At 45.9% G+C, this 72,089-nt stretch overlaps 1 pseudogene; it reads left to right on the forward strand.

The window, feature by feature from the left end:
- Positions 1-42,148: 42,148 nt before the first annotated feature.
- On the forward strand, positions 42,149-42,885 carry LOC141955700 (prokineticin receptor 2 pseudogene; annotated as a pseudogene).
- Positions 42,886-72,089: the final 29,204 nt, after the last annotated feature.

Below are 72,089 nucleotides of genomic sequence, written 5' to 3' on the forward strand. Positions count from 1 at the left end.
TTTAACATTTTGCATGGAATAGATTTGTATCATACGTTTATAGTGCCTTATTTAGCTTTTCGTGCAGTGCAGGTTGGTATCATACATTTATAATGCCTTACTTGGTCTTCTGTTCAGTGTAGGTTGGTATTGTAATTTTATAATGCCTTACTTAGCCTTTTGTGCAGTGCAGGTTGGTATTGTACGTATAAAATGCCTTATTTAGACTTTTGAACAATGTAGGATGGTATCGTATGTATAAAATGCCTTATTTAGCCTTCCGTGCAGTGTAGCTTTTCATCGTGAGTATAAAATGCTTTCTTTAGTCTTTTGTGCTGTGTAGGTTCGTATCGTGTTTATAATATGCATTATTTATTCTTTCGTGCAGTATATGTTGGTATCGTACGTATAAAATGCATTATTTAGCCTTTCATGCGGTGTAGATTGGTATTGTGTGTATAAAATGCCTTATTTATCTTTTTGTGTGGCATACGTTGTTATCGTATGTTTATAATGCCTTATTTAGCCTTTTGTGCGGTGAAGGTTGGTATCTTGCGTATAAAATTACTTATTTGGTCTTTTGTGCGTTGTAGGTTGATATCGTACATATAAAATGCCTTGTTTAGCATTTTCTGTGGTGTAGGTTTTTATCGTGCATATAAAATGCCTTATTTAGCCTTTCGTGATGTGTAGGTTCATATCTTGCATATAAAATGCCTTCTTTAGGCTTTTGTGCGGTGTAGGTGGTTTCTTGCGTATGAAATGCCTTTTTTAGACTTTCGTGTGCTGTAGGTTGGTATCGTACATATAAAATGCCTTATTTACCCTTCCATGCAATGTAGGTTGTTATCGTACGTTTATAATGCATTATTTAGCCTTTCGTGCTGTGTAGGTTGGTATCTTGTGTAAAAAATGCCTTATTTAGCCTTTTCTGCATTGTAGGTTGCTATCATACGTATAAAATGCCGTATTTATACTTTCATGCAGTGTAGGTTGGTATCGTACCTATAAAATGCCTTATTTAGCCTTTCATGCTGTGTAGGTTGTTTTCTTATATTATGCCTTATTTAACTTTTTGTGTGGTGTAGGTAGGTATCGTGCGTATAAAATGCCTTATTTAGACTTTCCTGCATTGTAGGTTGGTATCTTGCTTATATAATGCCTTATTTAAACGTTCAAACTTTGTAGATTGGTATTGTACGTTTATAAAACCTTATTTAGCCTTTCGTGGGGTGTAGATTAGTATTGTAAATTTATAGTGCCTTATTTAGATTTTTGTGCGGTGTATTTGGGTATCGTACATATGAAATGCCTTTTTTAGCCTTTCGTGCGCTGTAGGTTGATATCTTGCATATATAATGCCTTATATAGTGTTTTGTGTGGTTTAGGTTGGTATCGTGCGTATAAAATGCCTTATTTAGTCTTTCGTGTGGCGTAGGTTGTATCGTACGTATAAAATGCCTTAGTCTTTCGTGCTGTGTAGGTTGGTATCGTTTGTATAAAATGCCTTATTTAGCCTTTCGTGCGTCGTAGGTTTATAATTTACGTATGTAATGCCTTTTTTAGCTTTACGTGCGGTGTAGGCTGATATCTTGCATATAAAATGCCTTATTTAATCTTTCGTGCAGTGTAGGTTGTTATCGTGTGTATATAAGCCTTATTTAGCCTTTCGTGTGGTGTAGGCTGATATCTTGCATATAAAATGCCTTATTTATTCTCTCGTGCAGTGTAGGTTGTTATCGTGTGTATATAAGCCTTATTTAGCCTTTCGTGCGGTGTAGGTTGATATCTTGCATATAAAATGCCTTATTTAGCCTTTCATGCTGTGTAGGTTGGTATCTTGTGTATAAAAGTGACTATTTAGCCTTTCATGCTGTGTAAGTTGGTATTGTGGGTATAAAATGCGTTATTTAGCCTTTTGTGTTGCGTAGGTTGTTGTCGTACATTTATAATGCCTTATTTAGCCTCTCATGCTGTGTAGTTTGGTGTCTTGCGTATAACATTACTTATGTGGTCTTTCGTGCAGTGACGGTTGATATCGTACGTATAAAATGCCTTATTTAGCCTTTCGTAAGTTGTAGTTTGGTATCTGTCCTGGTTCAACTAGGATGGGGTTAAGTTTCCCCAGCAGAGAGGGGGAAGGGATCTCCAGCCGGGTTATTCATACCATGCTGACGCCAGGTCCAGGGGGCAGAAACCTTTTTTACTTTGTCTTTGGCTTTTTGGTGGAGGGGAGCTGTTCCGTCACCATTTTGTGGTACTTCTCTGTATATCTTTTGTCTTGTTTACTGTTAATGCTGTTTATTGTTGTTATAATTGCTACTGTTGTTGTTCAGATTGTTTATCACACTGTTGTATTAAATTTCTTCTTATTTTAGCCCGGGGTTTGTGCCTCACTTCCAGCCCGACCGGCTGCGGGTGGGGTAGGGGCAACAGCAACGTGCTCTCCGGTCCCGGCAGGGTTTAAACCACCACAGTATCGTACATCTAAAATGCCTTATTTAGCCTTACGTGTGGTGTAGGCTGGTATCTTGCGTATAAAATGCCTTATTTATCTTTTTGTGTGGCGTAGGTTGTTATCGTATGTTTATAATGCCTTATTTAGCCTTTTGTGCTGTGTAGGTACTGGTATCTTGCGTATAAAATTACTTATTTAGTCTTTTGTGCAGCGTAGGTTGATATCGTACCTATAAAATGCCTTATTTAATGTTTCATGAGGTGTAGGTTGGTATTCTGCATATTAAATGCATTATTTAGCCTTTCGTGCCGTGTAAGTTTATATTGTACGTATAAAATGCCTTATTTAGCCTTTCATGTGGTGTAGATTGGTATTGTGCATATAAAATGCCTTATTTAGCCTTTTGTGTGGTGTAGGTTGCTATATTGGGTATGAAATGCCTTATTTAGGCTTTCCTGCAGAGTAGGTTGCTAACATGCGTATGAAATGCCTTATCTAGCTTTTCGTGCAGTTTAGTTTGATATCTTGCCTTTAAAATGCCTTATTTAGCATTTTGTGAGGTGTAGGTTGGTATCGTATGTATAAAATGTCTTATTTAGCCTTTCACAAAGTGTAGATTGTTATCTTGCATATAAAATGCCTTATTTAGCCTTTTGTGCTGTGTAGGTTGGTATCTTGCATATAAAATTATCTATTTATCCTTTCGTGCAGTGGAGGTTGGTATCGTACGTATAAAATGCCTTGTTTAGCCTTGTTGTGCTGTGTTAAGGATGGTATCTTGGGTATAAAATCCCTTATTCAGGCTTTTGTTGGTGTAGGTTTGTTTCTTGCGTATTTAATGCCTTAGACTTTCGTGTGTTGTAGGTTGGTATCATATGTATAATATGCCTTATTAAGCCTTTCCTGTTGTGTAGGTTGGTATCTTGTGTATAAAATGAATATTTAGCATTTTGTGCGTTGTAGGTTGGTACTGTATGTATAAAATGCCTTACTTAGCCTTTCGTGCAGTGTAGGTTGGTATCCTACGTAAAAATGCCTTATTTAACCTTTCATGCAGTGTAGGTTGGTATCGTGTATAAAATGCCTTATTTACCCTTTCTTGCAACGTAGGTTGGTATCGTACGTATAAAATGCCTTTTTTAGGCTTTCGTGTGGTGTAGGTTGATATCTTGCTTATAAAATGCTTAATTTAGCCTTTTGTGCATTGTAGTTTGATATTGTACATTTATAATGCCTTATTTAGCCTTTTGTGTGGTGTAGGTTGGTTTCTGAAATGCTGGGGTTTCAACCCCAAGCCCCAAATCAAGGTTGACACATGGGTGACTCCCACAGCCCTTCCCAAACGGGGGGTGAGTTTCCCTTTAGGCTTCCCCCCAGGGTGGAGCCGGCCTGGCAGACAGAGCCGTTGGGTAAAGGAGCCCCGGGTGTCTGCATTGAGTGACCAAAGGTCAGGTGTCCCACTGAGGGATAACAGCTGGGACCAGTTACTGGAATGGGGGGTATCTGTCTGTGAGGTGTATGCACTATGCAGAGTTTCCTGTTGGGGAGGCACTTTCTGACTCTCTGGAACTGGACTCCAATTAGGTCTGGTTTTTGTAAACATGGGCTGTATAGAGGTTCAGTTTGTGGCTTCCTTGGTCTTACATGTTTGGTTTGTCGACTCGGTTGTCTCCCGTCCCTTCTATGGGAGACTGCATTTCACCATTTATTCCACCCATTGTTGGTTGTGTGGTGTCATTGTTGGGGTCAGTGGGATTGATGTCGATTGTGTATAATCTGACTTGTTTGTACCCCCAGCGCTCACCCATGTACTGACCCTTTTGTGTCAAATACAATTTGATGATTGGTTCATCTTTATGCTGGCTGTGTCCTTTATGCTAGGCCTGATAATTGACAAAACAATAGTGGGAGGGAATTCTTAGTGAAATTAAATTGGCTTTTTAAATATGTAGATGTGGCAGATTGTGACACTGGCAGACTCTTGTTTTTATGAATATGCCAACTTTTGGAATCTGGCTCCTTGCTGGATGGAGGAAGTGGGAGTGGGGAAGGTAAGGACCTGATCCAGAGAGGAGTGAGGAGGTTAAAAGGGTAGGGCTGACTAGAGGGTGGGCTTTGTTCTGTTAGAAATGGGGAGGATGATGAAGTGCTGCTGAGGGAGGAAGGGTTGAAGGTAAGAAGATGGACTGAGTATGGGTTGGGGTGGAGTTCACTGCAGGTCATGTGAAAAAGGAAGCCATAAAGCGTTGGGAAGGAAAGAAGTTTAAAGGAAATTTGGGGCTAGTGGAGCTCTGAAAGTGAAGAGGGTGGAAAGTAGGTCAGTGGAAGGAGCTGGAAAGATGGGAGAGAGATTTTTCTTTGTAAATCAGGCAGGAGTTAAGGGAGAAGCTGGGAGCTAAACAGGTCAAGAGCTGGCAGAACTGATTGCCAAGAAAAATTTGTAACCTTTCTGTTACCTCAGATATTGAGATCCAGGGCTTAGTCTTATTTTCTATGGATATTGGCTCTAAGGGACAGTGTGCAGAGGACAATAAGGCAGCGTGTAAAATCTGCATTGCTGGCAACAACCTGTCAGGCATTTCAGCTGAAAGAGGGACCTAATGCAGTTTTTCTACTGTAAATGCCACAGTGTGGATGGTAGTGTTGAGTCTGTTTGCATTTTCATTAGTCAGTTTAACAGAGTTTTTCCTTTGGATGAAAACAAGAAGTTGTCATTTTTGTCTTTACTCTTTAAGAACAGAAATGCCATGGAAAGCAATTTGATCTTTTTATCAAAGCTATACCTGTTCTTTTGAAACACTTTACCTTCTCTGAGCCTGTAAAAGGGGAAAGAAAAAAAAAAGGAAAGGAGTATTTCTGCATCTAGATTCATAGAGATTGATGCCTATAACTTCTATTCATGTGAGCTCTGATCAAATGTAAATGACAAAGTATCCTTAGCACTGACATCTTCCCGAATTTGATAATTCAAGTCTTTATACAAAATCCATTTGCTCCCTTCTGATGTGACAATTATGTGCTCTTCTTGCAGTAGACGACAATACTTCTTTTTCTGTATCTTTTTCTCCTTTCACCTGGTATTTACCAGGGGCAACTATTTTCACAGCTGTTGTTCAGACGTCGCTTTTGTGTTCCTTATTTTGCAAGTATATAATATGGGAAATATTTTTTACTTTGTGTTTAAGGCTTGTGTGATAAATTGTTTTCTTAAATGATTTGGCATTTTTCACATTAAAAGGAATTTATGAACAGTTTCAGAACAAGACTACGGCTGTATTAAGTAGATTTAGATGAAGGGGGGGGGGGGGGGGGAGGGGAAGCAGTCAGTAGAAGCCACAGACTCTTCTATGGACAGAATTGTATTCGGGAGAGCATATACCTGCAGATAGAAAGGTAAGCTTCTGAAGTGAATTCTGTGTGTCTACTGTGTTGGTATTTCTGAGGGAATTATTAAAAGACGTGGTGTCACCCGTTTATTCATACTGTACTTTCACTGTTTAACCCTGTGCTTCAGGGGTTCTGCTGGTCAGCAAATTCTGTGGTCAAAAATAACCAAGGCACAGGTGGGTCAGTTAACCCTGGCTTGGGTCCCTGTAGTCATGACACCACGCTGCAGTGTGATGCGGGCGCGGGGGAGTTGTTGGTTGAGGGTGGCAAGCAGAGAAAATGTCTTTTTTGAAGTGGCTGATACCTTAAAGTGCATGTCAAGCTACAGCCTTGTGTTGGGGCTCAGAGACTGGCTGCTGCTGGGATGGGATGTCAGGTTGGGCCTCACAGTGGTGTAAAGATTTCTGAGGTGCTATTTAATATGCCTTGTTCACACCTACACTGATAAACTGATCACCAGAGATACATTTTCAGGACTTTTTTCCCCCCCTATGTCAGACAGAAGGTAACTTTTGGGAGATTTTTGCTTTCCCCATACCTTGGCATGTTGTTCTTTGTATTGCCCATTCCTGTGCCAGAGGAAGGTGCCTGCAATCAGTAAAGGTTGTGCAGAACAAAACATCAATTAAAGAAATGAAGAGTCATGGCTGGGCTTCAGCTGCTGCTAGCTCCCAGGCACACGTTAAGGATACGTGTTGTGTGTAACACAGTGTCTACTGAATGGAAATTAGTTCTCAGCTACAAAGTCACTTGTTTTTACACTGAATCCCTTCTAAATTTGAATCCTTTCTATTGGAAGAAGAGGTTAAAAAAAGGAGGATTATATTCTATGATTTGATCAAGTGGGAAAATGTTTATGTCTTAAACAAGAATCATCATTGATAAGTGAGAAGTGCCTCGATTTCAGAGACAAGCTGCCAGGCTGCTCCTACTGCCTGTCAAGTTTCTAAGAGCAGAAGGGAAGCAGAAGTAAAGTTAATGCCTCAGGACAGTACGGTTTAGTAACAGGATATGATCAGAGCTGATATATTTATGTGAAATGGAGTGTTCCTGAGGTCTTGTGAATGTATATACTCATAAACATGCATATACTTTATTTTGGTATTTCTAAAGCAAGAAAATAATGAAAAAATAAAATGTCCTCCCTACTTTTCTGTGTCCAGATGCAAAATCAGGAGTGAAACAACCCATTGAGAAGTGAGTAGGAACCTACAAAGCTTATTTGTGCAAACGAAATCCTCACAGCAGACAGACTTAGGGTGGGTGTTGGTGGATGTCAGGTTCTTCATTGCCTGAATTAGGCACTGGTAAGACAAGACATGGAATTCTCAGCATGTTGGTGTCTTTGTGATGTTTTTATTTCAAAGAGGTACAGATACATGAATAAAAATCTTGGGCTTAAGGGAAAGGAATAGTCAGCCATTCAGCCATGGTTCATGAGTGGCAGCAGGATTTGTTTTAATAACTTGAGTTGTGGAACTGGATGCCAAACTATTCTGAACTCAGTGCTTCAATGGAGTCACCTGTCTGCAGGAAGGACCTAGAGGTGGAAGAGAACAGAACTGAAGCAGGGATGCTGTGCTTACTAACAGAAGAAAGGAAGGCACCATTAATGCATAGTTTTTCTCCTGGAGAGCATTCACCTTACATACAGTCTGCATAACAAAGGCATTTGGGACATTATTAAATGCTCTGAAGTGATACACTGATTTTCTGAGGCGCATTTATTGATGCACTGTAGGGGGACTGTAAGGTCTATTAACTGGAGAAGTTCAAAGATACTGTTGTTCAATATTTATTTAAAAAAATATTTCCATGCAGCAGGGTGTCTGATAAATGTTTTAGGATCTTCTGTTGTCCCTGTGATGCACACTTCAGTTTGTTTAACGAATCTCTGCTCTCTGGACCTGACACACGAAGCTGCCAAAAACTAAATTGTTCCTCAGCCTGGGTGGTGGTGGTGTGAGGAAAGAAAAGCCAATGTTCCTATGGGGGAGTAAAACTTTGTCATGATCAGCTGCTTCAATCATTATTGCATGTTTTAAGAGATGGTGAACAAACTCAGGACTTGTTATTCTGTCTCTGTGTTTTCATGGCAAACAGTATTTCTTTACCAAAACCAGAACCAACATTGCAGGTTCTGTCAAGGGCTTTGTTCAAGCTTAGAGTTGTTTGGCAAATAACAAAGGAAATTTCTGGGTTTATTCATTCTACATCTTTCAGAGGTCGAAAGATGCACCTTCAGGCAATGTTTTTGTTACAGATGTATTGCAAGTTGTTTTCACCTTCAGGGTGAGCAGAAGGGATTAGCGGATCCCAATGTGAATTAGAATTTCATTTCAGACCTGAGTTCCATTTGATGTGCTGTTGCTACCTGCTGGGTTTGCACGCTGGTGTTACAAAAGCCACGTGCTAATAGGCACATGTAGGGAATGGTTATACTTCAGAGTTCAAACAATAGGTAATGCAGGGAAGACTGACATCATAATAGTTTTGACTCTTATGGGCGGCTTCACAGTAAAGATGAGCTTGAATAGGACTGTGTATGTAACGATATTCCTGAGTAGAAATTAGAAGAACATACATCTATGAATAGAAGAAAAACACCCCAAACTGTTACTGCCTGAGATCCCTTCTATTTTAACATTTTTTTTCTTAGACAGACTGTTGGAAACTATTTTTACTAACAGTATTTCTAGACCAAAACCAGACTATTTTGTTCTTTGCTGTATTTGTGTTTCCTAAGGTAAGAGGTGATGCTGTGTCCAAGCAGAAGGCAAGTGCCAATGCATGTGGTGTGGTTTGTCTTTGAGAGTCTGGCTCACTATTAAAGCATTCGACCCAGTTTTGTTGATCTGTTCTCTGGGATGGCAAATCATGTGTGATGTGGATCCGGCCCAATTTTTGAGTGTACCACATGGTTTCCTCTTTCAGCGGATAACGTTTGTTCCCTTGACTCTGTCCTGTTGGATCGGCTGGATTCTCAAGTATCTGCAGGGTGTGTTGGTACCTGTTAGATAAATGAGACAGGTTTTTAACTTCATCTGATCTGACCCAGTTGATACAGCTTGAGGTTCACCTTGAGATTCTGTACACAGTAGTTCCTGTTTTATTAAATGGGAATTGGTTTCATGTAGCTGTTAATGCTCTGCCCCATTTTACAGAGGTCTTTTTCCTCTACATACTGACTGGTGCTGCCAGGGATAATAGAGGTGAGCCAGTATTATTTTTATGCTGCCCTGCTTGGGATCTGTGTTTTCTCTGGAAATGTTTTTTTTATTTGCTAGGAGATTTTGCATCCTACAGTTGTCTTAGTTTTGTTGCTAAATGTTTTCAAAAAGTTAACAAAACTCCTGGCTAAAAGTATATCAGAGGGCATCACAAACAGTTGCAGCAAGCTGGTGAAAATAATTCATTTCAGGTTTTCACTTGATTTGCTGTCCTTAGAGGTCTTGTGGTAGAAGGATGGATTTGGGTGAGGAGATGGAAGACAACTGTATGAAAGAGCAGCTGTCAACACCAGCACTAGGGTGTTATTCATCATTAGCAGACATAGTAGAAGCAGTGTACCGGTTAACTACCAGCACAAATACTGTAAACTGTGGAACAAAACACCAGCTTCCAGCAGTTTTTTCTGGACAATGTTCCTCCCTTTAGTCTGTGATCCTTGAAGTCAGGAGGCCAGGACCCAAAAGTGCATTTGAATTCAGCAATCTAAAACATGTGATGTTGTTGCACACTGACATCCTGCTCATCCCAGCCTCACCCCTCTCAGCCCAGCACAAGCAGCTGCAGTCTGTTATTTATCAGACACAGAAATATTTCATTGCAGACTTGCAAGAAGAAACTATGACTGACTTCTACAACTGTTACTCTGAAATTCATAGATTAGCATTTTTAATAATACTTCAGACTGCATGTCGAGGAGATTTAGTTGTTGATGTTATCTGAAATAAGGTTCTGTAACCTTGGAAAAAATACACCCTCCTTTTTTTCTTTTCCTTAGGGCATCATAGTATACAGAGCATATAAGTTTTTGTCTTAAGACTGTATTTTTTTATTAGAACAGAAATAATGTATTGAGGAACTTCTAATAAAATTAACTGAAGTTTTGCATGAGGAAAGACAGGGTGTAAAGGACTAGATATAGGCAAGGACCATACCATTACTCTTCAGGATATTCAAATATAAGTTGCATTGTCAAATACTGGAAAACACCTGCAGTTTAGAGTGCTCATTTTATGCTCCACTTAACCCTCTTTCTCAGTATGGCTTTTTATTTTAAGACCAGAAAAGAAATAGTCTAAATTTAGTCAAAGGCTTCGTTGTAATGAGTTTATCTTTTTTTCCAAGTTCTTACATGAATTGAAGTGATAATGGTGCCCTCTTATTGTATGATCCTTGAATTGAAGCCCTGAGAAATGAGTGAAAGAGCACACTCGATTTTTGTGGTCTGTAAATAGACCTTCACTGTCATCAACTTAGAAATGTCAGTCACTAAGCAAGGAGATTCATTTTGCCTGAAAAAGTAAAAAAATGCATTCAAACCAGTACTTCAAGCCACTTTTATCTCAGCATACTCTAGGAGAAAGGAGTCAGGAAAAAGCAAAAATTAGCATTGCTCTCAAAAATGCCTGCAGTAGTACAAGAATTCTCTTCTCTCATTTTTGCAAAAAGACTGACAAGAGCTTGTTACGGTAAATGCTCCTACTGCTGGAAAAAAAGTCTGATGTGAAAAATGCTTGTTGTGCCATTGGCCCCTCACAGAAGGTTGGAAAAGGGTGCAATAGGAATGTGATTCCTGCAACTGAAGCAGGTATTAAAATATTTTTTTAAGAGAGGATTAATTTTATCTCAATTTAGCCAGTAAGCTGGAAGTACGGGTGGAGGTAAAAAGAGAGTATGGCAATAACAGATAAAGAGATAACAGCTTCATATTTAGCGAGCAGGTATTACTCTTCTATTACCTGCTCCCTTTTGTTGATTTGATGAATTGGGTAATTTGGTTTGTGCTGCCTTTGAGATTTATTTCTAAATACATGTGTGTGATACAGCACTCTATCATGTATGTCCTGTTCACTGCTTCCAGGGTGAAATGTCTTTAGGCTTGGTACATGACATTTCACCCATTGCATTCTCAAGGGAGACAAACGATTTTATGTCCTGTCAAGTCAACAACTCATAAACAGGACCTTTAGGAATGAGAGGCTCCTTCCTTCTCTCCTTCCTTGCAAACATATAGGCATTGTGTAAGAAGGGAAGAAGGTGCATTGTAATTACAAATAAAGGTGTTAAAAAAATGAAAAAAAAAAAGAGCACACTGCATAGTTGGCTGCTCCAGTAATACTGATACCATTGCATACAGTTACAGTTCACCGAGCACATAATGCAGACTTTTAGCTCCTTAACACATACATTATAAATAGGAAGCTAACAAGAAAGTTATAGCCTTGTTATTACATTATTCCATTCCTTTTTGGAAAATTCTGAAATCACTGTGCTCTTAAGTTCTTTTTTTTAAAAAAAAAAATCTTAAAATTTGCATTTTTCTCACTTGAAACTCTCCATCGTGGTCATTAATGGAACGCTGTCAGTCATGCTGACATTTATTTTCCATTTCTGATTTCTGTGTCCAGGACTGATGGAGAGCTGCATTTATCTGTTTAGCTTGCAGAGTCCTTATAGTCTCAGCATTGCCTTTGTATCTGTATAGAGCTTGTGGCATGCTTGGAATGCTGCACGGATTTTTGAAATACTTGTGCTAATTTCGTCTAGATCTCTGGGTAGTACAGGTTTGTCTACCGTAATAGAAAGAAAATCGTTCATAATGACGTTAGTTACTCTCTCTGTACATGTGGTGTCACAGAGCATGAATGTTATTTCCGAGTTACTATGGTGAAGGCATAGTAATCAAACCTGGACGGATGTTTTGAGTTCACATTTCTTGGAGGACTTTGATTTGCTGTGCCTGGAGCTGCAGTTGGTGACCAGATGAGGAGCTGTTAGCTCAAGCTCTCCCTTAACCTCTCCATAGGCTTGCTGCATGAGTAGAGCTAAGTGGTTTAAATGCTGCCTTTTTTTCCCTATCTTGAAAAAAACCCCACAGTCATCTTGCTGGCTGTGAAGATGCTGATGTAACGAGGGATTATCTCCCTAGGATCATAAGGTGATAACAAGATATTCTACTGGATGGTTTTTACTCTCTCTTAATCTGTCCTTTTCAGTTTAGTGACTCAATGTCTGCAGGAGCTGAAGCCTGTACAAGCTTTGCTGTATTTGCTGCTGTAGTGAACAGAACCAGCTGAGTGTACATGCAGGACAAAGGAAAGAGAAACAAAGATTTATGCTTGTAATTCTGAGGCAGCTAATTCATATTATATTCTTCAGTTTATTATTGATCCAGTCCTACAGATTTTGGGTGGTTTTGAAATATATCTGGAAATATATTTTTAAATGTTAATTCAACAAGTAAAGTTACTATTACATTGTTCAGAATTCATTTTCCATTCATTAAAAATGTCATAGCTAATTTATAGGTATCTGTTTGTTTTATGAGGCTATTGACATTTCAGCCCAGTGGTATTTGTCAAGAGGAAAGTTGTTTTGTTTTTTTTTTTCCGTTAGCATTACAAGCAACAAACAGAAATCTCTTTTTTTTTATTTTGGTAAAACTTTATTTCAATATTTTATTAATATTCTCATGGGTGAAGGAGATACTTACGTGATTTAAGAAAAATCTTAACTTCCTTAATGTGGGAAGATAAATGTCTTTGTATATCTTTGCTGTTGCGTTTAAAATACAAACAGCTCTCTACCCAGCCAGTCCTGTTCTAGTTTTTACTGCACTGCAAACCTTCATTAACCTGACTGGCTTTAGTGTGTTGATTTTACTAGAGGTTTGTGGTGTATTGACTGGCCAAGCACTTCCAATCTTAGGTTGAAAACGAAAACTCCGACTCCAGTTACCCTGCAGGCCTGGCTGGGCTGTCACAGTGAACGCTGCGCTGCCTATCTGGAACAGACAATCCCATGGATGCAGAATAAGTTTGATAAAGCAGAGCTGTGAGAAATTTAGCAAGGTACCGGGAACATTAACTAATAATCTCATTTCTCTGGCAATTGAAGGCATTCATGCTGGTGTCAGAGGTACAGTTTGTGAGTGCACTAGTTTTTTTGTTTTAGAATTATCTGCGATCAGGTTTTGTGTTTCTTGTTCTCTGTATAAATACAGTATTAAAATTCACCATTAATCCTGCAGGTGCTCTGTTGAAGCACATGACAGTCACCTTAGAGTATACAACAATTTGCATGTAAAAAATCTCAGCATGAGCCTGAATGTTCTGTTTTGGTGAGAAAACCAAGGCCTTTGCTGGACAGTGTCTCCAGAGAAGCTGTGTGAGGGAGGCATCTGAAACCTCTTTCTTTTTATCCCTCGGGTGGGGTTTGACAGCGAGGCTTGCTGGGACATCAGGGACCAGAATGCTCAGTGCAGACATTGGGGACATTCAATCGAAGTTGTTTAAAGTGTTATCATATGAAATTTTTCTTTTTTCGAATCAGTTTTGCTTTTCTGGAAACCTTGGAGTGTTATTTCAGCTCCATATCACACACGAGTAGGGAAGCAGCTGTGCATGGCAGGGGACCAAAATCCTATGGTTTTATTAATATAACTAAAAAAACAAACACCCCCCCCCACTCCCACTTTTGGACTGTTCAGTAGCCTGTGTGAAAAATGCTGGGTTTAGGTTTAATTGATTCTGTCTGATCATAGTGGCAGAGTGATTTTCTCCAGATTACTGGATCAAACTTTTTTTGCATGTGAATTGAGATCAGTAGTGGTGCTGTTGCAAGCAGTACTTCAGTGGCCAGTGCATGTGGTGAGATTGGCTTTTTTCCCTTTGCAATACTCGATTTCATTTGTTTATCTTTAGATAATTTGACCTATGGTCATGAAATAATGGTATCCAAATCGATCTAAAAGGCAGAGAGGCAGAACTGAGCATGGGAATTTCTCACTGCAGTGTATAGATCCACAGTGGTTACTTTTCTTGCTTTTCATGTATTTATAAAAAGAAAGTGAAGAGAATGTTAAAAAAAAAAAAAAAAAAAGGAAAACCCCCTTGAATTTCTCCATCGAGGATGGAGATTAATCTGCTGTTAATTCTGTGTATTCACTGAGAAGTGCAGGACCCGTTATAACTTGCAGTTTTATGTGGTTTTACCTGCTGTTGCGTGCTCTTACACTGTTTTTATCAATCTGGTTGCCCATACTAACAAATTTCAGGTGTGTGAGTGTCTGTGCAAGAGCTGCAACAGGCAGTGATTTAAGATTTTACTTAATGCTTTAATACCACCCTTGATCAAGTTCCTGAAACTCTGTGTCACCAGGAGAGAAATCTTCTGTGGCTGGGCTCTGCTCTCACCTGACAGATCAGCTGCAGAACTGAGATGAGAAACCCAGGTTTGGGGTTGCAGCATTGAGAAGATGTTATACTGTGAGGTAGCTGCTTTTTCACTCACCAGTAGAATAATAAAACAACTTTTATAGATTGAGATACCCATGCAGAGCTCCGCATAGCCTACTGCAGGTAAATAAAGTGCTACAAATATATTGCTGCTTCAGGTGCAAATCCTGAACTAGTGTTTTTAGAACACACTTTTTTATTAAACTTTGTCTAGCAGGAGAAAAAAACCACAGTGCTGGTGGGCAGCATGAGCCTTGGAGGCTGTTTGTTCTGTCTTCCTGCCCTTGCTTATATTTGGGAGAAGAGTGTCTAAATATGAAAAGCCAGGCCCAGTCCTGTGCTGAGAGCAGCAGGGGAAGAGAGCAGTGGCAGTGAGTTCCGCTGCTGGCACATCTTCCCACCCCCTGGTATCTGTATTCCCACACATTAGTATCTGTATGTCCAGGAGCTGCTGAACCGAAAACATTATTTTGGATCTATCTTGGTCTGAATACCCGTATCCTGATGTACAGAGTGTAGGGTATGACAGTGCTTTAATGTGGGCTTCAAAGGTGCATAACTTGGAATAGCTGTTACTGGAAAACTCTTTGTGTTTGGGAGAGATACTCCCTAATTCTGCGACGCAGAAACATGGAATGTAGGGAGAGGCGCTTGGAGGATCTCGCGATGTATGGGAAGAACAGGGAACTAAAGATCTCGTGATGTGCAGAAAGGCGTATATAAAGCAATTGCGCAGTTAACTGAGCAAATAGCAACCACCATATTGGTGTTTGTGCTTTTGTTTTTTAACCTCCTGCAAGGGTTAGCTGTGGTCTGAGCGCCACATTTCTGTGGATTGGCAGGTAGAAAAAGACAGCCAATACCTTACCACAACAAATGGTGACTCTGGTGTACGGATGGTGGTGGTCGGTGGTAGACGGCAGGAGGTGACGGAGCTCCACGCAGGACGGGAGACTCCACGGCGCGCCATGGAGGCCGCAATCAAGGTATTTAAAATATGGGGAAGACAGCATAAGACTTCTATGAAGTCGAGCGCTTTAAGAGTTATGCTACAAAGATTATTAAAGCTCGGCATTTTAGCCAAGCCGATGGATTGCATGAAGTCAGAGCTCTGGCCTCTAATAAAAGCTGATTTAATAGAGCAGGCAAAATTGGGAAATCCACAGCACTTGGTGACTTGGGATAAGGCAAATGCATTGATGAAAGCCACCCAAGCCGAACAACATGCATCTAAGGATGCACACAGGGGACTGCAACGCTTCTCAGAGAAAATTGCACAGAGGACCTTGCAGATATTTCCTCTAAGGATGTCCGGGTTTAGCTAAGATAGAGTCAAGGGTTTTTTTGGTTTGTTTGGTTTTGGTTTTTTTTAGCATAGAGAGAGGGGGAAGGGATCTCCAGCCGGGTTATTCATACCATGCTGACGTCAGGTCCTGGGGCGGAGCCTTTTTACTTTCACTTCTGGTTTTGGAGGTTGCGACACACGCGGCGGGCTTGCTCCTTGATCATCTACCGGTATTTCTCTGTATATCTTTTATCTTGTTCAGTGTTATTGCTGTTCATTGTTATTATCACTGCTACTGTTGTTGTTCAGATTGTTCTATCACTCTGTTGTATTAAATTCCTTGTTACTTTAGCCCGGGTCTGTGCCTAACTTCCAGCCCGACTGGCCACGGGTGGGGGAGGGGCAACAGCAACGTGCTCTCCGGTCCCGGCAGGAGCTAAACCTGCACACAGGAGGAAGCTATCAAGCTAGGGGCGGCGTGGCCCATAGAAGGCAAACCCCCTGACAAGAACAAAGCAGGGAGCGGAAATAGCACTAGCCCTTCTGGTCCACCCTCACACACACACACACACCCCGTATACACTCGGGGAACATTACAAAAAGCAGAAGCCACAACACAACCGGCTGACTTTGAGGATGAATGGCGAAATCAAATGCAACAATGGAAAGAAGAAATGCAGGCAGTTCAAAAACAGCAGGAGAGTGAAAAGGGGCAGCCCCAGCCGGATCCCCTGCTCAACTGGCTTCCAGGTGCACCCCTTCCTTTGGAGGAGATGGCACCCTGTGTCTTGGCAGGAATTTTTGACCCTTGCTGTACAAAAGAATCGAGCAACCAGTTTGCTCATTGGCGAGATCAAAAAACTCAGGCGGAGTCAGATGATGAATCAGACGGCAGCGGTCCGAAATCCAATCAAATGGAAAAGGGAGGAGCGATGCCACAAAGGGAGGAGAAGAAACCAGAGGAGGAGATGATGGAATTGCTAGTGGAACTGGCAGCAGCGGTGCAAACACTGGCAGCCTCCACCCAACAGAACACATGCCTGATTGTGGGCAGGGCTACTTCTTGTTTACAAAAACATCCTACTGATTGGCAGCTCATAGCTAAAGAGTGTGTAATGTCAGGCGTGAAGCTTGAACCTACAACCATACTTGCTTACCCAGTTAGGTTGATCCCAGGAATGGGGGCCAGGCTCCTCCAATACCCCACAGGCAACCCCCACAAATCAGAGACAGCTTTTCCTATACTCCCCAAGTCACAATCAGATATGCCCGCAATTGTCCACAGGAGGTCCCTCCGAGCCAAGAACCGTGGCTCTTGTTTTAGATTGTAGTGACAAGTCCATGGTCACCGTTTGGATGAGCCAGCCTCGCCCAGGAAGAACAGAAGAAATAGTGCTGCAGGCCATGATTGATTCAGGAGCTGATATAACAGTAGTGCGCGAAAAATTGTGGCCAGGGCAGTGGCAAACTACATTTGGGGGATTTGTGGCAGGTGTCAGAGGAGAAGAAACAGTGTACAAAGCAATTACCAACACAACATTTAAAATCCAAGACCAGGAAAAGGGGGTCTTGATTGCAATACTCAAGCCTATAGTATTAGCAAATCTCCAGAGAGTTTTGTTGGGCTGCGACTGCATGCAACAAAAGAAAATTGGCATTACAAATTTAGATTAGAGGCCACTGCCGAGCACATACCACCCTTAAAACTTACATGGTTAACTTCTTCACTGCTGTGGGTCGAGCAGTGGTCACTGAACTCAGTAAAACTAAGTGCACTTCAACTATTAGTGGAAAGAGAAGTACAGGCAGGTCATTTGGAACCCTCTACAAGCCCTTGGAATACTCCTGTGATAGTTATCTAAAAGAAAGATAAGTCTAAGTGGCGCTTACTTCATGACCTCAGGGCTGTAAATCAACAGATGCAGGCAGTGGTTGTCCTGCAACCTGGATTGCCCTGGGGTTCCACCGTACCGAAAGATAGGTCCATTGTGATTATTGATATCAAAGATTGTTTTTTCAGCATCACTTTACATCCTGCCGACAAAGATTTGCCTTTACCGTGCCTTCTGTGAACCTTGCTCAACCAGCTCAGCGTTGGCAATGGACTGTATTACCTCAAGGTATGAAAAACTCACCTGTCATTTGTCAGCTGTATGTGGCCAAAGCCATCGTGCTCTTGAGAGAAGGTAAGACTGACCATCACGTGGTACACTATAAGGATGACATATTATTAGCAGCACCTACAGAACAGCAAGTGGAACACCTGTTCCAGCATGCCAGAGCCTTGCCGAGGCAAAAATCCAGCGAGGTACGTGATTACAATATCTGGGCATGACTTTAGCTGGGAACCATATAAGTCCACAACCAATAGCTCTTTCTCCACACATTGCCACTCTTCATGATGTTCAGAAATTAGTAGGAGCCTTGCAGTGGCTCTGCAGCTTTATCTGTATTCCTTTGTGACTTACGCAACCCTTTTATGAATTGCTGCAAGAAGAACACTTGTGGGAACCAAAGAAACTCACAAAGGAGTGTCAGGACAATTCAACACTAATACAAGCTATTTTACAGCAACAGAGACCTTTGCAGCAATGGGATCCAAAACAGTCAATCACAGGAGGGTGCTTTATTTCTGACCATGGCACAATAGGCATCCTATTTCAAGGCACAGACAGCAAGCCTGCACCTTTAGCCTGGGCTTACCAAAATACCAACAAGGCCGCCTTTGTTACCATAGTCGCTTATAGGGTGCCTATGTAATATGACCCTTCAACACTTTGGAAAGGAACCTGACACAGTACTCATCCCCTGGAAGCAGCAAGTGTGGGACGACATGGTTAAGCGTTTGGAAGACTTATGTACCATCTTTGACTTTCCAGGCTCCATAGTAACCGGAAAGGGTCTACAATGGGTTTCACACTTGAAAACACTTTAAGCTACAACTCACACTACCTCTAGTCATGCACCCTCTTACTGGCACAACTACCTTTACAGATGCCTCATCACAATCCCAAACAGCTGCAGTCGAATGGAAAGCTGAAGGATGCTGGAAAAAGAAATTGTGGACTCAGACTGACAAATCAGTACAATGGTTGGAAGCCAAAGCGGTCCAGACAGCACTCCAGCAGGAAACAGAGAATCCAATTAATATTGTTACAGACTCTCTATATGTTTATAAACTTGTACACAAAATGACAACAGTAGGATTTGTACAGACAGAAGCGTCAACTTTACTTTATGATGCTCTACAACAACGTGTAGGACAGGCCTTTCTTACACATGTGAACAGTCACCAGTCCCTACCTGGTCCAATCATAGAAGGCAATCATCACGCTGACCAGGCGGCATGGGGTATATGGTCACTAGATGCTGCAAAGCATTTACATGCCTTTCTACACCTCGGAGCAAAAGCCTTAGCGAAAACATGTTGTTTTTTGCTTGTGACAGAGAAATATATAGTGGCACTTTGTCCCTACTGTCACAAGGGCCCACTGTGGGAAGCAGGTGTCAATTCAAGGGGTTTCTCTTCCGATCAGATATGGCAAACTGACATAACAGAATGTGACCTACTAAAACTAAAGAAATACCTCATAGTAACCATTGACATCTTATTAGCCACAATGGCTCGCAAACAAACAGCCAGACACATTATTGTTCATTGGGAGGGTGTCATCGCCTTATTAGGGAAGCCACAAGAAATCAAGACAGATAACGGCCCTTGTTTCATCGCTAAACGTACTAAAGAATGATGTGCATTATGGGACATCAAATTAGTACACGGCCTGCCCTACAACAGTCAAGGACAAGCAATAGTGGAACGTGCGCATCGCACCCTAAAAGCCAAACTACAACAGCTTGGGGAGGGGGAAGGTCATAAGGGGACAATAGCCACAGACCGACAGCAGACTCTTTTGTCCCACGCCCTTTATGCTTTAAATCATTTTGTTAGAGGCGATGAGTCCACACCTCCCCTGTGGAAACACTTTATGCCAACCCAGGCGACAAAAAACTATTCTTTAGTTCAGGTCAAGGAACCGGGAGCGATGGCATGGGAATTGGGCTGGTCGCTGAGAGTGTTTGGGCGTGGGTACGCAGCAGTGGAAAAGGATGGTTTAATTAAATGGATACCTGCACGATGTGTAAAACCTGAAACAACCACTTCTTCTTAAAAGTTTTTGTAGATTTTCTGTGGCCTTTGGCTACTTGGATCTTTCACTAAACGAACCATCTCACCCAGACCTAACGTATGGGTAACTATAGCAAATGAGACGGGAAAAGAACCCTTTTGTCTATCTATGGCAACGCCATCTGATCCGTTCCAAACATGTCTATTAAGAGTTCCATACTTTAATCCATAAGAGTTTATTGAACTGGTATCAAAAGATAGTTGGGCAAAGATGACCTTTTCACAGGTCAACACCACTACCCAAAATATTAATTCTGGCGGCAACCCCACAACCATTTGGCAAGGTCAAATTAGTGGATGGTGGAGGGATGTGGTACAAATAGAACCATTTTCTTTTAATAACCTGGGGAAGAGGTTATGCTTGTATGTTCACAGGTCACAGTCCCTGGTGATTACTGGCAAGGTGTGTGCCACCACACCTGAGGGTGAGAGGCAGCCAGCACTCAGGATCCAGCTGTGGGTCCCCCTGTACCAGCTGTTTGCAATCTCTTCAACTGATCATTTAAGCAGAATGTCTGGGTAATGTTTTCTACTGCAACAGAACAAACTACACTACAGTTGCCTTAATGAAATATTTAGGCTTACTAGTCACTAGTGAAAGGTGTAGTTTAGATGGAATGTAGTTATTAATAAGGATGAAATGCTGTAAGAATGTGTGTATTCAACTTTCTTTGTTTAGCAATATTAAGAATTAAGAACTCAAATGTTTAACCTTATTAGAAACTCCCTTGGTTTTCCCCCTGGAGTACTGGCCAGGCTCTGGGTGGAACCCAACAGGAGAATGGAATCAGATGTTTTCGCTCAAAGAAAGTTGCCAGTTATTTTGGCCTGTTGATTTAGAGGCCGGACCTGCTTGCAGCGACGTTGGATGCCTCACCTACGGACGGACACATCGCGTAGGGTTTCCAGTTTGTGAGGAAGGGCACTCTGAATTCTCGCTGCATCCAGGGTTCCCTAGCAATTGCTGATCTGAATGTTAGTACTCCTATTAATTAAGTGTGCTACTCTGTATTTTCCTTACTGTTTATTTTTGTAGTATTTAGTCATATCCCTTAATTATAAGTAGTGAAATCAGGTTACCTTTTAACTAGTAATTATAACTGCTGTCTTCTTTTAGCCTTCTGTGGAACTATTCTAAGTATGCTGTGTTTTTGAAGTTTGTCTAACCTTTAATTGATACAGCTCTCAAACAAGTCTTGCAGGTGCCGCTGCAAAACAAAGAAAGGGGAGATCTGGGAGGCATCGGCCTTATACAACTCTGACACATGGTTGGTAAAGCCTGGGGAGGGGGAAGTGTAGGGAGAGGCGCTCGGAAGATCTCTCGATGTACAGGAAGAATAGAGGCGCATGAAAGATCTCACAATGCACAGAGAGAACAGAGAACTAAAGACCTCGCGATGTGCAGAAAGGCGTATATAAAGCAATTGCACTTAATAAATCGAGCAAATAGCAACGACCATATTGGTGTTTGTGCTTTTGTTCCCACAAAGGTTTTAACCTCCTGCAAGGGTTAGCTGTGATCTGAGCACCACATGTCTGTGGATTGGCAGGTAGAAAAAGACAGCCAATACCTTACCACAACACAGTCCTGGGCTTTTTGTGGGGCTGTTATCTTGAAATGGGCTTTGCCTTGGCAAAGCAATGGCAAATCACACATTGCCACTTGAGCACTCTGACTACATCATGAGCCCATGGGACTCTGTTCTGTAGGACTTGGAAAGATTTAGTTGGAATATGAATCCAGCTGAACAGCATCTCCAGGAGACAGATCATGGTCTGAGCACAATACTACACTGTGAGCTTTACTGACCGAACCTCTGCTTTTCTACACAAATGCTAGTGATCTCCATAGAGAGAAGGCTGTTTCAGCCAGTCCTCCCGCAAAGCCCTTACACTGGTTAAATCCAAACAAACAGGAGGGCCCTTCTGCAGATAGCCACAGCAAGCAGAAAGGCAATCGTTTGTTAAAGCCATCTGGAAACCTGTTCCAGCAGAAAACAAAATCCTTAGCAGACTGTTGGCAAAACTTCCCACATCTCCGGGCCAGGGGGCCATCAGCAACATATCCACACCTCCGACATCTGGGCTCCACAACAAAATGGTTTCCAGCCTATCACATCCTCTGAGCTAAAACTATCACCAGGAGCTGACTCATCCCAGGACTCAGCACCAGTCAGGCACACAACCTGCAGTTCAGAAGTACCCCTGAAAAGACCTTGACAGCCTGCATTAAAACACAGGCGTGCATTTGAGATGTAGGCACTGCCCAGTAATCTCTTGTTTGCATCAGAATCAGAGGTGCAAATTCAGCCTTACTTCTACTGAAACTTTCCTTACAGATAACTCATTTTCTGTGTTCATAAACGGCAGTAAGGACCCGGTTAGCAGGTGCCCTGGACACTGCCTACAGTGAAGAAATCATTTAGCCAGGCTGCAGTTTCCTTTCCCCAGTGCTGTCTTGCCTTCCAGAAATCAATCAATATCAAAAGCTCCCTATGAAGACTGCCTGAAAAAGCCAGCTACAAGTGCCTTGACTTGTGCTATTTTTGTCAGACATCAGGCAGTCAGTCTGGCTTCATTCAAGTACATTAGGACAAGTTCAGTTCATATTTACAAGGAATCACAGCAGGCCCCATCTGTTCCTCCAGCCCCCACCATTACTCCTGTGCAGCCTCCCTGGGAGCAAGAAGCACAGAATAAGAAACCTCGCTTAAATAAGATAAGATCCACAGCCTGCGGTTTAAACAAGATGCACAGAGCACTGACAAAATATGGCAACACTATGATCATAGAGTATTGCAAACCAGGGAAACCACATATCGTAGTCCAGCTGATGAATAAGGAGTGAGCGCAGCAATAAAACACTTTATGCTGGTTGTTCTGGTGGTGAGCACGGCTGAAGTCAGTGTGGTGTGGGTTTGTACACAGGCAGTGACAATCCATTGCTGTCTGAGACTTTGGCTGAGGCATCATTCGGACGACTCTCTCCTCTCTCCCTGCTCTGCTCGGGCAGCGAGAGGCCTGTGTGCTGCACGCACGAGGTCCTGCAGCAGTACAATATCTCTGGGTGGATCAGGCTCGCGTGGCTCTGGCTGAAGTCGCCCCTCTGATCCAAGGACAGCTTCTGTCTGAGCACAGATGCTCGTCTGGAGTTGGGAGCTGCAGTGTTTGATCTGCTGCCTTTTCCTAGGAGGAGATGCCAAATAGTTGTTCTGCCGTGACAGCTGAATGCTGCCCTCTTGCCTCTGTAGAGGGTTAGATCCCGAGAGTGCAGGTGTCGGTGTGGGACTGGCACCCACTCTTGGCATGTGTGGAAGTGTCCCGGCCCGTCTGGAGATGAGCTGCTGCCAGCTGATGAGACAGGAGGGCCCACAGCTGTGGGTCAGCTTTGCACGGTCACTGATAGTACAGAACCGCAGTTCAGGGGCCACGTCCCAGGTTTCTGGCTTGATTCTGAAACCTGAACTGATGTCGTTCTCATTCCTGGCCCCTCTATTCCTGTTCCACCGGGCTGATCTGCCTGGCTGCAGTCTGCGCTTCTGGTTCCATGCTCCTGCCAGCAGACAGGGCATGGAGAAAGGGCCCTCAGCCATGACTGGGGTGTGACCTCTCAGCTCCCTCCAAGGGGGGTGTCGTTTCCAGAGGGGTGGCAGGATACAGCTGTGTAAATATTTCCTGAGGGAGCCTGACCTGATGGCTGTCCCTGTCACTAGCTGGCAGAAAGAATGACTTTGTCTTGGTGAATCTTCTGGGGAATGTGCGCGCTGACGTGCAACAGGTTTATGCAAACACTTGAATTGTAAAATGACCCGTAGGTGCAGTTCTTTACTAGAATGAAGATAAATGCTGAAGATTTGCTGTGAAGGACCAGGGTGATCTGCATTCATGAAAGTAATTTATCGTGGTCAGACTCTTTCTCCCAGGTGAGAAGATTCAGTTGATTAAACCCAGTGCATCTTGTTTCAAGGCAAACCCTCACTTTAGTGGCTATGAGTTTGTGCCATGAGAATTTTTCTTTTTCAGGTGAGTTTTGTTTTTCCTTTAGCCATTTTTTTTTCTTGGAGAATGTTGAACTGCGTAGAATTAGTCTGACACTTTTGTTTTATACTGATGAGATCTGTTGTCTTGCAGTAATTCCTACCAGCACAGGCAAGTGCTTTGGGTTTCAGTATCTGAACTATCCACATACGAGCTGGCAAGTTTGAGGAAACCTTGTGCATTTCATGGTTATGGCACAGACATTTCTTCCTACACGAGTTACCTGCATTTGAAATGTGCCTGACAGTTTTCAGCACGGATTTGGCAGGTGTCAGTGTAACTCCTTGCATATGGGAGATGGAATAGCAGGTGCTGCCTTGTGCAATAGAGTCGGTTTGAAATGATTTAGGGTCCAGCTGTGATCTCTTTTTCAGGCACATGTTGCCTCTTGTGGGAATCACCAGCAGATGAGACAGATGTGCAGTCACGGGGAGTCGTAATTCTTTGTTGTCCTGCCTTTATGGGATGGCAGAGTGAGGCTGTGGAGGTGAGTGTGCCTAATAAATGTTTGCTCCCATCTCTGCAGGTGATCTTAATTTCATTTTCCATCCATCTCCTGTTGCCTGACTTGATGGAAATCAAGGCTGAGTTTTGTTCTACAGCTTTTTTCCCATATGCTTCTGCTTCCTTGCACTTTACAAAGTCTTGTCAAAGGGCGTGAGACAGGTGCTGGGTTCTTGCTGTCATTAGGATCAGGCAGATGCATTCAGGAGTTCAAGGTGAATGCCAGAACCTCTTCCTGGTAGAGCTATTACACACTCTCCCTTGGAAAAAGGGATGGATTTGTAAAGAGTTGCTGAGGGTCAAGGTACACGGTTCGGGGTGATGGTGGTGCCCTCGGAGCACTGGATCTGAGCACAGGAATTAGCACCAGGTTGGGTGGCAACAGGAAATCATTCAAATAGATGAAAGGATAGGTGATGCAAAGGTAAATTCCACTGTTTGTTACCAAATGTCACACTGTGTGGTGAGGACTACTTCACAGCTGCTAAAATCCAGCCCTTTTTTTTCTGAGTAATTGGACTTTTGGAACTTGCTGCAGCTGCTATAGTTGCAGGTGATGCTTATGAGGGTCCTGAAGTGGAGTCAAACCTTTCTGTGGGTGCAGGTAATGCCTGTGCTTTAGTGGAGGGAACTGCTGGGCATGAAACCCACCAGTGTGTGATACTGTCACGTCCCGCTCCGATGAGGGGGGCAAGTGACTCAGATTCGCAAATCCCCAATTGGAGCGGACAACAAGTCTCCAAGTTCAAGCATTTATTAACTACCTACAATGCACTAATTGAACACATGATAATTGGCCAAGTACAGAGCAAGTTGTGGTGAGCAATATAATATGCTTTGCATTTCTTAATAGAAAAAGGAAAAGAGGGAGATAGAGGGAATGGGGGAATACAGATCACCGGTCTGGGTTCCTGCGCTGATCCCGCCGGCGAGGGTTCCAGGAGGCGGCCGTCTTCTCCGCTGGCATTCGTCTTCTTCGCTTCACTGCTTTCTCCAGACGGTCGGGGGGGCAGGGAGAGGGGCAGAGAGAGAGAGAGCCCTTTCTTCCCCCCTTTGATTTATACCCATTTTCCTTGGGTCCGTCCCCTAGGTCGACCCACATAGCTACGTATCCCATGTACAGGGAGGGGTAAGGTGTTTCATGGGATGATGTCATTAGCATGATCATGACAGCCCTCGTTAGCATATTGAGGGGTGTCAACTTTAATATGCATTTTGTGGATAATGAAGCAAAGTTCATTCACCGGACACATGGCCCTTGAAATTTGCCCAGGTGCCCCAGGGCAGAGCCGTCCTGTCTCCACAGGGCTCTCTCCCCCAGTTACATTGGGCAGCGTTATCAGCTTCGGCCTCCACAGGATGCACCCTGTGACTCAGAGTTTTGTCTTGCGAGTGTTTGAGGCATTTCTTCAATCAGCCTCAACTTTTGCTTTCCCAGGTTGTTTGTCTTAGTTTCTCACAGGCCTGGTTTCTCGTCTCTCACATCCCACCCCGTGACTCAAACACTCCAAGTTCTTTGACTATTGTGATCTCAAAAGGTATAGGGAAAAAGAAGACAGAAGGTAAGAGAGTATATATCCAACTGCTTCAAGGCATACTATGGAAAACAAAACTTTGCACAATATTACAATACTAATATGTACAAGCTGTCTTCCCCACCCCGTGAGTCCTGAGGATCCCGGTGATGTTACCCATGACCCAAGGTTCCATACATCAAACCAGTTCATTGGTCAAGAAAGTTCTCTGTTCCTGTTGGCAATCTTCTTCATTGTGGCACGGGTGTCCTCTGTAGAGGTGGTGTAGAGGTGCATTGTGGATGGGGATGCAGCGTTCTCCCTCAGTAAGACTCAGCACACCGCACAGTCCATGTTCCTTCAGCAATGCTAGCTGGATTCTGCAACACCATCCTAGATGCTTGATAGATCTGCACCTTTAATTCCTTAAAGGCATACCTTGTTAGTACATATATATGCTAAGTTAAATTTTCTAAAACTATTTGAGGTTACACAATCACATTAGAAGGTCAATAAGGATGTACAATTTGTTAATGCTTAATCTGTGGGACCAGACCCCTCTATCTAGTCTTTGATTACTTCATCTTGCTGTTGGTTATATGATATTCGCAAGCACCAGTGTGTAGTCACAGGTGACTCACAGACTTCCTTAATTTTGGAGATGATTCCCAATAAGGTAACTTAAGGCACAACTCCAGATTAGTCTTCCAATAAGTAGATTTTCCACACTTAGCAGGTATGATTCCACAAATTCTATAATAATGTAAGCAGATTACAAATAATAATTAACTGATAATGCCTATAACTATTGAAAGCACTAAAAGTAACATAGGTTTTTGGTCGTCCAGGATCAATATCCTGTAAAACAAATACATGCATAACAAAACAATGATGGTTAGAAAGAAGGGACAATCCACCTGGTATTGATACAGTATTCTTTCCCATGGGCATCAGTAGCCACCCATGAACAGATATTGATGGGAGTTTTTTGGGTTAGGGGTACTTGCCCCACAGTGGGTAAGTCTACTAGAACAGGTTGTCCAGGATAATGGAGCGGGTTTGCAAAGTCTTTAGTCTCTTTTTCACATTAACAATTTTAGAAGGAGGAAGCACAGGTGCTTGCTGTAAAAGTCTTATAGAGGCAGTTGGGGACCCAAATTTCCATTTTCTTCCTTTTGAATCTACCCAGACTTGTCCCATCAATAGGTCAAGTTCCAGGATATTTGTGGGAAAATTTCCTAGAATCATAATAGCTTCTGTTGCAGTTTCATTCCCAGGTAACCAGCATTTCACCCGAGTAGTCGGCTGTGGCTTAGAGTCTCCGAAAACATCTGTAGCCCAAATCTGCTTTTTGCTAGCAATTATGCCGTTCCGCTTGGCAACATCAGTTTGGAGTGCTGAGACCTGAGCACCCATATCTACTAGAAATGTAACTGGAGTTTTAAGGGAGCTGAGTGGAAAAGTAATCAACAAGTCTCCCTTAGTATTTTCTGTGAGCCTCCTTAAGTGGACTCACCTGCCATCCCCTGGCTCACTTACTGGGGATGGCACATCCAGTTTCCCAACCCTAAATCATTCAAGTCCTCTTCAGGGGCAGTTGGTGTTTGAGAAGCAATTACCACCATCTCGTTAGTTTTCAGATCTGTCCCTCCCTTCGTCCGAAAGGTCTGCTCGGTTGTGTGTGTGTGGGGCAGCTTCCTTCTGCCTTTCCAGGCTCGAATGAGCTTTTCTAAAACTGCAGTAGTCAGACCATCCATTAACTCTCGGGGAATCCCCTGTCTCGTTCCCTCAGTCCACAAGAGGTTTCTCTTTGCTCTTAAAACTTGTGGAGGGGAAGGAGACGGATTTTCCTGCTGTTCCACTCTGCGTACCAAGGGCTTGGATTTACCCATTCCCCTGGTAAGGCCCATTCTCCGACCATAATTTATTAAGTCCTGAGCTATCTCTCCCCAAGTCATGGGCTCTCCCACTCCCTGTCTCCCCCTCCGTGGGGTTAATGCAATCCACAAACGATCTTGTAATTGTACTGCATATGATTTCAAAGAGTCCGGCAAGCCCCTGATCAGGGGAGTCATTTGATCGGGGTTAGCAGTTAATAACATCGGGGAAGGCTGCTGCGGAACCAAACGCCTGTCATGCATTAATTGGAGACAAGCAGCCTTCTGCAGACTTTCAGTCAAATGATTTATGGTTGGGGTCTCAATACATACTGGATCCCCCCTTTCCAATGGGTCCAGACTCCCAGCCCAATAAGCAGCTCGTTGAGTTAACGACCACGGTTCTCTCTGGTCGTCAGTAACTAAGAAAACCCCTGGCCCCCAGTACCCCTGGGCCTCATCTTCTGATAACAAAATTCGGTCGCCACCAGTCAAAGACACCCTCCACACATATTCAGTTTCAGTTTCCTGAGCTCGTCTGGTATATTTCTCCTGAATTTTTGCAAGCTCAGTTGCTGGGTACGGTGTAGTTTGAGTGGTGACCTGCGGAGCTCTTCCACCTTGACCCTCGGTGGTCTCCGTTTTAATTAATGGTCTTAAATTTGCCCCCTCGTTTTCGGGGTAATAAATCTCTCGGCTTATCTCTAAATCCTTCATTGGGTACAAGGGTCTGGCTGCTGATTTTGCCAGACTTGTAAATCCCTGTTCACTATCCGGAACAGAGCTAAGATCTGTCTGGTTACAAGTTTCTTGTTCATTCCCCTCCTTTTCAGACCGTGAGATTTTTTCTCGGTCCAGGGCATCTATTAGAGCCATGTGAAGTCGCTGAGTGATGTTACGCTCATCAGCTAATTGACTTTTCAAAGCTTCATTTTGCTCTTGCCAGAGTTTAGCTTTTTGTTCAGTAACTTTACGTTCCTCAACCAATTGATCCTGGAGAGCTTTTACCAGATCTTGTAGGGATTCGATCATTTCCCTTTCTAATTGTTTCTTAACATGTTTATCTTTTTGGGCTGCAGTCAGTGCTGCCCCTAATACAGCACACACAACAGCTTTTCCTTTGCCTGGTCGCGACCCTTTCACCCCTGCAAGCACACTGATATAGCTCGCCACTGCTTCTGGATTTTGCCAATTATCGTGGGCCCAAACCTCTACTAAAGGAGGAGGACAAGCCTTATACTCCTTCAGCTTCTCAAAAATAGGGGAGCAGTCAAGCACCGACATTTCCTGGCCAGTCATGGCTTGCAACTGCTCGAACCTCTCTCGGCTTAAAGCTGAGAGGTCACTTCCCGATTCCCCCTGTCCTTATCGGATAGAGAATCGGTATCCCTCCGACCCTCTCCCAGCTTAGAGCTGAGGGGCCAATTCCCAGTTCTCCCTGTCCGAGTTTGTCGGATAGAGAAGCACTATTTCACAAGACTTTCCGACACCAAAGGGGATCCTGCCGACTACGCCAATTTAATGTCACGTCCCGCTCCGATGAGGGGGGCAAGTGACTCAGATTCGCAAATCCCCAATTGGAGCGGACAACAAGTCTCCAAGTTCAAGCATTTATTAACTACCTACAATGCACTAATTAAACACATGATAATTGGCCAAGTACAGAGCAAGTTGTGGTGAGCAATATAATATGCTTTGCATTTCTTAATAGAAAAAGGAAAAGAGGGAGATAGAGGGAATGGGGGAATACAGATCACCGGTCTGGGTTCCTGCGCTGATCCCGCCGGCGAGGGTTCCAGGAGGCGGCCGTCTTCTCCGCTGGCATTCGTCTTCTTCGCTTCACTGCTTTCTCCAGACGGTCGGGGGGGCAGGGAGAGGGGCAGAGAGAGAGAGAGCCCTTTCTTCCCCCCTTTGATTTATACCCATTTTCCTTGGGTCCGTCCCCTAGGTCGACCCACATAGCTACGTATCCCATGTACAGGGAGGGGTAAGGTGTTTCATGGGATGATGTCATTAGCATGATCATGACAGCCCTCGTTAGCATATTGAGGGGTGTCAACTTTAATATGCATTTTGTGGATAATGAAGCAAAGTTCATTCACCGGACACATGGCCCTTGAAATTTGCCCAGGTGCCCCAGGGCAGAGCCGTCCTGTCTCCACAGGGCTCTCTCCCCCAGCTACATCGGGCAGCGTTATCAGCTTGGGCCTCCACAGGATGCACCCTGTGACTCAGAGTTTTGTCTTGCGAGTGTTTGAGGCATTTCTTCAATCAGCCTCAACTTTTGCTTTCCCAGGTTGTTTGTCTTAGTTTCTCACAGGCCTGGTTTCTCGTCTCTCACAGATACAAGCAGGGTGTGAAGGCGGGCAGGGGAGGTCTGAGGCTGCTTCTCTCAGGTGCCGGATGATCCAAGGCTGTGGGGCCAGGCAGGGCTGGATGATGCACAGCCAGGTGGGTTAGAGTCTGGGTTTTCCCTGCATTTACCCTTCCAGCTGCTTGGTTTTAGGCTGAGAACTTGGGCCTGTTCTGCAGGTTGCTTTTATGCAGCAGCAGAAGGCGATGGTGGTTCCTAGTGGATTTAGTAATTAAGTGGACTTCTGACAGTTGTGGCACACTTTCTCTGTCCTCCAGAGTTACTCCCCTGAAATGTATTTATCAGATGAAATGTGAAATCTAATGGGTATGTTTGTAGCCTGCAAGACTGCTGTTAATCATAGGGACACCATTTCGTAATGTAGATTATCTCCCCCGGCTGGGAGATTGTGATAAACTGGGAGGACAGACCAGACTAGACTTGTTCCCAGGGAATGAAATGGCTTTATTAACCTTCGTATTTATAAACTGCAGGCGTGAGTAACAGTAATAATAATATCCTAAAAGTTTTTGGACGGGTTGGGAAGTAATCAAGTAGGCGTATTTTGTTGACACAATTTTGAGATGAACGTTCTTGTTTTCTAAAACAAAAAGTTTCACGATGCTGATAGTGCCATTTGCAATGTAAATACGGAGGAGGGGTGTGTGTGAGAGAGAGCAAGACAGTCTGAGTTGACAGGAAACAAAATGAACAAAATGTGTCCCGGAGAAGAGCATGTTCAAGACGCTTGTGTCCATTTGCCACAGGAGAGGTTTCCGGGTCCCCTCTGGCACTCTTCCCTAAGAAGTGACCCTACGTTAGCCGTTGACCTCCACGGGGACTGTAAATGGCCCCACTCGCAATGCTTGCTGAGAGCCCTTTGGGAGCGGGTGACTGCGAGGGAAGAGAGAGGGTGAAAAAACTTTTCATGAACTTGGCTGGAGTTTTATTTGAAATGGGGCAACAAGTGTTAAGGTATAAGGTGTCTAAAATACAAGGTTTACAGACGAAGTGTTACAGGCAGCACTTTTTAGAGTATGCAAGCACTGTTAGCCATACGTTAACCAAACTGAATAGGGCTGGGGTACCTCACTGTCAAATCTAGAATCAACTGAAAATGATGTGCACATTTAGAGCTCTCCAAAAACTTTCTCTAGCTTTGAATGGGTGAAAGATTCCTAAAAGAAAAACATGCTCTTCTCTGCAAGAGCTCAGTGTCTGGGCTAGATTTTGACTTCTGCTACTCTGGTTCAGAATTCTACATTTTAAGATAAGATTTAAGAAATATCCTCTCACTGCTTGGGGGCTACTTCTAGCATTAGAGTCTGGATTTGTCACAGGGACACTTCACCCTTTCCCATGTTCAAATCTTTCTTCTTTAAACCTGGGCTATTGAAAAAAATTACAATTCATAAACAACATGACAAGAGATCTTGAGGCCTTTTCTGTGTAAGACTTGTGAGTGCCCAGCGAAAAAGAGGAAAAAAAGAAAAAATTACTTCAAAGGTAACCTCTGGCTGGACAGTCTGTCTTTGCCATGTGGTATCATACCAGCTTCCTTTGTAAAGCGCTTTGTGATCTCTGAATGAAGACTTATTTTTGCCTTGGGTGGTAGATCCCGCGTCTCTTGCTGTTCTTTAGTCTGTTACGAATTACTCAGTAAATGGGTAGTGAAGCAGAGCTGATAGATGTAGAAAATTCTGGAAGTCTGAGGTCCCCCCGAGTATTGCGCTTCCTCCTTATTTGCAGCCTTCCCCTGACCACATCTGTTGTTGGAGATGATCAGGGCTGAGCCTGCAGCAGTCCAGCCCATCTGCCTGCTATTCCTCACCAGTGTTGTGCTGCATTTCTCGGGGTGTTTCTCCTGTGCATTTTTTGAAGGTTCTTGCCAGGCGAATGACACAGTTGAGCAGAAGTCCACAAACCAGTGCACAGAGTAATGATCTGCTGATGGTAATTCCTGGGAGAAGCATGGAGGAGGTGGCCTGTTGATGTCATTTCTGTATCCAAGGGGAGAGTAACACCAGGATGTCCCGTGGGAGTGCAGCATCTGTTGCCAAATCAAGATGTTGCTTGAACAAGGTGTTTTGGGGTGCAGTAAAGGTGTCCCTGTTCTGCCAGACAAAGAGGATGGGTTGTTCCACACACGGCTGGCAGTGAGCCTGCCCATACATGGCCCCCACTCACACCTCCCGATCTGCTGTGGCTGCCCAGTGCTCAGTGTGGTTTGTCAGTGGCTCTCAACTGCAGAGCATCCACCCTCGCCTTGGTCGGTGTGCTGTCCCGGGGGGTGAAGGGCAGCACTAGTTATGCACCGTGGGAGCTGCTTTTTCTTTCCTGTTATGAGATGAGCCACAATTTTGCTTTCTTTCCTGATACCTGGGCTGCCAAAGCAGGCAAAGTATCGACCTTTCATTGTTCGTGTCAGAGCTGATATTCTGACATCTCTCTTCTGCTGTTGGTTGCAAAGGCCTGGCACGAGGTGGGGGTGGCGTTTCGCTGGGTGCTGTGGAAAAGCAGAGATGGAGCCTCTCCTAGAAGCTTTCTCAGCAGAAGAGCGTGGCGTAAGAGGATGGAAGGAGCCTTATCTCAGCTCTGCAGAAGGAGCTGGACGCTGTAACATGGCATTAAACTGTTTTTGTATTTCACAGAGTACTTACACCTGTGCCAAACAACACTGCGGGTTTTTCTTGTAATAGCACAGTTCAGCTTTGGCAAGAGGAAATGACGTTCCTTTTGCCACCGGCCTGGCCGGAGCCTCAGTGCCAGCGGCTCATGGCAGGGCGTCTGGGTCTGTGTCTGTGCCCGCAGGTGCTCCCCACGTGGGGGCTCATCCTGACCCGGGTCACTGAGGCTGGGTCCCTGTGAGGGTCAGCACTACCTGAACAACAGTGGGCTGGTGGTTTTTAGGAGGGGTGTTGTTACACATCATCTGCTGTAAACAAGCGTGCGGAAGAGACGCAGGTGTGAAGCGCGAGGCTTTGCTGGAAAAGCAGCTTGTGTGGTTGTGTGTATGGAACTGTGCTTTGTGCCCCTTGAGAAGGTGAAGCACTGAGTCATTTCTGACTCGTCTTTGGCCTGTAATTTTGGGAAGTGGGGCTTTGGGTCTTGAGGGATGTTCTGCAGGACTCTTAGATATCTGTCTCGGTCTGTTTCCCTGAGGGACTGGTTTACATTATCTCACAGTCAGCGAGGATTGATTATGGTAGAAACCAGGCAATTTCCTTTTGACTTTAATAACATATTCTTACGACAATCTCGTGGCCTCTTATCTAATAGTTCTGAAAAGCTGGTTGATGTCTATCACTGAATGGGCTACGGACCAAAACTGTTAATTTGGGTGCTTGGAAGACGTGTGTGTAGCTCCCACTGTGGCCCAAGGCAGGTGGGGAAGGGGCAAACAGGCACTTTCCCACGCAGCTCTGCCCTTAGCACTGACTTCTGCTGGCTATGAGCTTGCACACTGTCTGTGGCAAAACAGTCTTCCTGGGAAGACTCACCCAGGTGGGGAGTTGTTTCCTTGGTTTCTGTGTTCAGCACCTGGAGCACAACAGGGTGAAGATCTTGAGATACAGAAACCTAATCTAAGTGGGTTTGGGAGCGTGGTGCTGGGAAGGCAGTTTCCTTCCAATGTCTTTTTCTGCAAGTCAAACTTCTGGGATTTTCTCTGGCAGAGGGAGCTTGGTTTTATTGATGGGCAAACACGTGTACACGCTTGCATTTCCTGTCCTGTTTGTAGCTCAGCAGGGATGTACGGCGTGCCCGAGGGCCTGGCACGGGGCTCTCTGGGATGCCACCAGCCCTCCAAAACGGGCCACATCTCCCCGGGGACACGGGCATAGTGGAGGTGGCCCCGCAGACCCTCCCCAGCCCGCTCCTCTCTGCTGTCTCCTCCAGACCCCCCTGCTTCTGATGGTGAAGACCATGACCGTGTCCTCACCCGGGAAGACATCAAGAAGCAGGGGCTGCTCCTGATCGAAACCAATAAGAAACGTGGCAAGAAGTAGCGATTGCTCCACGCACGAGAGCTCTGGGTGCCCCAACCACCCCTTCTGCTCTGGAGGCCCTCAAGCACCCGTTGTACCCTTTTTCTAAATACAGCAGTTATTCTTAGGCTGAATAGAGCAGGTCTTTGTCATCCCTCCGAAGCCCATAGCAGACCTGGACCAGGAGCTCCTCAGTCACTTCTGTCAGGCAGAAGCAGCGGGCTCAAGCCCTGAGGGGAGCTGAGCTGGGTTTGGAGGCAGCCCCCTCCCCCTGCCCCTCGCCCAGCTGCTCTCCCCGCAGACATGGGGCTGGGCTGGGCTGGGCTGGGCTTTCCCAGGCAGAGCAGAGCTGGGGGCAGGCTGGCTTTCTCCCCCTTGGTCCTTCCTGGGACCTCTGCTCCCCCCGACAGCTCTGGGAGCCCCGTGGGCTGGTGTCTGCCCCAGGCAGCTCTGGGGAACCGTGGGGCAGGGGCTGAGGCCTGAACAGGTATTGGATCTCAGGGGGGTGTTTTCGTGTGCATGTGTGGAAGCAGAAGGGCAGGGGCTGCCTGGGAAAGGGAGAGCCACAGTGGAGGTGAAGCCCCTGGCCCGGGCTGTCTGACCTGGCGTGGAGTCCTCGTGCCTCTTCCCTCCCCTGCCCCCTGCACGCACATTGTGCCACTCGTCCCCCTGAGCTCCGAGCGAGCGTTGGGGACAACCTCTGGGCTGCAGGGAGGTGCCTGGAGAGAAGGGCTGCCCCGAGGTGCCCCAGGCCAGCAGAGGAGGCTGCAGCAAGCCTTTGGCTCCAGGTGGGATCCCCAGCCCTGCCCATGGCTCACAGACACCCGCCCTGCAAAGGCCGAGAACTGGGGGCTGCTGGTCCCCAAGTGCAGCCAAGGCTGGGGGCCGCTGACAGGGCCCCGTGGTCCCCGCTGGAGCCCCTGGAGAGCGGCACCTCCTCCAGCTCCGCGGGGGCCATCAGCACCAGCGCGAGCTTCCCCCGCCCTTCCCACCTGGCCCCTGCGCTTCGTGCTGACGTCACCTGGGACATCACCGCGGGGCAGAACGGCTCTTTCTGCCCGGGCTCTCGGCAGACTGGCAGCGCACCCCAGATGTTCATGGTGGGTTTTGTGTGGCTGCAGGGGTGGGGACCGCAGCGCCCAAACACAGAAAAACTTGTGTGTTTTAAAGGAAGCTCCAGAAAGACCGTCACGTGCCAGTGAACGCATCGAGCGGAGCTTCCCCCGTTCGACAGCCGTCTGGGGGGCGCTTGGCAATTAAAGAGACCCCAGAATGACACCCACCCCCCAGCCCTGTCCCCTTCTCCCGTGCCCACCACAGCCACGCCGTGGGTCAGGGAGTCCTCTGCTGCCAGGAGCTGCCCAGCCATGGCAGGGGAAATCTGAACCTCCTCTGCACACCAGGGGCCGAGCAGACAGCGAGGGGTGGTGCTGGACCTCTGACACTGCGCCCGCTCAGCACACCCGGGGTTTGAGGAGCCTCAGCCAGGCTGCGCTGGGCAGGCCGAGCTCAAACAGTGCCGGTGAGAAACCAAACCCCTGCCTAGCGCCCCCCGCCTGCGGCCCGGCCATCGCTGCTGGGGGTGAGGGCAGCGCGGGCAGCACGGGCAGGGGCGGGCAGCGCCGCTTCAGCCCCCTGGAGAGCGCCCGGCAGAGGCAGGTGTAGGTGTTTCTAGGCGCCAAGTCCGTGTGGAACTTGCATTTTGGGCAACAGTGAGATTGAACAATGGATTCGTTTTCTCGGTCCTTCTCAGTATAACTGGGCCTGTGGATATTTTAGTGGATTTTGGAAAGATGGAGGTGAGTTGTCTCTAGGGAATGCTGCTGTCAGACTCCCAGCAGGTACCAGGCATTACCCTTCAGACACCATCTGCCAAGGTTCGTAGAGATCTGGTTTAGAGTCTGACCTGGGATGTCTGTGAAACACTTTAATCAAGGGAAGAGTGTAACGGCTTGAGAAACAAGAATTAATGCCCTGGCTGCTGCTGGGGGTAAATAGGAAGGGAATGTATAGAAGTGTCAGAACTCTTTTTGGTGCAGGAGGAACCCCGGGCAGTGGTGCCGGGATCTCTGGGATCGGGTGTGTCTGGGATATACCCACGGTGAAGTGATGCTCCAGACCCTGGGTTTCTGCTCTTGGTAACACATGACCGGCCGCACATGTACCAATAGCAGCCAGGGGTTGTTTTTATGGTATACTCAGCATTTGGGATTGCTGGTGGACTTTGTATGAAATGCGTAAGTGCAGATGTGAAGGGTTTTGCTTCACAGGCGAGAGCCTGGAGCCTTTGCTGTGAGTTGGCAGCGCTGTGATTTCTCGTGTCCCTGGGCAGAGCCCGGGGTTGAGAAGAGCCCCACTGCTGTGCGGAGCTGCAGGCGGCCACACAGGGGACAGGGCTCCAGAAACACGGTGTCAGTGCATAACACTGGGTTTACTTGTAAAGGTCAAACCCAAGGTTTTTCCCCATTAATTTTTTTTTTGTTTTCGCTTGATTTTTTTTTGTTTGTTTGTGTGTTTCAGTGTACTTAACCTATTTTAAAGCAACAAATGAACTGTTTTATTAGTAGTTGTTTAATTAGTAATAGGTAACTGAACTCTAAAGAACAGGCAGATTTCCTGGCAAACATAACCTTGTTCTTTTGCCACCTCCTCTCAGGAGCTGTGCCCGTAACCTCACAGTTTCACCCAAGATCAGATACCACCCTCCCACCTAGCAGCGTTAAGGCAACTTGGTTGTTTAGCCACGAGCTGCAGAGGAATGCTATGGCTGTGTCAAACCTGATCAGTTTTAGTTTCCAGCACTGTAAAGTAAGTTCAGCTGGGGTCATCTTTTAGCAGACACCTGAATTATGATTCAGACTTGCATTTTTGGGATATTAAAAAGAACCTTTTAACCGCTCTGCACCCAGTCCTGTCCTGGTGCATCTCACAGCCCTTGGCTTTTCCTGTTGCCTTATTGACAACACAGGCACTTTCAGACTCTTTATCCTGCCTGTGCTTTTTCATTTAACATCTCACAAAGTCCACTACCCTCAATGTCACTTCCAATTGGCATTTGAATTTAAGGTGAAATCTAGACCTTGTGAGAAATAGGTTATTTTGTTCTTCTTCAGATGGTTCTGTCTCCTATGCAGTGTGATTCACTTTGGCTGATTCATTTATGCAACCTGACAAAAATCTCCTGGTTTTTTATGGATGGCTTCTCCGAGTGTCACACTGAATTTGCTCAGTCGAACAACGTGTATCCACCAGTGAACTGGAGAGGAAAGCGCCAAAGCTAGACGGGGAAGCCGTCCTAAGATGATACTTTCTTTCCTACTTTCCTCCTTCAAGATGGAGGCTTTTTTCCTGTTACTTGTGTTTCTGTTGTCCTGTCTGTGTATGTGCCCACATCGCATTGCATTATCCTTACACCTCTGCCTCAGACTGGTACCCCATTGACCTCAGCTATCTGTGTGAGACGGGCCTTCTGTCCCCAGCATGTTAAATTTAGTTACCTGTTTGTGGCCACAAAAAAAAAAAAAAAATCAAAAAAGGATTAACTCTTCTGGCTATCAGTGTGAATACTTCTATACATAAAAACTGCCATTGCCTCCGGTGGGAAGAAGCCTCCATGCATCTCAACAGAGCAAAGAGTCAAGTCAGTAATACCAGAATCAGGTTTGGCTCAGGTCAGGTGGTTGTCACAGGGTCTGATGGTCACTGGAATGTCCTCTGATCCCCTCCAAGACATTAGGTATTCACTTAATGCTGGTGGTGGCAGCAAAGGGCAGTGGGTAGAGCATCGGATAGGGGGTCACAAAGACTTGGGTCTGTGTCCCCCTCTGCTGTCAGCGGGTGGATCAGGGCAGTGCCACTTGACCTGAGTGTGCTTACGTGTCAACCCCAGCATCTACAGAACAACTCATGTCTCTCAGGAGAGGAGGGTGTGGGTGCTGGAAGGAGCACTGTGGTTAATCAGGGCACCCCCGTCTCGGAGCAGTGGGATCCCCAGCTGGGGTTTGACTCACTGGCTCCAGGGGAAGGATTTGATCCTGCCCTTCAGAGTGTTCCCTCTTTGGGGAAGAGGCGGTGGGATGGACAGAGAGGTGTTGGATACCTGCTGTGAGCTGTATTAGGGGTGTGCTGGGTAAGTGAAGACCAGTGTGTCTGCGACTGGAGGAATCTCCCTGCTTTGGCTTACCTCAGCCCAGGCTCTGCAGGGAGCAAGGCTACGTGGAATAGTGGTGTGTCACCACTTTGTAGCCAGCCGCCTCATTTAGTGCAATAAGATCATTTATTTTGATACATAATTACATGGCTTGATACTTTAGTCAGCAATTAACTAATCCTAATGGGATGTAAATTAATTAAGAACACAGTTTGTCAAATTCAGTTTGCTTTTACCCAATTCCACTCTTCTGGGAGCAAAATGGAAGACATTGGCCCCAACCCAGGATGGCAGTACTGTCAGCATGAGGTCCACAGCCAGTGCTGGCTACAAGGCATAGCAGAGCTCTGGGGGTGGGTGTTACACCTTCTTGTTCTTAAGAAGTTGTTCTTGAGAAGAGGTGTTCTAGGGGAAACTTTCTTACGAGAAGATAGCTGCTTATGAGAGATGGATCGATGACCTAATACTGAGTAAAGAAGGGAATTAAGAGGGGAAGGAGAAAAGTGCAACAATCCCCTTCCACATTTAATCACTGCACAAAAACCCAGCCATTGTAGGTAAAATCTGCCTGGCCAGGAGACATCAGAACAATGTTATGCTTTATTCTTCCATGTATCATTTTGTTATTACAGCAAACCTTTTCTATATTAGTGTTTCCTATGAAGTTCAACTCAGATGATAGTATCATGTCCTAAATGTGGTTCCTATGCAGCAAGAGTAACTACCAGACCACCTCAGCTCCAGCAATCTCAAGATTACACTGACAGGGTGTGAAAAAGATAGAGGGGGAAGAAGAATTTTCTGTTTCACCGCCGGGGAAGTGGGAATATAATATGTTCTAAACGACATGCAGCGAGCAGCGTCATGGCATGACAATATTAATTTGTCTAGAGCCAGGGTAGGACGTGTCTTACCAAACTTTACCTCTTTAAATGTTGGGTGTGTTGTCCAGATGAGTAGTGACAGTTAATGGAAAGAGGGAGTGAGGCACATGTTAGGTGGGAATGACTTACCCTCCTGGGAATGCTGATCTCTGGTGATGACAGGAGGAGCCCACAAACCCCACCTAAACTAAACATCCCAGCATTCCGACAGCTAACACGAGGGGAGATGGAGGCCTCCTGCCCACGTACACTTGCTTACCCCTCAGGACAGAAGGGATCAAAGTGGGACAATTGAAGCCACAGGATGAATGGAAGAAGAAGCCTGTTTTGGAAGCAAATGCAGATAGGATATTTCTGCTCTACAGCTACTATTCCAGAAATACCTGTGCACTCTCACCCCTGGTAGCTTGTCTGTGTGTCATATATTAAATGATCAAAGCAATGCTCCCACATTTCATGTGGAAAATCGTGAAGGCAATCAGCACACACAGAGCTCAGTGAATCAGATGTGTCCTGGATGCACCAGGCATCCAGCAGGCAGTTGATGTGGGTATGAACAGTGATGCTTTCTACAGGATTTCTGGGCATCAGGCAGCCTGCTTAGGGCTTCTGTTCCAGCTGAGCTGCTGGACACAGAAAATCTCAGACAAAGGTCATATTTCTTTTTCTGTTCCAACAGTTTTGTAAAAGGCTGGCCATATAAGGCATTCTAATGTAGGACAAGATTTTGTAAAATAATTTAATATCCTTGTATGCTAAAGGTCCCTTAATAATTTAGTTTTCAAGGGACTGGTTTCCCTGATTGCAGAGCCCAGCATTAATCTGACCTTTTCTTATTCTTCATTCAATAACTCATCTATGTAGGCTCTTCTTGCAGTGTTTTGTAGGTGTCTCTTCTTATTTAATCTGTCTTCCAGATCAAAGCTCTTCAGAAGGAATTTTCCATGTTAGTTGTGAGATAATAAAAAATAAAGTAAAATAAAACTTTTTTTTTTTGTTTTGTTTTCTTTTTTTTTTTGTTTTGGTGAGCTTTTGACTTGGTAAACAGAGAGAAATGCTGTTCATTTAATAATCAACCATTCCACATTGGCTATGTCATGTGTGTTGTTGACTTCGGTCTCTAAAAATAATAGGCTCTTAACAAAAGTCTTTTCATGTTTAGATCATTTAAAAGGGCTCACCTGTGTAGATAGAGTAAGCCTGTCCCACAGGATTTGCCTCTGGTAGGGCTCTCTTTCAACTTCCTTGCTGTCTATTCACATGAAATGTAGGAGTTTCACATATTTAAGGCCACATCTACACTAGAAAATAATGCAATGTGAAAGGAGAGGATCTGAAGAGTAACAGTTGGTGCTAAGGGTACAACATTCATGCTGTAAGTATTCTGGGGGATTTAGCTTTAGCTGGGTCACCTGGACTGAATGCCCATGGGCACCTGGTACTTTTGAGTACATCCTCCAGGGCAGTTTCATCCAAACCCAGCTCATGTGCTCCAGGACCCCTCCACAGTAACATCCCAAGTGTGGTAAGCAAGGAGAGCCAGGAAAACCTCCCTCAACTCTCTTGCAGAGATTTACCCCATCCAGCCAAATGTCCTGCTGAGCAGATACGCATACTTATGAATGCATACACATACATCGTCCCACAGCCTTGTTTCCACAGGGCCCAATCTAAAAACATTCATTTATCAGCTCCACAATGAGGCTGACTAATTCTGCTGTCCCTTAACATCTAGCCTGCACCCAGAGCGATGAATAATTCATCTGCTTCCAAGATCTGGCTGATAGAAAGCACTACTGGCCTTCCAGCTTATTTTAGAATTAATAGGTCCTGTGGATGCTATCTATGTATAGAACATATACAGATAGAAAAGCCTCTGAATGAATATGGAATTTCACTGAAACAATTCTTTGTGTTAAACACAATTGTATTGGGATCTCTGGAGTGCCTCGGATAAAAATCTCCTTTTAGCACAAGTATCCTAATCTTTTGGGACAGTGTACTCTAATATAAGTCCTTCTTACATCTATAGCATCTTAAAAAATAAACCTCCTCAAATTCCAACCAAACAAAAAATTAACCAGAGTGAATTCCACTTGGTCCTACCCCTTCTGAACTGAATTGAGGAAAATTGATGGATCTTGAAAGTAATATACTTTTATTTCTCCTCAGTCCTTTGTGAAACACTTCAGTGCACCCACAGCTTTACAGTCATAACGAGTCATAAAACTCAAGTTTTATGGTTTGGCCTTAACAAAGCATATTTAAGGTTAATTAGCAATAGTCGCCTCCAGCAGACAAAACAAAAATTTGCATGGGCGGAAAATGGATACACAGTCCTTTGTTGGTGGCTTGAAAGCATGCTCACCTGTAACCATTAGCATCAGCTTTGGCTCTTTGCACCCATGGAATAGCCAAGAAAATAATAAAAACACTGCTACATATATTTGATCTCTTGGTAAAAAAAAAAAAGCATATTTAAATAGTTCTCTGCCTAGGGAAAACCTTTTCGTGTTTCTATGTGTTTGTCTTTTTACCTGCACCTGGCCAGGTGTATATTACTGCATGTTTCAAACTCTCATTTGAACACGTGCTGCCCACCAAAGAACTTCCAGATGCTGTGTCACGGCATGTCCTCGATACGACACCGTGTGTTGTGCTAGGTCCTGCAAACACATTTGTCAGTAATAGGAAAGCTCCCTCTCTTTCTCCTCTTCCAGTCTTTCCATAACTCCCAGACATGTGATCTGTGTTAACAAGCTTACGACGCAAAATTGCAACTTTTTCAGTTCAATCTTGTAAACAGGAGGGAGTTGGACTGAGGTCTTAAAACGATCCCCAGACACCCTAATGCATGCTCAGATTTTCAGATTGCCAAGTACCCACCCTCCTAACAAACCCTTCAGCCCCTTGCTCCAGAGTTTCTGCCCAGATTTAGGAACTCAGCTCTAGGCTCTTACTTTGGAAAATTTTCTTAACTCTCCTCATAGACAAGTTGGCTAGGCTCTCTCTTTTATCAACTACAGCAATTCCCTTCTGCCTAATTCTGACCACTTGTATTTGGAATTGTGTTCTGACTAAGTGTCTTCAGACTTCATTTTGGATGTATTTGTCTGTTCCAGGTATCTGGCCATTGTTCACCCACTGAAACCACGCATGAATTATCAAACAGCAACCTTCATAATCGCCTTGGTCTGGACTGTCTCCATACTTGTAGATATTCCATCTGTGTATTCTGCTACTGAAACGGTGTTATTTATAGTGAAAAACCAGGAGAAAATATTCTGTGGTCAGATTTGGCCAGCTGACCAGCAGATGTACTACAAATCATACTCCCTCTTTATCTTTGGCATTGAATTTGTTGCACCTATCATTGTGATGACCTTGTGTTACGCCAGGATATCACGGGAGCTCTGGTTTAAAACCGTACCAGCATTTCAGACAGAACACATCAGAAAGAGGCTTCGATGCAGAAGAAAAACTGTTATGGTACTGATGTGCATCCTGACTGCCTACGTTCTCTGCTGGGCACCCTTCTACGGCTTTACAATTGTCCATGACTTTTTCCCCACCATCTTCGTGAAAGAGAAGCATTATCTTACTGCTTTTTATATAGTTGAATGCATTGCTATGAGTAACAGCATGATAAACACCATGTGTCTTGTAACTGTAAAAAATAACACCATGAAGTATTTCAAGAAGATCATGTTACCGAGATGGAGATCGACATATAATGGAAGCAAATCTAGCTCTGATTTCGACCTGAGAACAAGTGCAATGCCAGTCACAGAGGAGGTAGACTGCCTAAAACTGAAATAAATTTTCTGCAGTTTGAATCTCACATATTTCGGAGAGGGGCTAAAGAGGAAATAATGCCTTCTCAGAAGCTTCTCTCTTGTCTGTGGGAATACCCACCGTTGGTGAGAGCCCTCTAAAAGCAGCCTACTATGTATTTCCACCAGAACTCTTTTCACTGGACTGCTGTATAACCCCGTAACTCTGACTGATGCTGTGCTTCAGTTCACCCATCTGTAAATCTGGGAGGTAGATACTCATTTTACAGTTGTTTAAAATTTAAGATGAACAAAAAAAAAAAAAAATCTATGAATGCATTAAAGCATACTACAATGATGTAAGAGTTGATTGCTGATCCTAGCAATGATGCCTCTTTGTTTCTTCTTAAGAGAAATCTCTTAACCCCTTGGAGCTTATCTTTTGTACCTTTAAGATATTTGGTGTCCTTTTCCTTCTGCTCATAAGAGGAAGGAAGGCAAAAAAAGCCCATTTTGCTTCATGTCACTCTTTATCTTCTCAGTTTACCCCTCATGATTAAGCTCCTCAAAGTCTACAGATCACCAGCTTTCTATGGTCCAATGTGCAGCATGCTCTTATGAAAGGCACATTCTCTACAAAGGTAAATACTGCTTCACAGTCTAGTGAAAACCTCATCTCTTCCTGTGACACCTTGCTTAAAAATATTCTATCAACATTCCACTCTGTAGTTTTATGTAGAGTGCTGACTCTGTTTATTATGTATTTGGAAATGGCACAGCTACATTTTGAAGGGATGTTACCTTCTCTCACCTCCAGGCTATGGCCAACTTCTGCTGCCTTGATTCGCTGAGCTCTTCAAAGAATCAATCACAAAATCACAGAGGTGGAGAACAGCAACTCCAGATTGTCTAGTCCACCCCTCGGCTCAAGCAGGGTCAGCTAGAAGAGGCTGCCCAGGACTGTGTCCAGCTGGGCTTTGACTGACTCCAGGGATGGAGACTCCACAGCCTCCCTGGACCACCTGTGCCAGTGTTCAACAGTCCTTGCAGTAAAGAAGGGTTTTCTTATGTTCAGATGGTATTTCATGGGTTTCAACTTGTGTTTCAGCTTGGTTTGCAGAGGGACCCATATAAAACTATAGCATGCTAGTGGGAAGAAAAACACCCTGCTGAACCAGATCTAGACATTTTACCAAGCCTGTGTACAACTTCAAAATAAAGTACAAGTAGGGCCAAAATAGCATAGAGATCTTGAGATGATCTGTCTTTCTGCAACCAATGGAGACAGACTCTAGGCTTCCACAAGCCAGTCAGTGGTTGAGTTGAGTAGCTCATTGTCTGGTCAAAGGTGAGGCAACAACTCAAGATGAATTGTGCATTGCTTCCCCCAGAGCTGTTTTTACTATTCTGATTTTATGCAACTCCAGGATGGGTGTATCTTAACTGATAACTGTGATAAAGCAGGTGACAGTAGCAGTAATACCTACTCATTTAAACTACACATAAGATATCATGGACTTTTGTGTACTGAAATCGAGTCTTTTCTACCGTGATGACAAATGCTTCCTGTTTTAAAGTATGTGGTACCACCTACTTTTGGAGTAAATGGCTTTTGTAAATAATTTGTCTATTTGTGTACTTAAAGTGAGAAACAAATCCTGCTAATAAAAGAGTAAACATGGAGTAAATATCAACATTGTGAACTATGTTTTAGATTTTCCCCTTAGCCACAGTTTTCCTACTCAAGTGACTAATGTCAATTCTCCCATTTCTGCTAAAGAAAAACTACCAGGCCGACCAATTAAGTTTAATGCAAAAGGATATTCAAATCCATTAAAGTGCTTAAATCCTCTCGTCATTAGCTGCTCTTAAAATATACACGTTGGAAAGGGTATCAAAATTTCCTCTGTTAGGCAAAACAATTACTGAAATCATTCTTCAAAATGACAGATTAGAATAGGGTAAGTACTAAATCCATTTGTTTCCCAGCATGCCAAAGAAATTTAAAGGACCAGAGAGTTGCAGTATTCCATCATCAAGAGGCTTAACCTTGGAGTTTCTCTTGAAATCTCATGGTTTCTTCTGAAACTGCACCCATATTTATCTCCTGAAACCTGCAGTAGTTATTGGGGATTAGCTAGCAATACTACCTGTTATTAGAGTGTCCTGATATTCCTTTCACCTATTTTTCCTAGACTTTTCCTGGTGCGACAAAGCCAAACAAATCACAATTTTCCACACCTGGAAATCTACCTCAGGCTGAGTTATTAAAAAAATAAAAAGCTCATCCCCCACCAAGCAATATAGTGCCAAGCAAAAACCGGGGAAAGAATTGCTTTACATTTCTGGAAATCACTTTGAGAGCTCCAAGAGACCTCTTCTGGTCTGGCCTGCCCAGTGTTCTCAGACATCACCACGTCCCTGTCCCTGAGAAGGGCAGTAAAGCAGCAGCTGCCACAGCCCATTTTGTGGATTTAGGTTTTGGGGTCCGCAACATTGCTGTATTTTGACATTTTGGGGTCTTCTCAGCAGCAAAGCAGTGTTTCAGCCTGAATGACTGGATAGGGCAGGAGAAAAAACTGTGCTTTGCCCTCAACTGCACTTGTGAGCAGCATCCCCAGAAAGAGGGGGATTCCCACCCAGGAAGGGTGGCGGTCTCCTGTTCCCTGATCAGAGTAGCCAAGCAAGTCCTTAGCCTGTGTCTGCATCAACTCCAAACACCAAAAAATGGTCACGGGCTTCACTTTCAGGGACCAATGTCTGCTCCTAAACTGAGCTCCAGCAACCAGGGGCCCAGGCAGCGAGCCCAAGGACCTTGCATGGGAACAGAAACCCCATGGAGGATTTTTGTGCCCACAGAACTGATTTCATCAAGGGAGTAATGGGGTACATTACCTAGGGGTACCTACATTGGCCAGGGCCTGCCTGCCACCCATGACTACAGTTAAATGGAGAATTTAGAAGACTCTTAAAGTCACTTAAAAACTCCCTTTAAGTGCAGAAGTGTGCAGCTGGCCAGGTCCTGACCTGAGTGGCTCCCTCAGGCAGCAGGGAACAGACAGTCCAACCAGAGTAGCTGAGGGAGGGGGCCAGACCCCACGCTCCATATAGTGAGTTGTGCAGGAAAAACTAAAAATAACAGAAAGGCTTTTTTGTACCCACCCACACAACTCAGGCTAGGGAGTGTGGGTGCCAGTGGGTGCTCCAGAGATGGGTGCTCCCTTGGCTCCCTCTCAGGTGGGGGCTACCCTGCTGCCTCCTGCCTGGCTGCTCCCTGCAGAATGCCTTCACACTTACACTGACTGGCAACATTCAGTGAGGGAATTGAATGTGGATCGCACCTAACTGAAGCTTTGCTTGCAAGAGCCATGCTTAAACAGAGAAAGAAAAGCACAAGCTGGAAGGCAGCATCTGTCGCAGAGGAGAAGCAGCCCCTTCCAGCACAAGCTCTTACACACTGGAAGGCACTAAAAACTGCAGCGAGACCTCCACAGCCATCAGCTGCCTGCTGTTTGCTCCACTGGCACAGCAGCAATAAGGACTTCACCACGCAGGAACTGTGGGATGTGTCAAGGACAAGCAGTAGGTGGGGGTGAGGTATCATCCTCCTGAGAGCTGTTAGCAGGGTTTAGATAACCATGCAGTGAATAACCAAGTCTCAGCTGTGGCTTGCTACAATTTTTATTGCTAAAAGCAAAAATGTAGTGCTATCATGCATGATTCTAGCTCAGCTGTCCTCCTGTGGCACAGCTCCCAAAACCATAGGCTTGTTTCCTTCTGCAGCAGCTCCTCCAGGGATAACTGAAGGTAAAATCCAGTCCCTGCTCCTTCACACTGGCTCTCTGAAAAATAAAAAAAAACAGGTGTAACTAAAAACTAAAATGGTGACCCTGAACATCTAAGAGAGGATTAAGAAAAAGCAGTTATTCTCAGCAACAGGCACTGAGAAAATAAAGTATGTATTTTAATAAAGCAAGAGCAGGAAAAGAAACTCCAACCATTGCCCCTCTGCCAAAGGAGGATGGCCTGCAAGACCCCAGAGTGGGTCACAGTAGCCAGGCCATGAAATTTCCCTGAAGACTGACTCACTCACTCAGCAGCTCAGACTTAACTGAGCTCCTTCTTTTCTGAGCCTGGCAGCCTTTCCTGTGGCAACAGCACCCTCCAGCTGCTGCCTCTGCAGCACAGCATCATACGCCTACTGCACTGCCCTGGAAACTGCACCACCTCACACCAGATACCTTGGTGACAGGGACATACAGATATTCCCAGGATTCCTGGGCCTCCAAAAAGTAGCAACAGATGCTCCAGCTTTTGTCACTCAGGCACCTAGGCACTTACCCATCACTTCTGGTGTCTGAATTCTCCCTCGCTCCCTGTGTCGGCAGGGCTGTGACCCTCACTGGGTGCTTGGGCTACCCCCTTTCAAAACACTGGATATCATCTGCGCTGAAAAAACAACACCATTAAGCAGAAGCAAGCAGAATTGAGATAAGACAAGAAACTACTCCCTTGGACTCACCAGAGATCCTCTTCTCTCTTACGCTCTGTTAGGATCCTGTTCTATAGACTCCACCCTAACACACGTTGCCAGGAACAGTCCCCAAACCACCAATGAGACGGGCAGCACTGCAGCTTCCAAAGTGACCTTCCTAATACCATCCAGAGCAAGAGAAGGAGGAACAAAACCTGATATAAAGCCACCACAAGAATCCTGAATAATAAGAATCAACACTGAGCACGAAGTTGCTCAAAGCACAAAGTCACCTCCCTCAAAACCAGGACTTGGTAAAACTGACAGAAGAGAAGACACAAAGATGGTCACAGTCCCCAGAAAAAGACACCCCTGAGCTCAAAAGACCACCAAGGAACATAAAAAGCCCATGTAAACTCATCAACCTGCTCACCCGCTGGTTCCAAAAGAAAAACATGGAAGGTAACAGACAGAAAGCATGCATCACAGAAAACATGTTGAGGCACAGCAATAAAATCTGGGGGTGTAGCATCCCGAAAAAGCCAAACGCTGAAGCGCTCCAAAGACACACAGTGAAGTGCTCCAGACAGCAGGGTGATGAAGGGCTACTACAGGGCCACGTGTTGAAGAGCTCCAATAAAAGACAGGTGCGGAAGCGCTCCAAAACAGCGAGGCAGTGAAGCACTGCTCCACGATGGTGCCATTAAGCACTCCAACATACACCAGGCATTGCAGAAATCAAGAAAAAAGCCACAGGGTGAAACACCCCAAAAAGAGCCATGTGGTGGGTGTCTCCAAAAAAGCCCAACAAGGCAGTGTTCCCCAAAAGAACAGGTACTGAAGGACACTCTCCAGGGCTCCCTGGAGAAACACTCCGAAAAATCACAGGTGATGAAGAGAGCAGGAGAGTCAGACAGTGAACAACCCCCTAAAGCAGGGTGGTGAAGGAACCCTCCAGGAGGCTGTGATGAACAAGACCTGGGTGGCGCAGTGAAGGACTCCAGAAAAGCCAGGTCACACAGAGAAAGGCTACTCCAGGGTGGCATGGAGAAGGACTCCCAAGAACAGCTGGGCAGCACAGGAAGGACTCCAAGAAGACTTGGGTGGCACAGTGCAGGACTCCCAAAAAGAGGCAGGCAGCGTCATGCAGGCCTTGTCAGGGGTGGCACAGTGACAAACTCCAAGAAGAGCCAGGAGGGACAGTGAAGAGTTCCTCCAGACTGGCATGATGAAGGACCCCCCCAGTGTGGCCTGACGAAGGACTCCTCCATAAGGGCCTGGGAGGACTCCTCTGGGGGACAATGATGAAGTACTCCAAGAAGAGTCCGGTGCACAATGAAGGACTCCTAACGGGCAGCATGGTGAAGGGCTCCTCCGGGGAGGTGCTATGAGGGGCTCCTTTGACAGAGCACAATGAGGGGCTCCTCTTGGGGCAGCACAGTGTAGGGCTCCTCTGGGGCAGTGTGACAAAGGCTCCAAGAAGAGCTGACAGAACACTGAAGGGCTCCTCCAAGACTGCACATTGAAAAGTTACTCCAAGTGGCATAATGAGGGGGTCCTCTGGGGCGGTGCAAGGAGGGGCTCACCCAGCGTGGTGTGATGAAAGGCTTCTTCAAGACAGCGCAGTGAAGGGCTCCTCGAGTCTGAACAATGAGGAGTTACTCTGTGATGTGGGGCGCCTCCAGGTTGGCATGATGAGGGGCTCCCTATGGATCTGCGTGATGAAGGTGAAGCGCGGAAACAAACTCTACAACTCAGAAAGAGTTATAAAGCAGGCATGTTTATTCCAGCCGGGGTGCAAGGGGATTTCTTCACAAAGCTTGCACACCGTCTCTGGCAAGTAGCCAGATATTTATTACAAAAAACCATACATATTCATTTGGAAGGGCTGGGTTATTACAATTAGTTCGGGGAATAGGTGTGATTCTTAGAATTATTCAAGGAGAGAAGTATGTGGTCCTCTTGCAGTGTCCCGCTGTTAAGCAAAGTCCAGATGTCTCCTTCCTCTTCATTAATTTTTCAACTTGGCTTCCTGTGCATGCTCTCCGGCCCTTCGGTTCCTCTCCAGGTTATAGAGTCGGCCTTTTACCTGTTTGTTTTGTTAATTGGAACTTTTGTGTCTGTTAAGATGTCCCAGAAAGTAAGTCCTTTAGCTGGTATGTCTCCCCCTTTATCTCAAAGACAGGGATTATTTACTATCTATCCTGTTTTCTGTAAGAATGTTATCTACTTAACATTGCCTGAGGGCTAGGACTCCTTTAGCTTTTTTTTTTGCTTTCCTCATATCAATTCCCCCCTTTTCTTTTACCTGTGCAAATTCTTTTGCTATATCATGCCATTCCCTTAAAGGGTTTTGGCCAAGTATGCACCTACAGTCCCTACCCATAATCCAACCATGTTGATAATCAGTGTCCATCCTTTCATTGGAAATATATAATGAGCCGGTTTAATGTTGTGTACAGGCCCATCCAGACCTCGAGCTCTGGTCCCTAGGACCAATTCCCGCAGCTGTTTTTGTAGGCTGATAACATAATTAGTTACTATTTCATTCCCAATCTAAATGGATGCCCCCCGCCTGTATCATATATGGTTTCCTATATACTATTTCAAAAGAACTTAATCCCTCCTCAATTCTGGGTTTGGTCCCGATTTTAAAAAGTGCTAAAGACAATGATCGAGGCCAAGGTAATTCGACCTCCTGACCTAGTTTTGTAATTTACTTAAGTGATTCATCTTCTCTACTTGACCACTTGCTTGTGGACTATATAGAATATGCAACTGCCAGTCTATTTGTATGATCAATGCAAGTAATTGTTTTAACCATTTGAACCTTAGTAACCATGAAGTAAGCTTGTTCCATATTTCTTCAAAGTCTAAAGAAGCATTGTCTTTTCATATCTCCTGCAAAATACTTAATTATTGCAATATTATTCCTAAATCTACATTTATTTTTCCTGTTTCACCTATGTGTGTACAACAACTATAGTTCACAACTGTGCTCAATCCCCCATGTGAGGCCAACATCATGTTTCACTGTCAGCACTTCAGATTGAGAAATTATTTCATTCAGTAACACTTATTACTTCTGCATGGGAATGCATCTGGCCAACCTGAGAAGGTATCTGTTAACACTAATAAGTACCAACACCCCCCTTTTCTTGGGAGTTCAGAAAAATCTATTTGCCAGTGTTGTCCTGGACTATTACCTTTCACTATAACTCCATTTTTAATTTTACTTGATGTGTTTGGATTGTGGTTTTTGTTTTGTTTGGGGTTTTTTTAGTAAACAGCATAGTCATCTTACTGGTTTTTCAATTTAACTGCTTGTATAGGGCATCTGCTCCCCAATGTTTTCTTATGTTCACCTAAATGTAACTTCTATTGTATGTTGGAAGGCACTGTTATTTGCCCATCTGGAAAATAAACCCATCCATCTTTTTCTTTATTACCCTTTAGATCATTAATCAATTTTTGATCCTCCTTTGAATATTTAGGTTTCAAATCTGAGTTTAAGATTGAAAGTTTTACCATCTGGGACCAAAGCTAATGCTATGGTTGCCATTTCTGCCGCCTGTCTGGCCTTTCAATCTGCCAAATTATTTCCAATTTCCTGTTCAGTGTTACCATTTTGATGCCCTCAACAATGCATGATGGCTACTTTTTCAGGGAGTTTTATGGTTTCTAGCAGCCTTAAAATTTCCTCCGCATGTTTTGTTTTCTTTGTGCTGTGAATAATCCTCGTTCTTTCCATATGGCGCATGAGCATGTACTACTCCAAAAGCATATTTCTAATCTTAACCTTTTTCCCTTTTGCCAGTTCTAAAACTTTGGTCAAGGCAATTATTTCAGCCTTCTGAGCAGAAGTCCCTACTGGCAACGATTTAGTTTCTATTACTTCGTCAGTGGTGATCACAGTGTATCCTGCCTTACGGTTTTCCCTGTTTTATGAAGCTGCTTCCATCCATGAACCAGGTGCCTTCAGCATTCTCAAGTGGTTCTTCTTTTAAGTCAGGTCTACTGGAGAAAATGGCTTCCATGATCTCCAGACAGTCACAGGTTAAAGGCTCTGATATGGTCCCACTGAGAAAAGAGGCTGGATTCACAATGTTCGTGGTTCATAATTGGCACCAACCTGTCATTCCAAGGAAAGTTTGGAGTTCTTTTGCCATTCTGGGTTCACGTGTGCGACAGATGGCCTCTTTCCGTTCTCAGCTCTGTTGTTCTTCAGGAATACCAAATCCTAAGTAGGTCACTTGCTTCTGGACCAGTTGAGCTTTCTGTTGAGATACCCGATATCCACTAAGTCCCAGGAAGTTAAGCAAACTGACAGTCCATAGTACACAGTCTTCCTTCATCCTTGTAGCTATGAAAAGGTCACCTACAGATTGTAGTAAAATTCCTCCTAGTGAGGGCAGAGTCCAGGTTTCAAGTTCTCAGGCCAATTGATTCCCAGAGATAGTGGGGCTGGTTTTAAAACCTTGTGGTAACACTGTCCAGGTTAACCGTTTTGGTTTCGGTTGGGTTTTTTTTCCTCCCTGTATCAGGGTTTCCTCATTCAAAAGCAAATAGCTTCTGGCTTTCTTTTTTGCTTTCCTCATATCAAAGGGGTCCTACGGATCAGCACAGTGAAGGGCTCCTCCAGGATGGTGCGACAAGCTGATCCTCTGGGCTTCTTGTGATGAAAGGCTGAAACGGCACAATGAGGGGCTCTTCTGTGGAGGTGTGATATGGGGCTGATAGGGATCGCTGCAGAATTGGCACGGTGAAAGCCTGCTCCAGGACACTGAAACTGTGAGTTCCTCCAGCACAGCATGATGAAGAGCTGCTCTGGAGTGGTGCAGTGAAGGCCTCCTCTGCAGCAGAGTGATGAAGCGCACTTCCAGGGGACCATGATGAGGGGCTCCTCTGAGGCAGTGTGGTGAACAGCTCCTCCAGGGCGGTGTGAGGAAGGACTCGTCCGGGCAGCACAATGAAGGCCTCCTACTGAGCAGCAAAGGGAAGGGCTCCTCGGGGAGAGTGTGCTGAAGGGCTACAAGAAGACCCAACCAGCGTGGGGAGCAGCCCCTCTGGGTGGGGATGATGACATGCTCCTCTGGCATGACACGGTGAACTGTTCCTCTGGTGCAGCGTGGTTGAGGAATCCTTCACTACAATGTGGTGAAGGGCACCTCCAGAGCAAACCAGTAAATGCCTCATCCAGACAGGCATACATGAGCAAACATACGATATGTACGACAAAATACGATACACACGACAGGCAATACAATAAAAACCATATATTACATACCTTACCATGCAATGCATAACAGAGAGAAAATAAAATACATACCATACATAAAATGCAACATACACGATATGATAAGTATCAAACCAAACAGTAAAATACAATATATATAATAATTACAAAACGTTCAAGACGAAACAATAAAAAATACAGCAAAATACATACCACACAATATATGACAAACCATAAAATACCAACCAAATAAACATCAGTATAAAAGTAATTACAATCCAAAAAATGATACACAATACATTACACACTACAACAAGCTACATCCCATATTCACAACACAATACACATGATGCACAAAATGACAGATAAAATACAAGATAAAATATCATTAATAAAACACCATAAATACAATGCAATACAAAACAGCATATAAAACACAAAAGATGATCCAATAAAAAATAATATAACAACCACACTCCGAAGAAGGGATGAAAATTGGATCCTCTGGGGCTGCACGGTGAAGGCCGCATATGGAGCAAGACTCGTCCAGGACGGCGTGATCGAGGCCTCCAAGAAGAGCTGGGATGTGCCGTGCAGAGCTCCTCTGGGGAGGGGCGACGATGGCTCCTCCGGGGCGGCGCAGCCAAGGCGAAGGGCTCCTCCGCGGAGGCAGACGTTACAAACCATACCATACAATACCGTACCCACGATACAAGACAGACAATACCCTACAGACCACACCATAACTTACAGACCTTACCCGACGGTGCAAACCACACCTGTCAGATAACACTACACACAACCGACAGACAAGGAATCACAAGACAAAATACAAGACAGACAATCCAGCCCCAAATCCATTACAATACACACACAGGTACTACAAAACACAAAACACATTACAATGCCAAGTACATCACAAAATCTACAGTGCCAAAAAACACAGTATGTCCTCTACAAGAAGGAGCACGCCATACCATACAGAAAAATGCACAAAATAATGCTCAAAAATACCACAAAATACATTACAAAGAAAAATAAGTTTCTGTACAAAATACATAAAAAGCAACCCAAAATACAATAAATATTACATTAACAAAGAAAAATTGCCATACACAGTATGTTAGAAAATAAAATACATACAATGCAAGGGAAGATACAAATCCTCCAATACATTCAATGCTGTACAGTACATACGATAAAATAACACACAACCAATAAAACAGACGATACAGTGCAAACTACATGGGATACAATTAAAGCCATTCCATACCTACAGTGTGCAATAGGATATAAACCAGAACACAATACATGGAGTATACGAAATGCAACACATACAACACATCAAATATATAACACAAAAATCTGTACAGAGAATACGTACAAACAATACAATACCCACAGTGATACAGAGGATACTTAACCTAGGATACATTCCAGACCATAAACACACACCATACCGTACGTACAAGAACATCGATACCAAACCCCAATCATACAGTACAACAGATACCATGAAGAGCCTACGACACTTACCAAAATACAAAATAGAATACACAGATGACATGAAATCCCATCCCATACCATACACAAGTCAAAATAATACCCAAAGGACTACATATTCTAACACACAGAAACACGATGATCCATACGATGCAGATGATGCACACCATACCGTAATACATCACAACTCATACAATACCGTAAATACCAAAGCAGATGCTACAACACAATGCACCCTGCAGTACAGACCTCTAAATACCGTATGATACAAGACGCAGAGTAAAACATACCCACTAACAATACAAGACAAAGTACCACACGGCCAATGCAGTACGGCAGAAAGGACGCACAGCACCAGACAACAGAAAAACCCAGACCACACTTACCAGACAATACTTACCCCACGGTCTGCAGAGGGGCGCCTGCCTGCCGCTCCGGCGGCACTCACCAAAGCCCAAAACTCTCTCACGAGGCACCACGCTCAAGGGCTCCTCCCCCACAGGGGTGATGAAGAGCTCACCAGGCACAACGGCAGTGAAGGGCTCCTCCAGGGCAGCGTGCTGAAGGGCTGCAAGGAGACCCACCCAGCGTGCGGAACAGCTCCTCTGGGGCCACCGTCATCAAAAGCTCCTCCAATGCCACACGCTCAAGGGCTCCTCCAGAGCGCTCTGACGCTCAAGGGACTCCTCCAGGGCTTGCATGATGATGGGCTGCTCCGCTGACACGCACAGAAGAGCTCCCTGAGGGCCTCGCAGGAAAAAGCTCCTCTGCTGCAACACGGTGAAGGGCTCCTCCAGGGTAGGGATGATCAAGGCCTCCTCCGGGACAGCACAGTGAAGCTCTCCTGCATGGGCGCCACGCAGGGCTCCGAGGACAGACGGGCAGCACCACCAAGCGCTCCGACGGGCAGGTGTAACAGGGAAGGGCTCCTCCAGCTTGGCGCCATGAAGGGCTGCTCCAAGGCGGGGATGATGCTGGGCTCCTCCAAAGACACAGCAATCAAGGGCCCCCTGGCCCAGCACGAGCAAGGAGGGCTCCTGCATGCCCACAGGGCAAAGGGCACCTCTGGGGCAGGCTGGGGAACAGCTCCTGCCGCACAGCACACGGAAGGAAGGGCTCCAACAGCAGCTCGACCATGCAATGAGGACCCCCTGCAGAGCCGCACAACCAGGTGCTCCTCGGGAGTCACGATGAAAACGGCATCCTCTGCCGTGACAGGATGAAGAGCTCCTCTGGGTACAGCATCCGGAAGGGCTGCAAGGAGACCCACCAAGCGTGGGGAACAGCTGCTCTCTGGGGCCAGGGTCACCAAGGGCTCCTCCAGTGCCACATGCTCAAGGGCTCCTCCACAGCCATCCGACGCTGAAGGGCTCCTCTGCGGCTGGCATGATGGTGGGCTGCTCCGCTGCCACCCACAGCACAGCTCCTGAGGGCCTCCCGGGACACTGCTCCTCCGCTGCCACCTGTGACCGCCTCCTCTGGGTCACCACGGCAAAGGTCTCCACGGAAACACGCAACGCGTAACAAAGAGATCCACTGCGGTGGGACCGCGGTCAAGGGCTCCTCCAGCACCACGGGATGAAGGGCAGCATCAACACCCAACCAGCGTGGGGCACAGCCCCTCTGGGGCGGGCCTGATCAGGGCCTTCCTCTGCCAGCACACGCTGAACTGCTCCTCCGGGGAGCCACACATTGCAAAACAGACCATACAATACAGACAAATCCATACTGACAGTCCCATATATTATTATTAGACACCTTACCATACTATTACAGACCAGACAGAATAGGCAATACATACTATAGGAGAGAGTAAACCCAGCACCGACGATACATACAAATCACGGCAATAAAACAGATACAAAAATATGGCAATAAACAAAGATACAAAAATACATGCCACACAATACATGACAAACCATACCATATTAACTCCAGCACAACACAAAGAACAATACAATCCATACCAGACAATACAGGCAGGGCAGTGTCAAACACAATGCAGCACAAGATAGACAAGATGATGCAATACACGGGATTCCACATAGGCCATTCCCTAGATTACACAACACACCGTACAGTACACAACACACCTACCGTCCATGAAACACACTACACACAACACAATACAAAATACGATCCACACTACAAGATGCAATATACAGATGCCAACACACAAAAGGAAATACACTATATATAAAACGCAATATACCAGAAAGCAGACAATTCCAGACAATGCAGAACAGAATACATCCCATAAATCAATCCAAACACACACAGTACGTACAATAACTAACAGGCCATAACCACCTATATTACGGAAACCATCCCACCATACAAAACACACTACAACACAATTCAAGTCACAAAGGTACACAGCACCAATAATACAAGACATCAGAACACAAGAAATACCATTCCGCAGGGAAAAAGACAACCAACACAAGACATGCAAGGCGGAGCCCCGATGACGAGCGGCTCCTCGGGCAACGTGCAGTGAGCCCAGGGATGCTCCGCGGTGGCGTGATCGAGGCCTCCAAGAAGAGCTGGGATGTGCCGTGCAGAGCTCCTCCGGGGCGGGGCGACGATGGGGCCTCCGCGGCGGCGCAGCCAAGGCGAAGGGCTCCTCCGCGGAGGCAGACGTTACAAACCATACCATACAATACCGTACCCACGATACAAGACAGACAATACCCTACAGACCACACCATAACTTACAGACCTTACCCGACGGTGCAAACCACACCTGTCAGATAACACTACACACAACCCACAGACAAGGAATCACAAGACAAAATACAAGACAGACAATCCAGACCCAAATCCATTACAATACACACACAGGTACTACAAAACACAAAACACATTACAATGCCAAGGACATCACAAAATCTACAGTGCCAAAAAACACAGTATGTCCTCTACAAGAAGGAGCACGCCATACCATACAGAAAAATGCACAAAATAGTGCTCAAAAAAACCACAAAATACAATACATTACAAAGAAAAATAAGTTTCTGTACAAAATACATAAAAAGCAACCCAAAATACAATAAATATTACATTAACAAAGAAAAATTGCCATACACAGTATGTTAGAAAATAAAATACATACAATGCAAGGGAAGATACAAATCCTCCAATACATTCAATGCTGTACAGTACATACCATAAAATACCACACAACCAATAAAACAGACGATACAGTGCAAACTACATGGGATACAATTAATGCCATTCCATACCTACAGTGTGCAATAGGATATAAACCAGAACACAATACATGGAGTATACGAAATGCAACACATACAACACATCAAATATATAACACAAAAATCTGTACAGAGAATACGCACAAACAATACAATACCCACAGTGATACAGAGGATACTTAACCTAGGATACATTCCAGACCATAAACACACACCATACCGTACGTACAAGAACATCGATACCAAACCCCAATCATACAGTACAACAGATACCATGAAGAGCCTACGACACTTACCAAAATACAAAATAGAATACACAGATGACATGAAATCCCATCCCATACCATACACAAGTCAAAATAATACCCAAAGGACTACATATTCTAACACACAGAAACACGATGATCCATACGATGCAGATGATGCACACCATACCGTAATACATCACAACTCATACAATACCGTAAATACCAAAGCAGATGCTACAACACAATGCACCCTGCAGTACAGACCTCTAAATACCGTATGATACAAGACGCAGAGTAAAACATACCCACTAACAATACAAGACAAAGTACCACACGGCCAATGCAGTACGGCAGAAAGGACGCACAGCACCAGACAACAGAAAAACCCAGACCACACTTACCAGACAATACTTACCCCACGGTCTGCAGAGGGGCGCCTGCCTGCCGCTCCGGCGGCACTCACCAAAGACCAAAACTCTCTCACGAGGCACCACGCTCAAGGGCTCCTCCCCCACAGGGGTGATGAAGAGCTCACCAGGCACAACAGCAGTGAAGGGCTCCTCCAGGGCAGCGTGCTGAAGGGCTGCAAGGAGACCCACCCAGCGTGCGGAACAGCTCCTCTGGGGCCACCGTCATCAAAAGCTCCTCCAATGCCACACGCTCAAGGGCTCCTCCAGAGCGCTCTGACGCTCAAGGGGCTCCTCCAGGGCTTGCATGATGATGGGCTGCTCCGCTGACACGCACAGAAGAGCTCCCTGAGGGCCTCGCAGGAAAAGGCTCCTCCGCTGCAACACGGTGAAGGGCTCCTCCAGGGTAGGGATGATCAAGGCCTCCTCCGGGACAGCACAGTGAAGCTCTCCTGCATGGGCGCCACGCAGGGCTCCAGGGACAGACGGGCAGCACCACCAAGCGCTCCGACGGGCAGGTGTAACAGGGAAGGGCTCCTCCAGCTTGGCGCCATGAAGGGCTGCTCCAAGGCGGGGATGATGCTGGGCTCCTCCAAAGACACAGCAATCAAGGGCCCCCTGGCCCAGCACGAGCAAGGAGGGCTCCTGCATGCCCACAGGGCAAAGGGCACCTCTGGGGCAGGCTGGGGAACAGCTCCTGCCGCACAGCACACGGAAGGAAGGGCTCCAACAGCAGCTCGACCATGCAATGAGGACCCCCTGCAGAGCCGCACAACCAGGTGCTCCTCGGGAGTCACGATGAAAACGGCATCCTCTGCCGTGGCAGGATGAAGAGCTCCTCTGGGTACAGCGTCCGGAAGGGCTGCAAGGAGACCCACCAAGCGTGGGGAACAGCTGCTCTCTGGGGCCAGGGTCACCAAGGGCTCCTCCAGTGCCACATGCTCAAGGGCTCCTCCACAGCCCTCCGACGCTGAAGGGCTCCTCTGCGGCTGGCATGATGGTGGGCTGCTCCGCTGCCACCCACAGCACAGCTCCTGAGGGCCTCCCGGGACACTGCTCCTCCGCTGCCACCTGTGACCGGCTCCTCTGGGTCACCACGGCAAAGGTCTCCACGGAAACACGCAACGCGTAACAAAGAGATCCACTGCGGTGGGACCGCGGTCGAGGGCTCCTCCAGCACCACGGGATGAAGGGCAGCATCAACACCCAACCAGCGTGGGGCACAGCCCCTCTGGGGCGGGCTTGACCAGGGCCTTCCTCTGCCAGCACACGCTGAACTGCTCCTCCGGGGAGCCACACATTGCAAAACAGACCATACAATACAGACAAATCCATACTGACAGTCCCATATATTATTATTAGACACCTTACCATACTATTACAGACCAGACAGAAAAGGCAATACATACTATAGGAGAGAGTAAACCCAGCACCGACGATACATACAAGTCACGGCAATAAAACAGATACAAAAATATGGCAATAAACAAAGATACAAAAATACATGCCACACAATACATGACAAACCATACCATATTAACTACAGCACAACACAAAGAACAATACAATCCATACCAGACAATACAGGCAGGGCAGTGTCAAACACAATGCAGCACAAGATAGACAAGATGATGCAATACACAGGATTCCACATAGGCCATTCCCTAGATTACACAACACACCGTACAGTACACAACACACCTACCATCCATGAAACACACTACACACAACACAATGCAAAATACGATCCACACTACAAGATGCAATATACAGATGCCAGCACACAAAAGGAAATACACTATATATAAAACGCAATATACCAGAAAGCAGACAATTCCAGACAATGCAGAACAGAATACATCCCATAAATCAATCCAAACACACACAGTACGTACAATAACTAACAGGCCATAACCACCTATATTACGGGAACCATCCCACCATACAAAACACACTACAACACAATTCAAGTCACAAAGGTACACAGCACCAGTAATACAAGACATCAGAACACAAGAAATACCATTCCGCAGGGAAAAAGACAACCAACACAAGACATGCAAGGCGGAGCCCCGATGACGAGCGGCTCCTCGGGCAACGTGCAGTGAGCCCAGGGATGCTCCGCGGTGGCGTGATCGAGGCCTCCAAGATGAGCTGGGATGTGCCGTGAAGAGCTCCTCCGGGGTGGGGCGACGATGGCTCCTCCGCGGCGGCGCAGCCAAGGCGAAGGGCTCCTCCGCGGAGGCAGACGTTACAAACCATACCATACAATACCGTACCCACGATACAAGACAGACAATACCCTACAGACCACACCATAACTTACAGACCTTACCCGACGGTGCAAACCACACCTGTCAGATAACACTACACACAACCCACAGACAAGGAATCACAAGACAAAATACAAGACAGACAATCCAGACCCAAATCCATTACAATACACACACAGGTACTACAAAACACAAAACACATTACAATGCCAAGGACATCACAAAATCTACAGTGCCAAAAAACACAGTATGTCCTCTACAAGAAGGAGCACGCCATACCATACAGAAAAATGCACAAAATAATGCTCAAAAAAACCACAAAATACAATACATTACAAAGAAAAATAAGTTTCTGTACAAAATACATAAAAAGCAACCCAAAATACAATAAATATTACATTACCAAAGAAAAATTGCCATACACAGTATGTTAGAAAATAAAATACATACAATGCAAGGGAAGATACAAATCCTCCAATACATTCAATGCTGTACAGTACATACCATAAAATACCACACAACCAATAAAACAGACGATACAGTGCAAACTACATGGGATACAATTAATGCCATTCCATACCTACAGTGTGCAATAGGATATAAACCAGAACACAATACATGGAGTATACGAAATGCAACACATACAACACATCAAATATATAACACAAAAATCTGTACAGAGAATACGTACAAACAATACAATACCCACAGTGATACAGAGGATACTTAACCTAGGATACATTCCAGACCATAAACACACACCATACCGTACGTACAAGAACATCGATACCAAACCCCAATCATACAGTACAACAGATACCATGAAGAGCCTACGACACTTACCAAAATACAAAATAGAATACACAGATGACACGAAATCCCATCCCATCCCATACACAAGTCAAAATAATACCCAAAGGACTACATATTCTAACACACAGAAACACGATGATCCACACGATGCAGATGATGCATACCATACCGTAATACATCACAACTCATACAATACCGTAAATACCAAAGCAGATGCTACAACACAATGCACCCTGCAGTACAGACCTCTAAATACCGTATGATACAAGACGCAGAGTAAAACATACCCACTAACAATACAAGACAAAGTACCACACGGCCAATGCAGTACGGCAGAAAGGACGCACAGCACCAGACAACAGAAAAACCCAGACCACACTTACCAGACAATACTTACCCCACGGTCTGCAGAGGGGCGCCTGCCTGCCGCTCCGGCGGCACTCACCAAAGCCCAAAACTCTCTCACGAGGCACCACGCTCAAGGGCTCCTCCCCCACAGGGGTGATGAAGAGCTCACCAGGCACAACAGCAGTGAAGGGCTCCTCCAGGGCAGCGTGCTGAAGGGCTGCAAGGAGACCCACCCAGCGTGCGGAACAGCTCCTCTGGGGCCACCGTCATCAAAAGCTCCTCCAATGCCACACGCTCAAGGGCTCCTCCAGAGCGCTCTGACGCTCAAGGGGCTCCTCCAGGGCTTGCATGATGATGGGCTGCTCCGCTGACACGCACAGAAGAGCTCCCTGAGGGCCTCGCAGGAAAAGGCTCCTCCGCTGCAACACGGTGAAGGGCTCCTCCAGGGTAGGGATGATCAAGGCCTCCTCCGGGACAGCACAGTGAAGCTCTCCTGCATGGGCGCCACGCAGGGCTCCAAGGACAGACGGGCAGCACCACCAAGCGCTCCGACGGGCAGGTGTAACAGGGAAGGGCTCCTCCAGCTTGGCGCCATGAAGGGCTGCTCCAAGGCGGGGATGATGCTGGGCTCCTCCAAAGACACAGCAATCAAGGGCCCCCTGGCCCAGCACGAGCAAGGAGGGCTCCTGCATGCCCACAGGGCAAAGGGCACCTCTGGGGCAGGCTGGGGAACAGCTCCTGCCGCACAGCACACGGAAGGAAGGGCTCCAACAGCAGCTCGACCATGCAATGAGGACCCCCTGCAGAGCCGCACAACCAGGTGCTCCTCGGAAGACACGATGAAAACGGCATCCTCTGCCGTGGCAGGATGAAGAGCTCCTCTGGGTACAGCGTCCGGAAGGGCTGCAAGGAGACCCACCAAGCGTGGGGAACAGCTGCTCTCTGGGGCCAGGGTCACCAAGGGCTCCTCCAGTGCCACATGCTCAAGGGCTCCTCCACAGCCCTCCGACGCTGAAGGGCTCCTCTGCGGCTGGCATGATGGTGGGCTGCTCCGCTGCCACCCACAGCACAGCTCCTGAGGGCCTCCCGGGACACTGCTCCTCCGCTGCCACCTGTGACCGGCTCCTCTGGGTCACCACGGCAAAGGTCTCCACGGAAACACGCAACGCGTAACAAAGAGATCCACTGCGGTGGGACCGCGGTCGAGGGCTCCTCCAGCACCACGGGATGAAGGGCAGCATCAACACCCAACCAGCGTGGGGCACAGCCCCTCTGGGGCGGGCTTGACCAGGGCCTTCCTCTGCCAGCACACGCTGAACTGCTCCTCCGGGGAGCCACACATTGCAAAACATACCATACAATACAGACAAATCCATACTGACAGTCCCATATATTATTATTAGACACCTTACCATACTATTACAGACCAGACAGAAAAGGCAATACATACTATAGGAGAGAGTAAACCCAGCACCGACGATACATACAAGTCACGGCAATAAAACAGATACAAAAATATGGCAATAAACAAAGATACAAAAATACATGCCACACAATACATGACAAACCATACCATATTAACTACAGCACAACACAAAGAACAATACAATCCATACCAGACAATACAGGCAGGGCAGTGTCAAACACAATGCAGCACAAGATAGACAAGATGATGCAATACACAGGATTCCACATAGGCCATTCCCTAGATTACACAACACACCGTACAGTACACAACACACCTACCATCCATGAAACACACTGCACACAACACAATACAAAATACGATCCACACTACAAGATGCAATATACAGATGCCAGCACACAAAAGGAAATACACTATATATAAAACGCAATATACCAGAAAGCAGACAATTCCAGACAATGCAGAACAGAATACATCCCATAAATCAATCCAAACACACACAGTACGTACAATAACTAACAGGCCATAACCACCTATATTACGGGAACCATCCCACCATACAAAACACACTACAACACAATTCAAGTCACAAAGGTACACAGCACCAATAATACAAGACATCAGAACACAAGAAATACCATTCCGCAGGGAAAAAGACAACCAACACAAGACATGCAAGGCAGAGCCCCGATGACGAGCGGCTCCTCGGGCAACGTGCAGTGAGCCCAGGGATGCTCCGCGGCTGCGTGATCGAGGCCTCCAAGAAGAGCTGGGATGTGCCGTGCAGAGCTCCTCCGGGGCGGGGCGACGATGGGGCCTCCGCGGCGGCGCAGCCAAGGTGAAGGGCTCCTCCGCGGAGGCAGACGTTACAAACCATACCATACAATACCGTACCCACGATACAAGACAGACAATACCCTACAGACCACACCATAACTTACAGACCTTACCCGACGGTGCAAACCACACCTGTCAGATAACACTACACACAACCCACAGACAAGGAATCACAAGACAAAATACAAGACAGACAATCCAGACCCAAATCCATTACAATACACACACAGGTACTACAAAACACAAAACACATTACAATGCCAAGAACATCACAAAATCTACAGTGCCAAAAAACACAGTATGTCCTCTACAAGAAGGAGCACGCCATACCATACAGAAAAATGCACAAAATAATGCTCAAAAATACCACAAAATACAATACATTACAAAGAAAAATAAGTTTCTGTACAAAATACATAAAAAGCAACCCAAAATACAATAAATATTACATTACCAAAGAAAAATTGCCATACACAGTATGTTAGAAAATAAAATACATACAATGCAAGGGAAGATACAAATCCTCCAATACATTCAATGCTGTACAGTACATACCATAAAATACCACACAACCAATAAAACAGACGATACAGTGCAAACTACATGGGATACAATTAATGCCATTCCATACCTACAGTGTGCAATAGGATATAAACCAGAACACAATACATGGAGTATACGAAATGCAACGCATACAACACATCAAATATATAACACAAAAATCTGTACAGAGAATACGTACAAACAATACAATACCCACAGTGATACAGAGGATACTTAACCTAGGATACATTCCAGACCATAAACACACACCATACCGTACGTACAAGAACATCGATACCAAACCCCAATCATACAGTACAACAGATACCATGAAGAGCCTACGACACTTACCAAAATACAAAATAGAATACACAGATGACATGAAATCCCATCCCATACCATACACAAGTCAAAATAATACCCAAAGGACTACATATTCTAACACACAGAAACACGATGATCCATACGATGCAGATGATGCACACCATACCGTAATACATCACAACTCATACAATACCGTAAATACCAAAGCAGATGCTACAACACAATGCACCCTGCAGTACAGACCTCTAAATACCGTATGATACAAGACGCAGAGTAAAACATACCCACTAACAATACAAGACAAAGTACCACACGGCCAATGCAGTACGGCAGAAAGGACGCACAGCACCAGACAACAGAAAAACCCAGACCACACTTACCAGACAATACTTACCCCACGGTCTGCAGAGGGGCGCCTGCCTGCCGCTCCGGCGGCACTCACCAAAGCCCAAAACTCTCTCACGAGGCACCACGCTCAAGGGCTCCTCCCCCACAGGGGTGATGAAGAGCTCACCAGGCACAACAGCAGTGAAGGGCTCCTCCAGGGCAGCGTGCTGAAGGGCTGCAAGGAGACCCACCCAGCGTGCGGAACAGCTCCTCTGGGGCCACCGTCATCAAAAGCTCCTCCAATGCCACACGCTCAAGGGCTCCTCCAGAGCGCTCTGACGCTCAAGGGGCTCCTCCAGGGCTTGCATGATGATGGGCTGCTCCGCTGACACGCACAGAAGAGCTCCCTGAGGGCCTCGCAGGAAAAGGCTCCTCCGCTGCAACACGGTGAAGGGCTCCTCCAGGGTAGGGATGATCAAGGCCTCCTCCGGGACAGCACAGTGAAGCTCTCCTGCATGGGCGCCACGCAGGGCTCCAAGGACAGACGGGCAGCACCACCAAGCGCTCCGACGGGCAGGTGTAACAGGGAAGGGCTCCTCCAGCTTGGCGCCATGAAGGGCTGCTCCAAGGCGGGGATGATGCTGGGCTCCTCCAAAGACACAGCAATCAAGGGCCCCCTGGCCCAGCACGAGCAAGGAGGGCTCCTGCATGCCCACAGGGCAAAGGGCACCTCTGGGGCAGGCTGGGGAACAGCTCCTGCCGCACAGCACACGGAAGGAAGGGCTCCAACAGCAGCTCGACCATGCAATGAGGACCCCCTGCAGAGCCGCACAACCAGGTGCTCCTCGGGAGACACGATGAAAACGGCATCCTCTGTCGTGGCAGGATGAAGAGCTCCTCTGGGTACAGCGTCCGGAAGGGCTGCAAGGAGACCCACCAAGCGTGGGGAACAGCTGCTCTCTGGGGCCAGGGTCACCAAGGGCTCCTCCAGTGCCACATGATCAAGGGCTCCTCCACAGCCCTCCGACGCTGAAGGGCTCCTCTGCGGCTGGCATGATGGTGGGCTGCTCCGCTGCCACCCACAGCACAGCTCCTGAGGGCCTCCCGGGACACTGCTCCTCCGCTGCCACCTGTGACCGGCTCCTCTGGGTCACCACGGCAAAGGTCTCCACGGAAACACGCAACGCGTAACAAAGAGATCCACTGCGGTGGGACCGCGGTCGAGGGCTCCTCCAGCGCCACGGGATGAAGGGCAGCATCAACACCCAACCAGCGTGGGGCACAGCCCCTCTGGGGCGGGCTTGACCAGGGCCTTCCTCTGCCAGCACACGCTGAACTGCTCCTCCGGGGAGCCACACATTGCAAAACAGACCATACAATACAGACAAATCCATACTGACAGTCCCATATATTATTATTAGACACCTTACCATACTATTACAGACCAGACAGAAAAGGCAATACATACTATAGGAGAGAGTAAACCCAGCACCGACGATACATACAAGTCACGGCAATAAAACAGATACAAAAATATGGCAATAAACAAAGATACAAAAATACATGCCACACAATACATGACAAACCATACATTATTAACTACAGCACAACACAAAGAACAATACAATCCATACCAGACAATACAGGCAGGGCAGTGTCAAACACAATGCAGCACAAGATAGACAAGATGATGCAATACACAGGATTCCACATAGGCCATTCCCTAGATTACACAACACACCGTACAGTACACAACACACCTACCATCCATGAAACACACTACACACAACACAATACAAAATACGATCCACACTACAAGATGCAATATACAGATGCCAGCACACAAAAGGAAATACACTATATATAAAACGCAATATACCAGAAAGCAGACAATTCCAGACAATGCAGAACAGAATACATCCCATAAATCAATCCAAACACACACAGTACGTACAATAACTAACAGGCCATAACCACCTATATTACGGGAACCATCCCACCATACAAAACACACTACAACACAATTCAAGTCACAAAGGTACACAGCACCAATAATACAAGACATCAGAACACAAGAAATACCATTCCGCAGGGAAAAAGACAACCAACACAAGACATGCAAGGCAGAGCCCCGATGACGAGCGGCTCCTCGGGCAACGTGCAGTGAGCCCAGGGATGCTCCGCGGCTGCGTGATCGAGGCCTCCAAGAAGAGCTGGGATGTGCCGTGAAGAGCTCCTCCGGGGCGGGGCGACGATGGGGCCTCCGCGGCGGCGCAGCCAAGGCGAAGGGCTCCTCCGCGGAGGCAGACGTTACAAACCATACCATACAATACCGTACCCACGATACAAGACAGACAATACCCTACAGACCACACCATAACTTACAGACCTTACCCGACGGTGCAAACCACACCTGTCAGATAACACTACACACAACCCACAGACAAGGAATCACAAGACAAAATACAAGACAGACAATCCAGACCCAAATCCATTACAATACACACACAGGTACTACAAAACACAAAACACATTACAATGCCAAGGACATCACAAAATCTACAGTGCCAAAAAACACAGTATGTCCTCTACAAGAAGGAGCACGCCATACCATACAGAAAAATGCACAAAATAGTGCTCAAAAAAACCACAAAATACAATACATTACAAAGAAAAATAAGTTTCTGTACAAAATACATAAAAAGCAACCCAAAATACAATAAATATTACATTACCAAAGAAAAATTGCCATACACAGTATGTTAGAAAATAAAATACATACAATGCAAGGGAAGATACAAATCCTCCAATACATTCAATGCTGTACAGTACATACCATAAAATACCACACAACCAATAAAACAGACGATACAGTGCAAACTACATGGGATACAATTAATGCCATTCCATACCTACAGTGTGCAATAGGATATAAACCAGAACACAATACATGGAGTATACGAAATGCAACGCATACAACACATCAAATATATAACACAAAAATCTGTACAGAGAATACGTACAAACAATACAATACCCACAGTGATACAGAGGATACTTAACCTAGGATACATTCCAGACCATAAACACACACCATACCGTACGTACAAGAACATCGATACCAAACCCCAATCATACAGTACAACAGATACCATGAAGAGCCTACGACACTTACCAAAATACAAAATAGAATACACAGATGACATGAAATCCCATCCCATACCATACACAAGTCAAAATAATACCCAAAGGACTACATATTCTAACACACAGAAACACGATGATCCATACGATGCAGATGATGCATACCATACCGTAATACATCACAACTCATACAATACCGTAAATACCAAAGCAGATGCTACAACACAATGCACCCTGCAGTACAGACCTCTAAATACCGTATGATACAAGACGCAGAGTAAAACATACCCACTAACAATACAAGACAAAGTACCACACGGCCAATGCAGTACGGCAGAAAGGACGCACAGCACCAGACAACAGAAAAACCCAGACCACACTTACCAGACAATACTTACCCCACGGTCTGCAGAGGGGCGCCTGCCTGCCGCTCCGGCGGCACTCACCAAAGCCCAAAACTCTCTCACGACGCACCACGCTCAAGGGCTCCTCCCCCACAGGGGTGATGAAGAGCTCACCAGGCACAACAGCAGTGAAGGGCTCCTCCAGGGCAGCGTGCTGAAGGGCTGCAAGGAGACCCACCCAGCGTGCGGAACAGCTCCTCTGGGGCCACCGTCATCAAAAGCTCCTCCAATGCCACACGCTCAAGGGCTCCTCCAGAGCGCTCTGACGCTCAAGGGGCTCCTCCAGGGCTTGCATGATGATGGGCTGCTCCGCTGACACGCACAGAAGAGCTCCCTGAGGGCCTCGCAGGAAAAGGCTCCTCCGCTGCAACACGGTGAAGGGCTCCTCCAGGGTAGGGATGATCAAGGCCTCCTCCGGGACAGCACAGTGAAGCTCTCCTGCATGGGCGCCACGCAGGGCTCCAAGGACAGACGGGCAGCACCACCAAGCGCTCCGACGGGCAGGTGTAACAGGGAAGGGCTCCTCCAGCTTGGCGCCATGAAGGGCTGCTCCAAGGCGGGGATGATGCTGGGCTCCTCCAAAGACACAGCAATCAAGGGCCCCCTGGCCCAGCACGAGCAAGGAGGGCTCCTGCATGCCCACAGGGCAAAGGGCACCTCTGGGGCAGGCTGGGGAACAGCTCCTGCCGCACAGCACACGGAAGGAAGGGCTCCAACAGCAGCTCGACCATGCAATGAGGACCCCCTGCAGAGCCGCACAACCAGGTGCTCCTCGGGAGTCATGATGAAAACGGCATCCTCTGTCGTGGCAGGATGAAGAGCTCCTCTGGGTACAGCGTCCGGAAGGGCTGCAAGGAGACCCACCAAGCGTGGGGAACAGCTGCTCTCTGGGGCCAGGGTCACCAAGGGCTCCTCCAGTGCCACATGCTCAAGGGCTCCTCCACAGCCCTCCGACGCTGAAGGGCTCCTCTGCGGCTGGCATGATGGTGGGCTGCTCCGCTGCCACCCACAGCACAGCTCCTGAGGGCCTCCCGGGACACTGCTCCTCCGCTGCCACCTGTGACCGGCTCCTCTGGGTCACCACGGCAAAGGTCTCCACGGAAACACGCAACGCGTAACAAAGAGATCCACTGCGGTGGGACCGCGGTCGAGGGCTCCTCCAGCGCCACGGGATGAAGGGCAGCATCAACACCCAACCAGCGTGGGGCACAGCCCCTCTGGGGCGGGCCTGACCAGGGCCTTCCTCTGCCAGCACACGCTGAACTGCTCCTCCGGGGAGCCACACATTGCAAAACAGACCATACAATACAGACAAATCCATACTGACAGTCCCATATATTATTATTAGACACCTTACCATACTATTACAGACCAGACAGAAAAGGCAATACATACTATAGGAGAGAGTAAACCCAGCACCGACGATACATACAAGTCACGGCAATAAAACAGATACAAAAATATGGCAATAAACAAAGATACAAAAATACATGCCACACAATACATGACAAACCATACATTATTAACTACAGCACAACACAAAGAACAATACAATCCATACCAGACAATACAGGCAGGGCAGTGTCAAACACAATGCAGCACAAGATAGACAAGATGATGCAATACACGGGATTCCACATAGGCCATTCCCTAGATTACACAACACACCGTACAGTACACAACACACCTACCATCCATGAAACACACTACACACAACACAATACAAAATACGATCCACACTACAAGATGCAATATACAGATGCCAGCACACAAAAGGAAATACACTATATATAAAACGCAATATACCAGAAAGCAGACAATTCCAGACAATGCAGAACAGAATACATCCCATAAATCAATCCAAACACACACAGTACGTACAATAACTAACAGGCCATAACCACCTATATTACGGGAACCATCCCACCATACAAAACACACTACAACACAATTCAAGTCACAAAGGTACACAGCACCAATAATACAAGACATCAGAACACAAGAAATACCATTCCGCAGGGAAAAAGACAACCAACACAAGACATGCAAGGCCGAGCCCCGATGACGAGCGGCTCCTCGGGCAACGTGCAGTGAGCCCAGGGATGCTCCGCGGCGGCGTGATCGAGGCCTCCAAGAAGAGCTGGGATGTGCCGTGCAGAGCTCCTCCGGGGAGGGGCGAAGATGGCTCCTCCGCGGCGGCGCAGCCAAGGCGAAGGGCTCCTCCGCGGAGGCAGACGTTACAAACCATACCATACAATACCGTACCCACGATACAAGACAGACAATACCCTACAGACCACACCATAACCTACAGACCTTACCCGACGGTGCAAACCACACCTGTCAGATAACACTACACACAACCCACAGACAAGGAATCACAAGACAAAATACAAGACAGACAATCCAGACCCAAATCCATTACAATACACACACAGGTACTACAAAACACAAAACACATTACAATGCCAAGGACATCACAAAATCTACAGTGCCAAAAAACACAGTATGTCCTCTACAAGAAGGAGCACGCCATACCATACAGAAAAATGCACAAAATAATGCTCAAAAATACCACAAAATACATTACAAAGAAAAATAAGTTTCTGTACAAAATACATAAAAAGCAACCCAAAATACAATAAATATTACATTAACAAAGAAAAATTGCCATACACAGTATGTTAGAAAATAAAATACATACAATGCAAGGGAAGATACAAATCCTCCAATACATTCAATGCTGTACAGTACATACCATAAAATACCACACAACCAATAAAACAGACGATACAGTGCAAACTACATGGGATACAATTAATGCCATTCCATACCTACAGTGTGCAATAGGATATAAACCAGAACACAATACATGGAGTATACGAAATGCAACACATACAACACATCAAATATATAACACAAAAATCTGTACAGAGAATACGTACAAACAATACAATACCCACAGTGATACAGAGGATACTTAACCTAGGATACATTCCAGACCATAAACACACACCATACCGTACGTACAAGAACATCGATACCAAACCCCAATCATACAGTACAACAGATACCATGAAGAGCCTACGACACTTACCAAAATACAAAATAGAATACACAGATGACATGAAATCCCATCCCATACCATACACAAGTCAAAATAATACCCAAAGGACTACATATTCTAACACACAGAAACACGATGATCCACACGATGCAGATGATGCACACCATACCGTAATACATCACAACTCATACAATACCGTAAATACCAAAGCAGATGCTACAACACAATGCACCCTGCAGTACAGACCTCTAAATACCGTATGATACAAGACGCAGAGTAAAACATACCCACTAACAATACAAGACAAAGTACCACACGGCCAATGCAGTACGGCAGAAAGGACGGACAGCACCAGACAACAGAAAAACCCAGACCACACTTACCAGACAATACTTACCCCACGGTCTGCAGAGGGGCGCCTGCCTGCCGCTCCGGCGGCACTCACCAAAGCCCAAAACTCTCTCACGAGGCACCACGCTCAAGGGCTCCTCCCCCACAGGGGTGATGAAGAGCTCACCAGGCACAACAGCAGTGAAGGGCTCCTCCAGGGCAGCGTGCTGAAGGGCTGCAAGGAGACCCACCCAGCGTGCGGAACAGCTCCTCTGGGGCCACCGTCATCAAAAGCTCCTCCAATGCCACACGCTCAAGGGCTCCTCCAGGGCTT

The sequence above is a fragment of the Athene noctua genome, unplaced genomic scaffold, assembly GCF_965140245.1.
Source record: "Athene noctua unplaced genomic scaffold, bAthNoc1.hap1.1 HAP1_HAP1_scaffold_416, whole genome shotgun sequence".
NCBI classification, from domain to species: domain Eukaryota; kingdom Metazoa; phylum Chordata; class Aves; order Strigiformes; family Strigidae; genus Athene; species Athene noctua.